Here is a 64,963-nt window from a genome sequence, read left to right as displayed (position 1 = left end):
AAACATGCAGATGTAATGCGGAAACATTGTGACAGTGCACCTTGACCGATATGAAAACATTACATTGCATATGTTATGAATAGCATTAAAAATGTGAATAACATCAATAAATATGAATGACAAAAAGTGTACATGTGAGCCTAAATGCATAGCAACAAGTGCAAGACATTATTTTATAGGTATATTTTTTTCTATTTCTATTTGAAAATATCCGATCTAAAAGCTCACAACGCGTCCCATCGCGAAGCGTTGTGAGCTTGTAGATCTGCTATTTTCAAAAACTTTTGACAAAATGTGAAAAACTTGGCATGTTTTTGCAAACATTTTAACACCACAAATATTATATGGTGGTCCCTATGGTGGCACTAACCTTGTGGTTGGACATGGACATAGTCAGTGGAAAAAGCATTACATTTTTTACTTAAAGTATCAATGCTGCAATTTAGAAATACTCTGTTACAAGTAAAAGTCTGCAATCAAAAATTTACTTGAGTAAAAGTACACAAATATTGGTATCTAAATGTACTTAAAGCACCAAAACTAGAAAGTATAGGCTACTCATTATGCAGAATGTCCCATTTCACAAGTTTTCAAATGTATGACAAGATCTGTAAGCTTGTAGATCGGCTATTTTCGAATGGCCGAAATGTATAGGGTGAAGTGGTTAATGTAAGTTTTGTAATAATAATCCAAATCTAAAAAGTAACTAGTAACTAAAGTTTTCAAATAATTGTAGTGGCGTAAAAGTACAATATTTGCCTCTGAGATGTAGAGGCGTAGAAGTAAAAGTACTGAAAATTGGAAATACTTCTGTAAGTAAAAAGACCTCAAAATTGTACTTAAATGGATATTTCACTTTCAAAAACATTTTGGGTCATGTTATCATCTACTCAGGCTTTAGTGAACACCCCGGACAGTTTTTATGTTGCTCGATTCAGTATTTAGATATTTGATATTCATTTTATCAGACACGCCCCCTTCCTATACAAACCCATTGTAACTTCAAACTCCATTTTAACCATGTTAGATTCATCGAAAACACCCGTCCTTGGTTCTGGTGACTCATACTGCCTTCCTAATACGTGAGGGGGCCATGTTTTTTCGATTACTTTTTTCATTCATTTTATTTCATCTTTTTATTGTATTTAATTGTTTTCATTTTCCCACTGTTTTTTTTTAATAAATGAAAAAAGTGATTGAAAAAACACGGCCCCCTCACGTATTAGGAGGGCAGTATATGAATCACCAGAACCAAGGACGGGTGTTTCTGATGAATCTATCATGGTTAAAATGGAGTTTGAAGTTACAATGGGTTTGTATAGAAAGGGGGCGTGTCTGATAAAATTAATATCAAATATCTAAATACTGAATCAAGCAACTTAAAAACTGTCCGGGGTGTTCACAAAAGCCTGAGTAGACGATAAAATGACCAAAATGTTTTTTTAAAGTGAAATATCCCTTTAAGTACAGTGTCGGCTCCAGGCTATAATCAGCTAGCCTGGTAAACCCTCCCTCCGGAAATCTAATTTGTAATTTATTTCAGAAGTCAAATGCAAATGTATTTTCCGGAGGGAGGGGGTTTACCAGGCTAATAATCAGCAGGGGGCATTCATTTTTCCAAAGGGTACACTTTATTTTTCAACACCCCTATATATAGCAAGCAAATGCTCACCTATACAATAAACCCACTGTTCTCAAAGTGGGGTCCGCGGACCCAGCCAGGGAGTCCAAGAAATAATATTTTTAAAACATATATTTTTTAAATATTTCTTTACATATTTTTATTTGTCTTTTTTTCTTAAATATTGTTTTTATATTTTTTTATTTATTGGGGGAGCTAGTGAAAGTTGCATAAATTCTTACTGTATGGTGTGTGTGATATGAAAAACGATAATTATCGTACATCTGGTAACACTGCCTGTTTGTAGTGGGAGGAAGTGAGGTCGGTACTACCACAGGTACCACTGAACCCCATTGTGGTGGCGTCTCCTTGTGGAGCGGAGGGGAAATGAACCTTGTAGTTTCTAACAATCATCATCATCCTCATCATTGTTGCTATTGGCCATTTGAAAATGGCTGATTTACAGTGAGCTTTGTGAGCTTGTAGATCTGCTATTTTTAAAAGATTTTTATACAATTTATACATTTGAAAACTTGTGAAATGAGACATTCTGCATAATGAGTACTTTATACTTTACAAATTAAGTATACAATTTGATACAAATACTTTGTACTTTTACTTAAGTAAATGTTGAATTCCAGACTTTTACTTGTAACAAAGTATGTCTACATTAAAGTATTGATACTTTTACTTAAGTAAAAAAATTAAGTACTTTTTACTCCACTTGGCCTATTTAGCGACCTATAAAAAAACGAGTGTGCAGTGCACCACCCTGAGACCACAAATGAGAACATTTAAAACTAGCCACTAAACCACTTCAATGGTTAAACAGAACATATACAGAATATTCCTTCTCTGTTAATGTTGGTTTTAAGGGCAGTTTTTTAAAACTCAGTTGACTGTTTTCATTGCATAAAGTCTGTCTGTCTGTCTGTCTGTCTACGTATCAAACCTATTGTTGTCATGTCATTATAAGGGAAAATAAAGAAGAAATTAAAAGAATTTCAAGATTTCCACAATCTTAAAAATAAACAAATAACTTTAAACAGGTGATTGTAATCAAATAGTATTGATGACATTATATTTGTATTGAATCAAATAGTATTGGATGACATTATATTTGTAATCAAATAGTCTTAATGTAGGAGCCAAATGAGGATTGTATTTGTGCAGTGGATTGGATTATTGATGTGATTGACAAAGGCACCGCATTGGCACATTGTTGATGGGTGTGTCTCTGTGGGTGGGCCTCAGCGACTATAAATATTGGCATTCACCTGCTCACCTTTATGGCTGGAGGTAGGGTGAGCTGGGAGAGTTACACTTTGTTGACCGCATTTGTATTATTGCTCACTGTATAACTTATTCGATATCTTTGCAAATATTTATTACATATTTATTTATTTGAAAGTGTAAATTGTAATACTTGGTGACACTGAACTTGACCGAAGTAAACATTTTAAACTTGAGCATTCGTTTGGACATGGTTTTTTTTATATGCACGTCATACAGACAGTTATATCTCCCAGGCTTAGCCTGCCGGCTGATCATTCTATTGAGGGTTGTTATCAGCCGCAACAGTTTTGATGATATTATATTTGTAATCAAATAGTATTGGATTACATTATATTTGTAATCAAATATTATTGATGACATTATATTTGTAATCAAATAGTATTGATGACATTATATTTGTAATCAAATAGCATTGATGACATTATAATGTGTAATCAAATAGTATTGATGACATTATATTTGTAATCAAATAGTATTGGATTACATTATATTTGTAATCAAATAGTATTGGATTATATTATATTTGTAATCAAATATTATTTGATTACATTATTTTTAATCATGAAATGGCAACCATGGCCAATGAGCTGTGGCCATGTTGTCATGACAACACTATGAATATTAATACAAAGGAACAATATTAGACTTTTAAGAATCCATTTATTAAACAATTAAACGTCTACAGATGATCATACAGTAATGTGAATGAATGCAAATAAAAACAAAAATAACAGAATGACTGAGGAAATAATGATCTAATAATGAATCAATAGATGAACAATGAATGATTTGAATGTCATTAATTAATGAATGCAGACATTTAATAGATCTTTGAATCCAGAGTGATTTACAAAGTTCAACATGAGAGTAAATGACATGAAGTCTAGTCAACCAACAACAAGCTCACAGCAGTAGGAGAGGAAAGACTAAGAGTTAAACATATCAACCCTAGAGTCGCTGTTCTGCTGTTGTCATAATAGATCACAATGAGCTGAAAATAGCAGATCTACAAGTTCACAATGACCCCAGGCAGTAAAGTCAACAGGGTTTAAGTGGTTCAGTATAAAGGTTTATACAAGAAACAACAATGATACTGTGATAATTACATGATCAAATATACACTGTTCACTCTGTCTATTGTGTGAAATATCAAACATAAAACAATCACATGTCAAACTAGAAAAAGTGCTCCTCGGAGCACAAGTCTCCGCCAGGTCAGGTAGGTTATTATGGCCTCCTGGTGGCGCTATAATAGGCCAATGTGAAAAGGGTGCCATTTATTCCTAGGCTGTGCACGGCAATCGGACACTGCATGCATGATTTGAGGCATTTTGTTCTAAAAATGTGTTTTGCTAATCGTGACCTGCTGGTGGCGCTATAACATGCCAATGTTAAAAGGGTGGCATTTGTTCCTCAACGTAGCGCAAATGTGCATTAAAAGTTTCACCACAATCGGACGCTGCGTTCATGATTTGCGGCATTTTGTTCAAAACGGGCCACTCCTGCAAACATTACATGTCAATGTTAGCCAATCAGGATGGAATATGAAAAATCAAACAGATCCGTCTTGATCACATGACTATAGAGATCATGTGTACCTATTTGCGTGAAATTTGGATCAAATCTGAAGGCTTAACTCATTTACTGCCAATAACGCATATATGCGTTCTATTGAATCCATCACTTGCCTGCCAATAACACATAAATGCGTTCTTATTCTTTATTTTTTTTTACTTTTAAAAAAAAAATTTGACCCAAAGACCAAGGAGATATGATTTTTCGAAGATCTAGACTCCTATCCACTTCCTTGTTAACTTAAAACTTAAAAATTCTGTATCTCGGCTCCTGAGTACTTTTTGTTTTTCAATTAAAAATCTCTGGCAGCCAACAGCTAAAAATCTGAAATAACTCTGGCAGCTGGTGAGTTGTTAATATCAAAAAATGTGTTTTACATAAGTCTGCCTCCTGGTGGCGCTATAAAAGGCAAATGTGAAAAATGCAGGGCAAAGGTTTTTCCTTCCTCTAGAGAGTGTGCATACAAAGTTTTACACTGATCGGTGCAGTTATAGGTAAAAACACGAATCGGCCTGTTACAGCGCCACCATGAGGCTGATTTGAACATTTTCAAATGGCATTTCTTCCTCGGCCTAATGGGAATGTGTGCGCAAAATTTCACGGAAATTGCATGCTGTGTTCATGATTTGAGGCATTTTGTTCGAAACGGAGTACTCCTGCAAACTTTGAAAGCCAAGTTTTGCCAATCAGGATGGAATATGAAAAATCTGAAATTAGCCGTTTGGGGCAGAGGTTCTGCTCTGGCATCCAGGGAGTGTGTGTGCACAGATTCTCTGCGATCAAGCCAACGGTGCCAGAGATTAGCTGTACACAAAATGACGGACGGACACACGGACGGACGGACGGACGGACAGGGGCGAAAACATACTCTCTCGCCATGCCTTTCGGCCTGGCGGAGACAATAATAGAGTAGATGTGTTTACATAAGAGACACAAGTATGATACTGTGATATTTACACATGACCCCCATCTGAACATATTTTTGACCAGGGACTGGTCTATACAAGACTTTGAAGATTTATTTCAAAAATATTCCATGTTTTTTCTCATTTTTTGCAAGATTTCTTTTGACAATAGGAGATATACAAGATCTGTAAGCAACCACAACGCATCGCATTGCTGCGCGTTGTGAACTTGTAGATCAGCTATGTTCAAATAGCTGACGTGTGTATATATAGAGGTTAAAGTGCTTAAACTGATTTTGATGCTATGTTAACTATGTTAGCTGTGTGTCTGCTAGGTGCTTGTATATCTGCTAGATGCTTTTGTGTGTCTGCTAGATGCTTGTAGATCAGCTAGATACTTTTGTGTGTCTGCTAGATGCTTGTAGATCTGCTAGATGCTTGTGTGTGTCTGCTAGATGCTTGTAGATCTTCTAGATGGTTTTGTGTGTCTGCTAGATGCTTGTAGATATGCTAGATGCTTTTGTGTGTCTGCTAGATGCTTGTAGATCTGCTAGATGCTTTTGTCTGCTAGATGTTTGTAGATCTGCTAGATGCTTGTAGATCTGCTAGACACTTTTGTGTGACGCTGTAGTATGATCAAGTAATTTACAAAAAAACACACAAGAATATATGTAGATAAGAGGTTTCTGCCCGACAACAATGAGTTTTCTGAAAAACCTAATGTTGAGACATACAGACAGACAGACACATCTAAATGAAACAGGTGCTTTCCCGGTTTTGATGGGTTATATACCTGTCTGCTTGTTTTATTTATGATGATGTCACTATGATGTCACCATGAGTCAGTCATGTCCAAATATGGAGTTCTATGATGTCAGACTTAGCATGGTGTCAACGGAACCATTATAGGCAACAGTGGTAACCATGACAACCTGGACTCACTCAAACATGTTGAGTAACCATGGAGACATGATGTCCTCCTTACATATAGACTCTATCTGCTCACACAGACACACTGAGGAGTCAGACCAAACCCTGAACCCAGCATAGAGAGGTTCAGTGAATGTGTTCTGGAAGGTGTACAGGTGAGTCAGTGAGTCTGAGGAGACATCATATAGGCCATGTTGTGTAGGTCCTTTTCGTTCAGTTTCGTTCCCATCAAGTGGCCCTAAATAATCTCTGCTTCTTAAAAAAGATCTATTGGTAGTAAGTAAGAAAAAAAATTACCGACATCTGATCCGGCGCAGTATTTTTATAATCAGTGTTTAAAAGTCGGTACTATTTTCTTAGCAGCGTCGTAATACTTTCAAAGGGGTGGTGCGGTTTTTGGCACGTGATTCCCGTTACAACCAATGGGGTCGCCTCTTCCGCATCACAATTTCCTGCAACAACACCATGGCAACCTTAACGTCGAGCAGCGAGGACTCCGAGGAAAAGCAACCAAAACAAAGAAAATATCATTCAAAAACACGTAAAAAGGACTCTAAACGATGCTATATGCATTCTATGTCTGTCCAGAGGGAAGATGTCGTCCGGGATTTTACACAGATAAGGTGGGATACCTACAGAAACAGCATCAAGCGGTGGCTTCCTCTGCAGGGTGAGAGTAAAGAAGTTGCAGAAACTTATAAGCATTGTGTCGATGTGCCTTTTGACCAGCATCCCGAGGACGCTGGGTTTCACCTATCGTGCTACAATCGATTTATTGACAAAAAGCGTTTTGTAGCGGCTGAAAAATGCGCCACACAGACTTTGGAAGTTCCAGATGCAGACACGGGTCAGTCAGGCAGCATCAGCGCCGACGGAGCCACATCTGAAACCCCCCGAAAGAAACTGAGGTCCAGGACAGGTTTGCCCGTAGCTTCTGCTGGCCCTGTCCTTCCAGCGCTATGCATTATTTGTAAAAAAGTGGACAAGTACATCACTGTGGCAGGCAAACGCACGAAGGATCAACTCTCAAAAGCAGAAACGTTGACTGCAGGTAAGAGACACACACACACACACACGCAGAACTGTTGTTTAATGTTTATAACGTGGATAACAATGATTTCGCGGGACTCTCCGGACCCCTTGGTGGTCCTTGGACCCCCGCGATGTAATCACGGGGGTCCCGTTGCCCCCCCCCCCCCCACACACTTATGATTATATGGGTACATTATATATTTTGGGACTATATGTAGGCCTATCATTATTACATCTGAGGTCTTCTTTTATTTGATGGGCTGTGTTTGAGTCCAAGGCTGGGGGGAGTAATTCACACCTTTTGTTAAAGAAAAAATGTGTTGGTTCTTTTGTTCAGATCAAAGATGTTGACATTTATGTGTGAATTCCTGACTGGGCAGGAACTGTTGACTATGTAACATGTAGTGGTATTTTTTGGGAAGGATATGTGCAGATAGAGAGACAAAAGCAGTGGTGTAAAAAGTACTCACATTTGTTACTAAGTAAAAGTATCAATAATGCAGTATGAGTATTGCTATGAAAATGTACTTAACGTACCAAAAGTAGAAAGTACTCAATAAGCAGAATGTCCCATTTCACAGGTTTCAAAGGTATAAAATGTATACAAATATTTAGAAAATTGCAGATCGACAAGCTCACAACGTTGTGAGCTTGTAGATCGGCTATTTTCAAATGGCCAAAGTTTAAATAGTGCTAAAGTGTTTAATGTATGTTTTTTAATTTTAATCCAACTAGCATTTTTTTTAAAAATACGTGTAGTGAAGCAAAAAGGACAATAATTGACTCTGAGATGTTGTGGAGTGAAGCAAAAGTACTGAAAATTGGAAATACTCCAGTAAAGTAAAAGTACCTTAAAAGTGTACTGAATTACAGTACTTAAGTAAATGTAATTAGTTACTTTACACCTCTGCAAAAAAGGCTGAGGTCTTGTGATGAAGCAAATTTATATTATGATATTACAGTGGTTCTCAACCAGGTCCTTGAAGGGATTCCAGGTGGTCCCCAGCTAAATGATGGAGAGTTGGTAACCAAATGCATCCTTATAGATCTTTAACCCGTGACAGTGTAAAATGTTATAGGTTTTTCAAGAGTAAATTTACTGTTAAAAATCTGCATTACTTAATGTACAAGAAGTATAGACAATTAGAGAATGTTGAAGGATTGTTATTTTGATCGTCTGCCTGTTATCTCTCCTATTGGTACCAACATCAATACAGCATATAATTGTGGACAAAATGTCATCCAACAATAACAAAATATTCTAATTATTGTGGGTCTGACAGTCTAAATCTCATCAAATGGTGGTCCGTGGCTCAAATGCTGAATAAATAATGGACCTTGATATGTAAGGGGATGAAAACCACTGTTATATTATACTGCTTAGCATTGATTAGTCTGTTGCTATAGCTTGTGAGAGCTAAGAGCAGGACCTACTAAAACAATAGCTGCTGATAAGGCTGGAATGCAAGGGGTTCAGGTCGGCAGGTCACAGCTGCCAGCAGTCAGTGGCCCTTTAGTTTTATGGCTCTGCAGGGGAGAGGTTTTAGCAGTACTAACATGTATTTACCTTCCCATGGAAAAAAATATAATACATACATACATTAACACCACACATAGTCTTTTGTAATGATGGCAATACAAATCTGTAAAAGACACATTTACATTTATTTCCTCACTGTGTTATTTACAGCCCCCCCCCCCCCCCTCAACACACACACACACACACACACACACACACACACACACACACACACACACACACACACACACACACACACACACACACACACACACACACACACACACACACACACACACACACACACACAGAGATCATTAACGTGTACTTTTTTGTTTAAAGGCCGGTTGATGAAGGCTGCTGAGCTGAAGGAAGACTTTAGCATCCTTCGGCATATTAAGGACAAAGACTGTGTGGCCCTTGAGGTGCGTTACCACAGGATCTGTTACAAAGACTACTGCAGGTTCTTGACGAGGTCTACAGCAACAAGTACTGCAACCACAGACGAAGTGTGAGTTATTACATTGCATTATCAATTTGCTCACATTGCACATTTTTAAAGTAAGGCATTGACCAACAACATATAGTCTGCATTTTGTCTGTCTTTAGATACAATCTTGACAGCACAACTCTTTGCACATGTTAAGTATTTGTGTGTGTGTGTGTGTGTGTGTGTGTGTGTGTGTGTGTGTGTGTGTGTGTGTGTGTGTGTGTGTGTGTGTGTGTGTGTGTGTGTGTGTGTGTGTGTGTGTGTGTGTGTGTGTGTGTGTGTGTGTGTGTGTGTGTGTGTGTGTGTAGAAAAGAACCACCCTTTACTGACAGCTACAAGATCTTCTGTGAGAGGGTCATCCGACAGAGGCTTATAGTGAACCAGGACGTGCTGAAGATGAACCAGCTGCGAACGATGTTTGTCAACACTGTGAAGGAGCATGAGGATCGTGATGCTTCAGACTACAGGTACAGTGACTCAAATACCATGTGTGTGTTTGACATTCTTGGTAACAAAACCAAAATCTTCATGTTGAAAAGTTTCATTTTTATTTATGTATCCAACAAAAAAGGCTATGAGAGTATGTTTAAACAAAATTGGTTCATTTGTATACTTGTGTTTTTATGTTGCAGGCAGGACAAATTGAAGAGGAGGTTGACCTGTGATTTCCCCCAGCTTGTTTTTCACAAACCTGCCAAGCGCAACGTCACAGAACTGGTTTATGTTGAGACTTTGGCAGCAGATAAACTGATAGATAGGCTACCTCAGCCATCAGGTACAGAAACAACAACCGAGTCACAGTCCACTGAGGTAAGCCAAGCTGAAAGTGACAGTGAACACATGGCTAGTACAACACCTGGACATACAACTGAGGAGAACACAAGGACACTGTATAGTGCAGGATTGCTTTTGAAGAGGCTTCTATGTGACTCTCCTGGTATGACATGCCCGTGGCCTCCCACAGCAGAGGATTTCAATGTGTCTGAAGCCAAATCTGTTGTGCCAGTTGAACTATACAATCTAATTGCCTGGATTATAGGTGCAACAGAGGAACCAACACTAGCCTGTTATGTTGATATTCCTGATGATGTGAACCTAAAAGTGTTATCCATTTGTCAAGACATTGTGTATCTTGGTTCTAAAGGTCGCAAGCAGACACCAAAGTCATTGTGCCTTGGTCTAACTGTTCGCCATTTAACAGGTTCATCCAATGTTCTGTCACTACTGAGTAGATTAGGACATTGTGCTTCATGGAGCACAGTTGTCAGTTTAGACACTAGCCTAGCTGAACTACAACTAGTAGAGTACGGAGACAAAATCCCAAAGGGCTTCTCAAAGAAGGCACCTACAATACTGGTGTGGGACAATATTGATTTTGGGGAGGAGACACTGTCAGGTCGTGGAACTACTCACCATACTAATGGCATTATGCTGCAAAGTTCTGTCACAGAAACTGTGTCAAAAACAGACAGACAGCCACTAAAGAAGGCAGTTTACTCATTCAAAGCACCTCCTAGCTTCCCTATAGAACACTACCAACAGTCTAAAAGACACGGGCCACAGAACTTGTTTCACCATGAAAGTGTTCCATTGCAGACGGAAACATACAAGTTGAACACTGTGTCTGCTGCCAAAACTGAACTAGCATATGTTTTAGTGAAGTACACAGATGCTGAAGCATGCACAATCCCAAGCTGGACAGGTTTCCATACAATGCTTCAAAGTGATGCGACTCTGCAAAAGTCAGCTCTGTATTATCTTCCGGTCATTGAGGCTTCACCGACAGAGATGTCAACAGTTAACACTATTCTGAAGCGAAGTGTTGAAGTTGCTGATCAGCTAGAGCTGGACCATGTAGTGTTAGTTTTTGACCAAGCTATATATGCCAAAGCTCAGCAAATCCGCTGGAAAGATGCTGACCTGACAAAGCGTGTAGTGATTAGACTAGGTGAGTTTCATACATGCATGTCCTTCCTAGGCATTTTAGGAAAAAGGTTTGGTGATGCAGGACTGCAAGACATTCTCATTGAGTCAGAAGTTGTTGCCCAAGGATCCATCAATGGTGTCATCAGTGGTCATCAATACAACCGCAGCATGAGGGCACACAAACTTATGTATGAGAGTCTGCAACGTGCCAGATTTAGCACATTTCTAGACTCTGTGACACCAGAGGAGAGAGATGATTGCATGGATGTCATCAGAGAGATCAAAGATGCATTCCCAGACAGAACAATGGATGTTTTGAGTGCAAACGAGAAATTTGACAAAATGTGTTCAAAGTATGCAGTCTTTGTGGAAAAGAGTAGTGCAGAAAACCCAACGTTTGCCTTCTGGAGTTCATACATTGACATGGTGCAAATACTCCTTCTTTTTTTGAGAGCAACACGTGAATCAGACTGGCAGCTTCACCTATCAACAGTGCGCTTGATGATGGCATGGTTTTTTGCTTATGATCGTGTGAACTATGCTAGGTATTTACCTCCATACTGGCTGGAAATGGTCAATTTGCCTCTCACACATCCTTCTTGTCACAAAGACCTCAGTGTAAAAGGCCAGTGGACAGTCCAACGTCAAAGTGCCCATGGATTTGCATCAATTGCTTGTGACCAGGCTATTGAGCAAACATGCAACAGAGATTCCAAGACAAAGGGTGGCTGGATAGGGATAACACAGAATCGGGATGCAGTGTCTCGCTGGATATTGTCACAACATGAAAGAGCTGCCATAGCTAGACAATGTGAGTCAATGGCTGGTAAATCTCCTGAAACACGGAGACGAAAAGATCTAGACCGCACACGGATTCAGGCCGATGAAAAGGCTGTGACCAGAATAAGTTCCACCTTAGATTCCATGCTGAACCCATTTGACATACACCAAGATGGCATTGTTTGTCTTAGCTCAGGGACGGTAGCAGCTGAAGAAATCCAGAAGGATTTGCTTGCAGCACATGAAAAGGGGGAAAAAGCTGTCAAAGATTTTATGGACCAAAGACTGTTATCAAAATCCGTTGACATATTCGCCCCCATCAAGGCACAAAAACTGAAGACATTCAGCGACCAGGCAAAGACAAAGAAGAAATCTGCAGCAGGCAAAGATGTGATTCTGCGAGCCGACAAGAAACTGTTCTCCAGACTACTCATTATTGGTCAAAGTAGAAAGATAGACCTGAGGGAAATTCTGTCATACTCCTTGGGAACCGTTTCCTATCCTTTAGCCAGTACTGATGGGTCACTAGCTAAAACAGACAAATCAGCCCTGATGACTCTATTGGAGAACAAAGGTGGAGACTGCTTAGTTCAAGGAGTTCCGTCACATGGAGCTATTCTCTTTGATGGCATGGCAGTCATTCAAGCCATTCATTCAAAACCAGCTACCTTTGGAGAGTTTGCTGACAACTTGCTACAGTATGTGGTCAAGCTAGCTCTGAAGCACAAGTGTACACGGTTAGACTTTGTCATTGACCAGTATCCCAAAATTAGTATAAAAAACCTAGAGCGGTCACGTAGAGCTGGGGGCGGTACGCAACAGGTGCAAATCTATGGACGGGATCAGAAGGCACCTACACAATGGAAAAAGTTTCTATCAGATGGAACTAACAAAGCAGCACTGGCAGAATTCCTCTATGTTGCTTGGCGAGATGCTGACCTCACCATTTTGGGCACAGACTTAAGCTTGTACATAGCACATGGAGAACTGTGTCACTGTGTTACTGTTAAAGACGGTTCACAAACTATCAGTGCTGTTCAAGAACTGACATGTGATCATGAGGAATGTGACACTCGGGTGTTTTTACACGCACAGCATGCTGCACAAGGACATCAAACTGTAGTCATCAAAAGCCCTGATACTGACGTGGCAGTGATTGCTGTAAGTCTGCAGAGAGATTTACAGTGTAGCTTGTATTTTTTCACAGGTGTAGGCAACAGAACGAGGATCATTGATGTGGCTAAGGTGTCAGCAGCTCTTGGCACCAGTGTTTGTTCAGCACTCATTGGTATCCATACCTTCTCAGGTTGTGACTCGACCAGCGCCTTTCATGGCAAGGGCAAAAGGAAGACATTTTCTCTTGCTTGTCTGAAAGAAGAATACCTGACTGGGTTCACACATCTGGGCAGCAGTTTCAATCTTGACCAGTCTACCTTTAACACACTTAGCAAATATGTGTGCCACCTGTATGGCCAGTCATCGGCCAAAAACGTAAACGATGCAAGATACAAATCATTCTGCATGGCATCGTCAGCTTTGCCAGAACTGTCCATTCCCCCAACAAGTGACGCCCTGTACCAACACTGCAGAAGGGCAAACTACCAAGCAGCAGTAATGAGACATTGTCTGACTGGTATAATGTGTGCCCCTTCACCCATTGGCAATGGATGGCACATTGAGGATGGGGAGTTAACAGTGACATGGATGACTACAAATCCTGCCCCTGATAGCGTGTTGCAGGTAGTCCACTGTAGTTGCAAGACTAGCAAATGTGTAACTGAAAGATGTTCCTGTAAGTCTGCAAGACTACCTTGTACGGATTTGTGTCGGTGCCAGAACTGTGAAAATGTTTCAAAGGAAACAGAAGAAAGAGCTGTATCCGATGATGACTCTGATGACAGTGATAGGGATGATTAAGATACGCACAATGTGCTCCTTATTTTTTTTTATTATTTTCAACAACATGTTCAAGAATTGCTACACTGTCATTTTAACCCATTTAAATGTAATGCATACATGTTCCAAAAAATACTTTAAAATGGCTGTATTTTATTTTTTTCACAGCATAGCCTTAAATGTACTTACACTGCCAAAAGAATGACTTGCACTGCCACACTGTGCTACTTTAATAAATGTTTTATACCATTATGTTGTAATAATTCTGACCTTTAGTGCATTTATTTTAGTCTTGTCCATTTATGGTATTCTTCGAATTTAGGGGGTCATGGTAGCATTTTGATTGATTTTCAGCCATTTTGGGCCAAGGTGTGCTGCTTCTTTTTCTAGCTTTCATTACACAGTAGGTTGGGACATTTTTTATGTATAAAACATAAGCTTTTAGCTAAATGTGTATGTTCCCTTGTGCTGGGTTCCAATCACTTCAGTAGAAGCGTTTTCTTTAACTTTGCTACATTTCGTGATCTAAATTCAAATATGAGTATACTAAGGCACCAATACTTGTTTCAGGTGTTAGGTACATATATTTATGACATTTGAGAAAGATTTTTTGTTGCCAAAAACAATATAACACATTTTACAAGCAAAAACAGCAGCACAAGATTTTCGTTTTTTGGTTATTCACTTTTATATACATTTCTGGCTTGTGAAAAAATACTGCAGGATTTTGTGCGGAGGTATTTTAACCCAAAGTCCACAAGGGTATTGTCTATGCAAAAATGCATTGAAAAAGTAGACCCAAGTCGTGGGAACGAAATTCATTTTCTAGGCACTTTTTGGTGGGTCACAACACGGCCTAATAAAAGGACAGAGTCCCTAAAGGACAGTCCAGATACACTGCTACTCTGTTGGAGCCAGAGGGATGGACAGGGAGGAGAGTCTCCTTACTATTGTGTATGACGCTGTATCTGTTATCATCACAGAACAGACTCCAGGACTTATCATTGTATCCAAGCAGACAGTCATCACCACTTCCTTTCCTACTGATTCCTCCGTAAGTCACTGCTATATAAACCATTCCATTCCACTCTACCTTCCAGTAACAGGGTCCAGTCAGACCCTCTGTACACAGAACCTGATCATAGACATCAAACCTGTCAGGATGATCAGGAGGATCCTGACCCCCTCCCATCCGTGTCACCTTCCTGTTATTCTCAGACAGAGAGAGGGAGCTGTGTGCTGTGTTTGTGTCCAGTGTGAGACGATAGAAATCTGATGATAAAAGAACACAAAAAACATTAAAAACATCATTCACTGAGTGACACACACACACACACACACACACACACACACACACACACACACACACACACACACACACACACACACACACACACACACACACACACACACACACACACACACACACACACACACACACTTCCAACCTTGCCCTCACCCCTGTTCATTCAAGCACTCCCAGCTCTGACCATATAGGGTCATATACTGTACTCAAGTTGTTGCATTTCTATGGTGATGCCAGCCAATTAAAGCTGGAGTTAATGGCATGTGGAGAGGATGCTACAGCAGAGATAATCTGTTAAACAGTCACGTCCAAACTATCCCCCAAAGACCCTGCTGGCTCCACCCCACCCAACAGTTCTACTGTTTATCTACAAAGTCTGAACTCAGACCCATGACTATCGTTCAATCAGCACTCCTCCCTTCATCCCTCCATCGTCTCCCATCATCCTACTTCCCTTTCTTTCTTTCTTTCTTTCTTTCTTTCTTTCTTTCTTTCTTTTACAATATGTTTTGGTATGACAATTACTGGTGGTGGCTTGCTGAAATCAGTAACCACTTTAAACCTGGTCAATTTTGGGCATGTCATTATAGGCATCTTTTTGCCCTGATTGTCTATTTCCGCTATTTGTCGTGTGTTGAAGTATATAGTGCTTAAAAATCCAGAAGCCACTCTCCCTTTCTACAGTATTTCTAACTCCACAAGTCCACAATGCAAGTTCCTATGTGGTTCTATGATGTATGACCTCTCCATTGATTTGCAGTGTGTATACAGTATGTTCATGTCAACTACTGTCCCTGCAAAAACTCACTATACGCAATATATATCGTCTCTGTCGGGTGGAAACCCCATATGTCCAAAACTGTTTCTTTTCAGGATTCATTTTCAAAAATACCAAAAGCAGCAGATCGACAAGCTCGAAAAGCGTCGCTTCGTGCCACATTTCGAGCTTATGGATCTGTTACTTTTGATACTTTTGTGCGATGTGTATTGTCAAGTAGGGCATTAATTTACTAAATAACACAAAAAGTTAAAATATGGAGATAAGAGGTTTCTTTTTTTTCTGGGCTTTTTATGCCTTTATTTGACAGGACAGTAGGCTGATAGGAATTGGGGAGAGAGATGGGGAGTGACATGCAGCAAAGGCAGTCGGGATCGGGAGTCGAACCCGCGACCTGCTGTCAGGCTACATTGAGCCTAGGTGCCTGGAATTAATTTAAGCCTGGAATCAAGCCATCCAGGCTCCTGGTGAATCATGACCATAAAACATTTGATTCTGTGAAAAAGAATATTTGAAAACAGCAAAACAAAGAGTATTTATTAAATATAGCACATCATATAATTAAATATTGGTTTCATAGAATCAAATGTTTTATGGTTCATGATTCACCAGGAGCCTGGATGGGTTCCAGGCTTAAAATAATTAATATAAATATTTTCGGAAATCTTTATGGGAAGAATTAATCGGCTTTCGATGTGTGGAACCACAAAATGGCCGCACACACACACACACACACACACACACACACACACACACACACACACACACACACACACACACACACACACACACACACACACACACACACACAAATTAGAGACATGTGAGGCTGTGAACTTCATTAAGCCCCCTGGTGGTGTTTTTATGGTGTTTTATGTTTTCTCTGACTATTTTGAGTTTCTACCTGGAGGCTGAAACCTTGAGGGTCAAACGTGCCAATAGAAAAACAGCGCTTTAGTGACATGTAAAAACTTATCCTCCCCCTCATTATCGTAACACAACAGGTGTGGGCATGAGGAGGAGAAGGGACTAGGACATGTGGGTGGTGCTAAGGTGGTGGAGGAGGTGCTAAGATGAGAACCAGGTATACTTATATATATATACTACAGGTGAACTGGAGGCGTGTCCACATAAAAACATAATTTTAACACTTTCTGTACACTTTTTTGAAAAAAATCTTCCTCCTAGTATAACCATAATACCTGATGATTATTTTTTAGGGGGGGGGGGGGGATCACTGAAAATCACGGCACCCCGTCTCTAAATAAAGCCGATCTACAAGATTATCCACAAGCTCACAACGCTTCACAATGTGAGGCGTTGAGAGCTTGTGGATCTGCTATTTTGCTTTAAAATAAAGCTTATGTATAATTTGATCTACAAGCTCATAACACCACACGATGTGAGGCATTGTGAGCTTGTAGATCTGCTATAAAAAAAAAAAGTGTATCTACAAGATGATGTACAAGTTGAGGCGTTGTGAGCTTGCAGATCTGCTATTTTTTCTTTTAAATAAAACCCAGTGGTGGAAAGTAACTAAGTACATTTACTCAAGTACTGTACTTAAGTACAATTTTTAGGTGCTTTTACTTTACTGGAGTATTTTCAATACTTTTACTTCTACTCCACTACATCTCAGAGACAAATATTGTACTTTTACTTCAAAACATACAGTAACCACATCAGCCATATATACATGTAGGGCTGAAGTGGAGGACTGCAGAGGGCCGCAGATCTACAAGATCTACAAGCTCACAATACGACACATTGTGAGCTTGTGGATCTGCTATTTGTTTTTTAACCTTGTGAAAACTTGTGAAATGGGACATTCTGCATAATGAGTAGGCTACTTTTACTTTTGGTACTTTAAGTACAGTATTTGATACCAATACTTTCGTACTTTTACTCAAGTAAAAGCTGCTTCATTTTGGCGTGCAATTTAACGCATGCTATGAACGCACTTTAACACATTCACTGCCATTGACGTAGATCTACGTCAATTATTCTTTTTTTCTTTATTTTTTATTACGATACCACAACTCTTCCACAACTTACGAATGATCCCTTGACTGCGAGAGAAGGAATGGACGGATATGACGTCATCCCAAAAAGATTCACTTCCGTCCACTCCTAAAACACATCTAGATCGGATTTCTAAAAATAAGCTTCCCTGGCTCTACGTGGATCGTCAAAATAAGGTAAAAAACGCTGGCAGTTTTGGTTGAATTAATTAATACCTGCAGTGATTGTGTTAATAGCTAATATTTGTAGTTACCTTTATTAAAACTACCACTACACATACGTTTTAGTGTGATGTGTGTTCTTGACTTCTTGTGGGTTTGTTTTTTATCCTTTTTATCCTTTTATAGAAAGACAGAGAAAGAGGCTGTTGTATGTTCGCTACAGCATGTGCTAATAGTTGGATCGGACCAGTAGTCCGCTGGTTAGTGTCCGTGACAACACTAACAGTGGTTACTAGTGATGAGCGGGCCGACCCGTAACCCGCGGGTGGTCGTGTCAGGATTTCAGAGGCAATTATGCGGGCTGCGGGTGAGCGGGTCAGCCGCTCGCACACGCAAAAAAAACAAAAACAACCCTATTTTGAACAAAATGCTTGTTTATTTAGCCCATGACAATGTGGTGCTACTGTAGACATTTAAAGCGACTTTAGGTACTTAAAAGAGCGCTATAATATATATATACATATTCCCACCGCGGGTCGCAGGCGGGTTGAGCCATAGATTTATATATGGGTTCGCGAGGCGGGTTGAGGCGGGTTGGGTTCCGTGGCGGGTTGGGGCGGGGCGGGTCATGAAAAAACGCGACCCGCACATCACTAGTGGTTACATCTCCGCGCATCGGATCGAATCCCATGCATTACACTGTTCAAGCTTGTGCAGCTTCCTTTGTTGAATCCCGCTGTTCCATTAGTGAATGCCAAACATTTGCCATGTTCAGTTTCAACAATTCCTTGTGAATAGTAGATTCTACATATCTCTAAACGAGATGGGAAAATGGGCCGCTACATTCAGTAGCACAGTGGCTAATCGCTATACCTACTAGAGCCCTGCAGGACGTGACAACAACACCACACAACAGCGCCCCAGTGGTGGAAAGTAAGATCAGTGTTTCTCAACCTGTGGGTTGGGACCACAACGCCTCGCACCGCTATTTTTACGATTAGAGCAAAGAATGGCATTGTGCTATGTGTCGGCAGCACAGGCTTGGCTGCTCAAAATCTTGAGGGTGGTAGGACAGCACATTCAAGATTTAAGATCCCAATACCCATCTTTGAAGACTTTGTCTGTGATATCAAAGCCGAGTCCTCTCTGGCTAAACTAATCAAACAGAGCAACTTAATCATCTGGGACGAAATCTTCTGCGTTAACCGCTTTAATGTTGAGTGTGTGGAAAGAACACTCAGAGACCTGATGCAGTCAGAAGAGCCTTGGGGTGGCAAAACTATTCTACTGGGTGGAGACCCTAGACAGACTCTCCCTGTTATCAAGAGAGCAAGTAGGGCCCAAATAGTTAGAGCTTGCATCCAGATGTCACCACTATATCTTGCCATGCAGAAGCACAGATTTAACATCAACATGAGGATAGATACAGCTGAGAAGGACTTATCTAACTATCTCCTTGAATTAGCGGAAGACAGACTCGCACATGGACACACTGAAGTTCAAATCCACATTCCGCCACACCACTTGGTTAAAGACTTGAATACACTAATTTCATACACCTTCCCTGACCTGCAGAATGAATGTATTGACAGACACAATCTTCTCAAAGGCACTGTATACACTCCGCTGAACAACGATATCCGGTGTTCCTTGTCAGGTTAGCTTTCTCTGTTACCATCAATAAAGGTCAAGGCCAAGAGGGGGTCATACCTATGTTCCCCGGACCTATGTTCCCCCACTAAGGTTATGGTTAGGGTTAGGTTTAGGTTAGGTCCGATATTCCCCGCTCTCCTAGGAAAGCAGGGAACATAGAACCTGGGGAACATAGGTACAGTCCCGGCCAAGAGAATGACAGAGTTGGCATCTACTTACCTCAGCCTTCACTCATGGCCAACTCTACACTGCCTTCTCAAGGAGAAAGAGAGCCAGCGCTGTCAAAGTTTACATTGAGGGTAATGATGAGGGAACAACTGACAATATTGTTTACACCGAACTATTTTAATTATTTTGTATTACTATTTATTCATTTGTTTTTAAAATATGTCCATCATATTTTAAAATATGTCCACCTGCCACAGACTGTTTTCCAATCAGACTCTCAGCTTGACTGATTGATTGGCAGGGCTTTGCTTAACGTTTATGTCGGATTAAACATAAGCTTAAATTAAACATAAGCAAGGTTTCAGATTTACCTTATAATTTTAAATATTTGGTCAACTGCTCAAAAGCAGGGGAAGTAAAGATGGAAAGTACCATTAAACAAAAAGCCAAGAGAAGACACTTCAATGCAGAGTTATTATGATAACACTATTCCAGGTCACACTCAAAGAAGCTGAAACCTGAGGGTCCTGACAAGCAGCAAATTTCCAGTCCAGTTCCAGACAACTTTGAGGGATGGTACAATGGTAATGATATGTTGACTTGGAGCCACGAAAACGCCAACAGGGTAGACAAAGAAGTGGAACAATACAAAGGGGCACAGGAAAAAACGATGATGATGTCAATATTGTAGGAACACCATTACAGAACGAGGAGGAAATTGACTATAGAAGGGATGACAGTCGAAATGGTTTGGGACGATGAAGAATTTGAACGATGGTGCAAATTAATGTTTCCCAACGGAAACAAAACTGTTTCCCACAAGATAGACACGAGAAAAAACGATGATGATGTCAATATTGTGAACATCATTAAAGGACGAGAAGGAAATTGACTATTTAGAAGGGATGACAGTCCATAGACAGCCCACAGAGACAGAACACTATTCAAGGACACACTCAAAGAAGCTGAAACCTGAAGGTCCTGACAAACGGCAAAATTCCAGTCCACTGAAATCGATCGACAATGAGGATGATGATGGTATCAGACTGTTGGCCACACCATTGAAGGATGAGGAGGAAATTTACTATTTAGAAGGGATGACAGTCGAAATGTTTGGAGACGATGACGAGTGGTGGTACGAGGTAATGATGTGTTAAATTTGAGCCACGAAAACGCCAACCAGTTAGACAGAGAAGAACCTACAGAGAAGAAACTATGATGATGTCAATATTGTAGGAACACCATTACAGAACGAGAAGGAAATTGACTATTTAGAAGGGATAACAGTCGAAATGTTTAGGAACGATGAGGAGTTTAAACGATGGTGCAATAGCGATGGTGTCTTAACTTTGAGCCAAGAAGACACCAGCCAAGTAAATAGGGAAGAACTTGAACAATACAATGTGGGCAAGGATAAAGAGGATGATGATGTGAATCTGTTACACACACCACTACAGCACGAGGAGGAAATTGACTATTTAGAAGGGATGACAGAGGAATTGTTTGGAGACGATGACGAGTGGTGGTACGATGGTAATGATGTGTTGACTTTGAGCCACGCAAATGACAGCCAGGTAGAAAGAGAAGATGTCAATATTGTAGGAACACCATTACAGAACGAGGAGGAAATTGACTATTTAGAAGGGATGACAGTCGAAATGTTTTGGGACAATGATGAGTTTTGGACTCTGTCTGGACCAACCTCGGATCGGGCCTAGATGTGAGGGCCGCAAAGCGGCCCTGACATCTATTTTATATAAATTATAAACATTTCTACAATCTCATCTATATGAACTCTTCTTTCTTTTCACTTGCTAGCATCATTTGCTTCCACACATTCCACACATTTTCTCACATTTAATTTAATATACTACAATCCGCAAACTGGCTGTACCAGGGAACAGGGAACGGACACAGTTGCATGTTAGGTTTCGCTTTTGGTTTGCATGATGCAGTTAGGTTTCGCTTTCGGTTTGCACGGACACAGTTGCATGTTAGGTTTCGCTTTTGGTTTGCATGATAAAGTTAGGTTTCGCTTTCGGTTTGCATGCTGCAGTTAGGTTTCGCTTTCGTTTTGCGCGTTGCCAAATCATGTGCGAGAAACAAGCACCGGTGTTGCAAGGAACGTCTACACGCTCTTCTGTCTCTGTCTCCGATGTGCGGGCCAGGCTACTAGACGGGAGGGCCGCGTAGCGGCCCGACCTTCTAGTTTAATATATTCCCAAACTATGTTATAACTGCCAACCACATCAATCACCTACATAGCATGCCATAATATGGCCTGCCCTCACAAACCCGCATCCCACAAACATCCAGCCAATGCCAACTCACCGTTCACCATGTCATTCATTACGCTGTGTGATGATGAGACACGTTGTGAGCTTGTTTTTGAAATATAGCCGATCTACAAGGCGTAGCAGGGTGACATGTTGTGAGCTTCCAGGACTCTCTCCAGGGTTCAAAGTGCAACATGTACAACAGGCTAATAGAACCAGGTCTGTCTCTCTAAGAGTAAAACTACTCATACAGTACTGCTCCATTTATGATGGAATTGGAAGTGAGAGAGAGAGAGAGAGAGAGAGAGAGAGAGAGAGAGAGAGAGAGAGAGAGAGAGAGAGAGAGAGAGAGAGAGAGAGAGATATATTGACTGACATCGTTTCTGTCAAACCACATAACCTTAGTCCTGCTGGCGTTAAGGACCAGGCCAAGAGCAGAGAAACCACCTGAATTCACTGGAAGCTACTGAAGAGTTTTCAGGACAACATCCAGGGAGGGAGGAGTATAACATGTCTGTCTGACAGACAGACAGACAGACAGACAGACAGACATATACTCACATCTTGTAAGGAGTTGAGGATTATTCCAGTGTTCATGTCCTCCATGTTTCACTCTGTAAGAAGTACAACATCAAAGTTTTTCAGTAGTTAAGTAATATATTAATGTAACTAGCAATCAGTGCTGGGGTAAACAATGGGTCCTAAACAATGGCATTTCTTAGATTACATTACATTTCAGACCTATATGTTCCTGTTCCTTCTGTTGCCACAAAGGACATTTTAAATCCATCCGACACATTTGGGCCGTTTCCTGGTAAATGAATGAGCGCGTCTCTGTCAACGGAAAGTTGCACGGATGTTACACAAAAATTGGGGATTGTGTGCCTTGCCAACAGCCAGCAATCTGTGTTGATTGTGTAATCATTCTATTCAATAGGTCACCACTTTTGGTGTGACAGTGTCACGCGACTGACTGACTGACTGACTGGTTTGGTTTTGTCTTACATTAATTTGTCGCACCTGTTGACAGAGATTGAGAGAAGACAGAGAGGTTATCCTTTAGTACGGTCGTGGAAGTATTCATGATTTTTGGATTTGTTGATGTAAAGAGAAGGGTCAATGCAAATTAGATATGTCAGTATGCTTGGTGAAGCCCAGCACAGCTCCACACTGTGGCCACTCTGATAGGCTGCTCTCTTGATTTTATGTTTACCATTTTACTCGTAATGAGGGGATATTACATAGGAAATATCATTCCTTGCAAATGGGTTTTAATCTTCAGTAACGCAAAAGTAACCTAACAAGTCACTTTCCTCAGAAGGTAATCTTTTAACGTAACAGAATACTTTTTTTAAATGGCAGTAATCCTGTAACGTAACGAGTTACTTTAAACAAGTAACATTACCCAACACTGCTTGTAATGTAGTTTCATGAACATTAGTGATAACTAAACATATTAATATGCTACATTTGATCCCTTTTCATGTTGTATAACAAAAGGGACAAAAATGTTTACTGACTGATGAAGGAACATGAAAAGAATCAGAGCTCAGAGGTGAAGTATTGTTTTGATTAAAATAATAATAATAATAATAATAATAATAATAATAATAACTAGAAAATGTGCTCCTCGGAGCACAGGTCTCCGCCAGTACTGTTCCTGATTAATCCTGTCTTACCTATTTATATTACATATTGTCACGTGTCACTTGACCAATGTTAGCTTGGCTGATGGAAGGTGACACCTATTTATAGGTTTCTATGTCATCATGCGTCTCGCTAGCCAATCAGAGCATTGGTGACAACAATATTGTCACGTGTCACACGAAGCTTGACCAATGTTAGCTTGGCTGAGACGGGGGGACACACGGAAGGACAAGAACGAAAACATACTCTCCACCTCTGGCGGAGACAATAAATGTCATTAATAGCGAGCTATACGGGTCTGAGCTGACCGAAACGGAGAGGGTCTGAGGGAGGAATATAAGTGGAGGAAGGAGGAGCTACTGTATACGAAGTGTATGCAACAATGGAACAACAGGAGCTGACCCAAAAGATCAGGGACATTGAAGAGGCGCATGCTAACCAGAAGCATGGCAAGAGCTGGAAGTTCAGACTTCCACGATACGGGGAGAAACGAAGAGGAACGAGTTGAACATGGTACTAGCGCTTCAAAACACTCCTAGGAAATCCCCCTTCAACCAAGGAAGAGGATGATCCAATAGCTCCTGTCTTCAATGACCTTCCCGTACCAGATGGACCATTCACCATGGATGAGTACCAGAGGGCCAAGGCTACTATCAAGTGTGACAAGAGTTGCGGGGAGGATGGAGTGACACCAGAGGTTCTGAAGTATTTGCCCATAGACAAGGTGGTGTTGGATTTTATCAACCAAGCACACACGTCTGGCTAACTGCCGAAGCTTTGGCGCACAATGATCATCGTTCCAGTATCAAAGTCAGGCGATCTCACCAAGAAGAACAACTACCGGGGCATCAGCCTGAGCTCACAAGTCGCCAAGACCCATCTTAGACCCTCTACTGAGAAACTCACAGAACGGCTTCCGCCCGGAGCAAACAACAGGTGTCAGGTGGGCAGATACTGGCGCCGAGGAGGGAACTGGAAGGAGTAAGGAATCAGAAAGACTTTTGACACCATCCACCGGGGGAAACTCATGAACCTTCTCTGGGCCTATGGAATTCCTGAGAAGATGGTTCAGATGATGGAGACAAGCTCCAGCCAGACTTGAGCCAAGGTTCAAACCCACAACAGTGACTCCAAAGGCTTTGAGATCCTAGCGGGCATCCTACAGGGTGACGCTCTGTCCCCTTTCATGTTCATTATAGCGATGGACCATGCCCTGAGACTCGCAATCAATGGCAGAGAGGAGGCACTGAGGTTCACTCTGGTCCCGAGGAAGTCAAGGCGAGTACACCCCATCATGATTACTGACCTCGACTACGCAGATGACATTGCCGTAGTCTCAGATACAGCAGAGAAAGGAAGGGAACTACTACTGGGAGTAGAAATGGAGTGCAGGAAGACCCGCCTCAAGCTAAATGACAAGAAAACAAAAGTACTGACAGTTAACACATTGAATGCCATGGATGCAATATTACGTCATCCAACGCTTTTGTTGTTTTTTAAAGATTACGCTAGAGGGCGCTCTTCGCCAACCTATGAATGATGCCTTGACTTCGAGAGAAATATACACCCGGAAATGACGTCATCTAAAACATTTTCACACTGTCCGCTACAATCAGATTTATAAAAAATAATTGATCTCGGATTTGTTTTCCCAGATTGCGTTTGTGGTGAAAACAATCTACAGTATATTCAAGTGCCTATAACTACAGAATGGACAATCGCGGTTACAATGTTTTTTTTTTTCAGGTGGAAAGAAGAGAGACTCGTCTTTCCACCGAGACATCGTTTGTTTATATCCGGGCATGGGTCCCAGACAAAGTCAGAGATAGGATGAAGGATGAGACTGGCAGGGCACTGCGTCAGGCACCCGGAACTAGTGGCAAGCAAACTGACACTGTGGGAGCCAACCTAGGGCAAAGCCAGGAAAGGCAAGAAGCGCACCACCCACGTAGATGCACTGCGGCGCGACAGCTTAGCTAACAATACTGTAGAGCTAAAGACCCTGAAGCTAGATAAGAGAGTGTGGAGGGCAGCGATTCAGGAGTCCTAAGTTGGTGTTGGCTAGACTGCACTCTCGCATCACATCGGAATAATAACAATAATAGTATGATTAATTTGCATGTAGGTGATGTATTGCACATTCATTTTACTCATATTCCCCCCCAGCCTGCCTACCAACTATTGAAACATTCTAATAGAAACAATGAAGTAAAAAAACATGGACATAGTTCATTCCACTCACTGGAGAGTCTTCAGTCCAGAGAACAGCTGCAGTGCTGAATCATTTAGGACGTTGAAACGCAGGTCTAGTTCTTTGAGATGGAGGGATGGATTCGAACGTAGAGCTGAGACCAGAATTTCACAGCATCTCTCTGGCAACCAGCAGTTAGTCAGTCTAAATGAAGAATCAAACATCAGATATTATTACATGGCAAGAAAAAGTAACCAGTCTGACTGTTAGGGTTAGGAGTAGAGATACAAGAGCTGAACCCTAAGAAGGAGTAACATTAACTAAATCATCTTTACTTGATCTTAAAGAAAAAGGTAGACTTCCTGTTGATTTAGCCATTTTCACTGGAAGGAAAGAAGGAATTAGACTGGATCTGCGGATGCGGATCTTCAAATAGTAACATCAACAATCAACAATCTATAAAATACTCTTCGTACAGGGTTTTGTGATGTTATATACAGGCTACTGTCAGAATCAGCTTAGTTTGCATTCATTTATATGCTAAAAGAGTGACTTTGAGAGCTGTTTCTAATCAATTGAGCAATGATGGAGCAATTTATGTCGGCTATTGGACTAGTTACATCATGACAAGATAAGTACACAACCCTAAAGTGCAAGTGTCCTTGCACTTTAAACCCTTTGCTCCTCTGGGGTGCAAAGGCCTTTGACAAAACTCTAAAAGAAAACAAAAAGACCTGACTCCTAGAAATATTGAATTTATGTATGCAACAGAAAACGACCCGATCTGCCTGGAGAAAGGCCAAGGTTGTTGTAATCCCAAAAATATGGAAAAGACCCATCATCCCCAATGAGCTACTGTCCCATCTCCCTTCTCTGCATCACCTACCAGCTCTATGAGAGGCTACTCCAATGCATCAGGTCACTTATACTCCAAGCTGACCTAAAACTATGGATTTGAGCACAAACTAATAACAAAACATATTTCATAGATCTCTCCAATACCTACGGTACTGTTCAGTGTATAATAGTCAAGAAACTATTGGACGTGTCTGGTGACCTTGATCTGTGCCAAGTCATCAAAAGCCTCCTTTTTTTTTATCCCACGATTTTGTAACCCCATTTTTTACACCCAGTGCCAATTGTCTATGTAATCCTGGGCACTACCTTCCCTCTGCCAACCTAGGGAGGCCAGGGCCGAGCTCATGCCTCCTTCAATGCATGAGAGCCAACTGGCCTTCTTATCACCTGACAGGGGAGAGTTTCCCTGGTTGGACGTAGCGCGTGGAAGGAACACGTTATTCCAACCAGTTCCCTTCCATCAGGCTCCCCGGCTGGCCAGGGGGAGGCAGTATAGTGACCAGGATTACTGCATGTTTTTGTGAGGGTACCTACCCTAGGGAACACGGGGAGAACATGCAAAAAAAGAGAGGCCCTTTCGCCAACCCCACCTAGGGTATGGTCACTGATGACGTGGAGGAGAGAACACGCCCCCAGCGTCCACAGCATCCCCTGCGGGAATCGAACCCAGGACCTTCTAGCTGTGAGGCGACAGCGCTACCGACTGCACCACCGTGCCCCCTCATCAAAAGCCTCCTGAACAACACACACTTCTATGTCGAGTTGAACTACCAGTGTACTTTATCATTATTCTAGTCAGTGTGGGTAACCCTGCTATCAACCTTATTCACACTCTTCAAATAAGGTCTCACCGCTGTATTCATATGATATTTACATTATGTTAAATTAATCTGACCTGAGAATCTCCAGATAACAATGTGGACTCTTTAATCCAGCACACAGCAGCTCCAGTGAATCTTCCAGCCCTGAATCTTCCAGCTCCGGTGAATCTTCCAGCCCCAGGTTGTTGTCACTCAGGTCCAGTTCTTTTAAATGTGAAGGATTAGAGCTGAGAGCTGAAGCCACAACTTCAAAGTGTGTCTTTCTGAGGTCACAGCCAACAAGTCTGTAAATACAGATCCAAACATTTTAAATCCAATTCACTATCAAGGAAGTCAACTAAGAAGTCCTATCTGCGAGTAGCGTTAGTGCCGCTAGTTTGAGCAACTTGGCCTTATATTTAGCAAATATTGGCTTATTAATAATATTATTATCAATATTATTATTAATATTATTATTATTAATAATAATAATAATAATAATAATAATAATAATAATAATAATAATAATAATAATAATCATCATAATAATCATAACAATAATAATGTAATCAGCTTTAGTTGTTATTTGTCACTGTACATTTCACATACGGGACATGTGTCCTCTGCATGTATTCCCTTTTCCCGCTGGATCTTTATGAGACTTGATCTGTCCTTTGTGCCTGTAGCCATGAGGATTTACAATGAGGCACACGGTCACTCTGCTCAGTTAATAACTCTGGAGTAACACCAGTACGGGCCAATTGTTTTCGTATAGACGTTCAACATGTAACACGGTGGATTCGAACCCACAACCTTTGTGGTGGTGGACAGGCACTTTACCACTGCATAGGACAGGATACTGTAATGACACTGTGATTGTGTGTGTTTAGTTCTGCATAGTGCAGGGTAACATTGTCAGTCAGTTAAAAATAAATAGAAAAAATGTCCAGTGGACCATCTAGCAGTATTTTTAAGCCTCAGTCTTGTGTTTATCCTGCTTCACTGGGGACTGGCCTTTATTCGCTCATATAGCTACACACAATACATTATTTGTGACCTGGACAGATCTGCGACCTAGTTATTATGTGAGCTTTTATATTAACCAATGAGTTATAGTGTTATAGGTGTGAAGGTAGATTGACTCTGTTCTAGTAAGTTTTCTATATGACTACTAACCGAGCCTTTCTGCTGTTCCTCACAGCTGGGACCAGTCTCCATCGCCCCCCCTTTGATGTGTTGTATGTGTTCAGGTTCAACTCATCCAGAACCTCTGACATCTGCAGCATGAAGGCCAGAGCTGAACACTGGGACTCAGACAGTCCTGTCTCTGATCTGTCCCCTGACTTTAGGTACTGTTGTATCTCCTGATGTACTGAGTGGTCGTTCATCTCCATCAAACAGTGGAAGATGTTGACAATTCTCTCAGGAGAATAATCTTTAGTGGTCATCTCCTTCAGGTTGTCGATGGCTCTCTGAATGCTCTTTGGATTGTTCTTTTTCTGACCCAGCAGGCCTCCTAACAGCCTCTGGTTGGTCTCTCGTGAGAGGCCATGAAGGAAGCGGACAAAGAGGTCCAGGTGGCCATTTCCACTTTTTAGGGCTTTTTCCATGGCTCTCCGCAGGAAGTCATCCAAAGAACTGACATCAACTCCCAGGAATGGCTCCAGTACCTTCATGTTCTTCTCTGTGTAACAGTGGAACAGATAGACTGCAGCCAGAAACTCCTGGATACTCAGATGAACAAAGCTGTAGACCATTCTCTGGAATTTCACACTCTCTCTTTTGAAGATCTCTGTGCACACTCCTGAGTACAGTGAGGCTTCTTTCACATCAAGACCACACTCTTCCAGGTCTTCTTGGTAGAACATGATGTTACCTTTCTCCAGATGTTCAAACGCCAGCCTGCCCAGGTTCAGAAGAACCTCCCTGTCAGTGTTGGACATTGGAGGAATGCTAGTTGTTGCACTCACTCCAAGTAGTCTTTGTGACGTGTTCTTCAACCAGGTCATCATCTTCGCCTGCATAGAATTTGCCCTTGGTTTTTGACTCATTGCTTTCGCACTCGGCCTCCTGTCACCATCACCCTTTACTGAGCTTGAATGCTGTTGATTCAGCTCATGTGGCTCTTCATACTTCAGCATCTTCCTCTTTGTCTGAATCAACAGGAAGTGGCCGTACATCCCAGTCAGGTTCTTGGGCAGCTGTCCTGTCTTGTCTGTCTTCACCATGTCCTCCAGAACAGTAGAAGTGATACAACAGAAGACTGGGATGTGACACATGATGTGGAGGCTCTTTGATGTCTTCAAGTGTGAGATGATTCTGTTGGCTAGCTTCTCATCTCTGAATCTCTTCCTGAAGAACTCCTCCTTCTGGGGGTCTGTGAACCCTTGCACTTCTGTTGCCATGTCAACACATGCAGGAGGGATCTGATTGGCTGCCGCAGGTCTGGTAGTTATCCAGAGGAGAGCTGAGGGGAGCAGATTCCCCTTGATGAGGTTTGTCAACAGCACATCCACTGATGATGTCACTATGACATCAGAAACAATGTCATTTTTGTGGAACTTCATTGAAAACCTGCTTTCATCCAAACCATCAAAGATGAAGCCAACTTTCCAGACAGCGAGCTGCTCTGCTGTGACCTTCTTTAATTTTGGGTGGAAAACATGGATCAGTGTGAGAAGACTGTACTGCTTATCTCTGACCAAGTTCAGCTCCCGGAATGAAAAGGGAATCAGGAGATTTACATCTTGATTTTCCAATCCCTTTGCCCAGTCCAGAGTGAACTTACGCACAGAGAATGTTTTTCCAATGCCAGCGATGCCTTTGGTCAGAACTCTTCTGCTGGGTGTCTCTCTATCAAGGAGGGTTTTAAAGATGTCAGAGCAGTTGATTGGTTTGTCATGGAGGGTCTTCTTCTTGAAAGCTGTCTCTAGCTGCCACACCTCATGTTGGGTATTAACCCCTTCACTCTCTCCCACTGTGATGTAGAGCTCTGTGTAGATGCTGCTGAGGGAGGACACTTCAGTGACGTATGTCACACGATCAAGACTGTTCAAACTGATCTTATAATCCTTTATATCCTCCTGCAGACTGACATCTGCTATGAGAAGAGAGTTCATGCATTTTAAACATTCAGGTTTATGCTTCCTTACCGTTGTGTATGCACATTATTAGTTAAACAACCTCTAGAAAATCTGCAATTCATGAAGTAAAACAGCCTAAATAAATAAATAAAATGAGGTCATTTGTTTTTATTCAGACTTGATAGATGGTTATTTTCAATTTAGACATGGACACTGATTAAACAATGTGTCAGTTTTAACATGAAATGTTAATGTTAAGTCTGTCTTACTTTGTCCACTTCTGGTTTGAGTGGGTGTCTTCAGTCCAGTCTTCTCTCTGTAGAGATGAAAGTAATTTATTATGACTATACAATAGACTTAAATTACATAATATAATTAATATTCATGATTTATTATGAGTATACAATAGACTTAAATGACTTAAATCATATAATTAATATTAATGAATGCAGTCAGTGCAGGCCCTGATCTATTTGGTGCCCCAGATTTTAGCCACACTGAAATGACTGCATGGCTTTAACAAGTAACAAATACTGTAGTAGTAGATTGGAGAGGCTTATTGTCAGCATCAGCCAGAGAGCAGGAGTCTATCCCCGTTTCACAACGTACACTAAACCCCTGGGAGATGGATTACTGAGATCGAGCGCAACACCTATCATCAGTAGAATTATTTTTGGAGTGCTGGAGTGTTTCTGTTAGTCAACAACAGTATTCTACAACCACTGGAGTGTTTCTGTTAGTCAACAACAGTACTCTACAACCACTGGAGTGTTCTGTTAGTAAACAACAGTACTCTTGCAATGGCTAGTAGGCTTAACTCATTCACTGCCAAGTGCTACTTATGATGAGACATCGTCCAATTGCAAATACTGCCAAGGATGACTTATGACGACTCTTTGTTTTTTAGTTGGTTTTATAAAAGATTGGGCTGTTCCCTATCACCCGAGTGATCACTTTCACTTTCTACTAACACGGATCCGGAAATAACGTCATCCGAAGATTTCCGCCTCCGTCGACTTCCTGTTTAGCGTTTTCATGAAAACAGCTGTATCTTGAGTTGACTTTTTTTTACTTGCATTTTGCGAGACATGCTATATGTCGTGGTTGGAATGTTTTTTCTCTGGGCGACGCACACTGATACCGGGTGTGTTTACAAACGATCGGAAGAGTGATCATAAAGGATATACATTTTCTGTGACCAGTTGAAAAGGTAAGAAAAGCGTGCATTTTTGGCAAGATGGTATATTCAACATGCTGTTGCAAGGCAAGGGGCGGTCGTGGTTGGAATGTTTTTTACAAACTGTCGGACAAGCGATCATAATGAATATACATTTTCTGTGACCAGTTGAAACGGTAAAAAAACGAAAATTGCTGGTAAAAAATGCAATTGCAGCCAGTGAAAAACTATTACAGCATTTGTTTTTATAGGATGTGTAATACCCATGTACAGTATACAACCCATTTAATCCAATCTTATACTCAATACAAAATGCTGTCTTTGCAGGGCAACGTGTTGTTGGTCTGGGCTGCTTCAAACGGCTGTGGAAGGGGACTCTCCCTCAGATAACAAGCACCAAACCCAGGACCGATTTGTTCTGTAATGATAAAACAACTACCAGCTGCGCCAAAATGTCAATCTAAATGATGAGCAAATATCAGACAAACTGGAGGAGCAGATAGACCACCTTGCACATGCTCAAAGCGAGTGAGAGTTGTACCAGGAGATGACACCTGACAGTAACAAGACTTGTGAGGAATTGCAGCTGTCTCTAGGCTCCTCCACACCTGGAGGGGTGTTCTATCTCGCCTTCTGTCTCAGGTGCACTACCCTTCTTTCCCTCTTCAGGTTAGCACATTGCTTTTTCTCACTGCTCTCAAGTGTTGCCTATTCGGTGTCCACTGTGATGGTTAAACGAAGCAAGTGAATTACTTAATCGATGAAGGGATGTTATAAGGTAAGGGCAGAAATGCAGTCATCAGCTATGTGCATCATTATGTTCAACAACTATGGAGTTGGAGAAACAGCTGTGGACTAAGCACAACCAAGTTTGGCCCTGACTGGTGCTTTGGACGTTTCGAGCAAGTCTTCAGGAAGAGCAGAGTGGACACCTTGGCAAACATTGCTACGGTGGTGACTAAAAGCTCTGAGGTGAAGGGAGTGAACATCTCCCAGCTTGTAGGACATGGAGATGGCACAGTGCTGGTTGAAGGCTACGATTGGCAGCAGCATCTGAGTGCCTACTTTTGCAAACTCCCACACATTAAGAGCTACCAACGCTTCAGGTGATTATCATGGTCATTGTATTAGCTATTCTGTTTCATGAACACAGTAATATTTTGTGAAAATCATGTGTGGTAACAGTGGACAATATTTTAAATGTTTGCTTCTACTCTATTACAGTTTTGATGCCATGAAACTTGGTGTGGTGTTGGCCAAAAAACACTGTGACGCTGAAGTAATTGAGTTTCAGCTGTTCAAAGACCCTGCGGTCAATCCCCCAATAGATGGTTTGCTGGTGCAAGCCCCATCTGGACTGGACATGGCCCGGCAGGACAAACTATCTTTTTTAAGGAAATTAGATAGTTCTGTACCGAGGATGCAAAAGACACCACATGCCCTATGTAAATCATTTGGGGCGTCATGAGTGGGTAGAGATCACGCCTGGGAAGCAGATGGTCCCAGGTTTAATTCCCGGCCCTGGCAACGTGTCAATGTTTCCCTGAGAAACACACTTAACAATTAACTGCCCCTCCTTCATGGGCAGCATTCAGCTGGTAGCCTGGTTGAAGCTGAAAACTGAATTTCGGGCCCCCAGATGTGGTCCCTGGTGTGACTATTCTGATGGCAGACCGCTGAACGGACCTGTGCTACCCTCTACTGCACACATAGTAACTTGATAAACATTGGACAGGGAGTACACAACGTTATTAGACTCGGTGGCTTTTTATTTTCTTTTTTTCATAATTTGTAACTTAGCATGAGAACACTTTGTCATGTTCTAGTGTTGTGTACATTATTATAGTGTGTATATTGTATAGAAGGATTTACATACTTTGAGTCTGGAGGTCCAGGTTCATTACTGAAGTCAGGAGGATGATATTTAGACGTGTCACTCTTCATAGACACACAGCTGGGTGTTGGAGACTCTGGTCTGTGGTGAAAACTTCTGGAATCATAAACATGCAGTATTTATACAATTATTATCAATGAAAAGGTTCAGTTCACATTCTTTACATTGTGTTTTTGGGGTGTTGCCTCATCTGTGTTTTAGGTTCAAATCTGTCGCTGAGCCAATCAAATGAAGCTATGACAAACTAACGGTCAGTTATTTGATATTGACAATTACTAAAAGGATTGCAAATGATCTTCTTAGAAATAAAATTGATATGCTGAATGCAATGAATATACTTAAATAAATAAACAGCAGACACAAGCGGTAAAGCTCATAAGTTGCAGTTAAGTTTAACCCCTTTATCTAACTGAATCACACATAAATACAAAGCATTAATCAAACACACAGATCATGAATCACAGCCTATGGTCAAGTCTGCGTCTCACGCACCCTCGCACGCACGCTCATATTGTTCCATGTATCACAGTTCACGCTCCAAAACACTCCCAAAACAGAAAGAAACTTGAAAAAGTGCTCCTCGGAGCACAGGTTCAGCAATGTTCAGAATTCGCCAATCAGGATGGAGTATAAAAATTTGGGACTCGGTTCTCGGTTCCGGGGGGACCCGTGCTACCCTCTACTGCACACATAGTAACGTATAATCTATAGATAAACATTGGACAGGACACACTGTTATTAGACTCTGTGTCTTTTTCTTTTATTTTTTTCATAATTTGTAACTTAGCATGAGATCACTTTGTCTTGTTCTAGTTTTGTATATATTGTTATAGTGTGTATATTGTATAGTGTTGTAGTGTGTATATTGTATAGTGTTATAGTGTGTATATTGTATAGTGTTATAGTGTGTATATTGCATAGTGTGTGTATTGTATAGTGTGTATATTGTATAGTGTTATAGTGTGTATATTGTATAGTGTTATAGTGTGTATATTGTATAGTGTGTATATTGTATAGTGTTATAGTGTGTATATTGTATAGTGTTATAGTCTGTATATTGTATAGTGTTATAGTGTGTATATTGTATAGTGTTATAGGTTGTATATTGTACAGTGTTATAGTGTGTCTATTGTATAGGAGGATTCACATACTTTGTGTCTGGAGGTCCAGGTTCATTACTGAAGTTATGAGGTATACTCATAGACTGGTCACTCTTCATAGACACACAGCTGGGTGTTGGATACTCTGGTCTGTGGTGAACACGTCTGGAATCATAAACATGCAGTATTTATCACGCCTGGGAAGCAGATGGTCCCAGGTTTAATTCCCGGCCCTGGCAATGTGTCAATGTTTCCCTGAGAAACACACTTAACCACTAACTGCCCCTCCTTCATGGGCAGCATTCAGCTGGGTGAAGCTGAAAACTGAATTTCGGGCCCCCAGATGTGGTCCCTGGTGTGACTATTCTGATGGCAGACCGCTGAACGGACCTGTGCTACCCTCTACTGCACACATAGTAACTTATAATCTATAGATAAACATTGTACAGGGAGTACCCAACGTTATTAGACTCTGTGGCTTTTTATTTTCTTTTTTTCATAATTTGTAAGTTAGCATGAGAACACTTTGTCATGTTCTAGTGTTGTGTATATTGTTATAGTTTGTATATTGTATAGAAGGATTTACATACTTTGAGTCTGGAAGTCCAGGTTCATTACTGAAGTCAGGAGGATGATATTTAGATGTGTCACTCTTCATAGACATACAGCTGGGTGTTGGAGACTCTGGTCTGTGGTGAACACTTCTGGAATCATAAACATGCGGTATTTATACAATTATTATCAATGAAAAGGTCAGTTCACATTCTTTACATTGTGTTTTTGGGGGGTTGCCTCATCTGTGTTTTTGGTTCAAATCTGTCGCTGAGCCAATCAAATGAAGCTATGACAAACTTGTAACGGTCAGATATTTGATATTGACAATTACTAAAATTCAAGGATTGCAAATGATCTTCTTAAAAATAAAATTGATATGCTGAATGCAATGAATATACTTAAATAAATAAACAGCAGACACAAACATAGGTAAAGCTCTTAAGTTGCAGTTAAGTTTAACCCCTTTATATAACTGAATCACACATAAATACAAAGCATTAATCAAACACACAGATCATGAATCACAGCCTATGGTCAAGTCTGCGTCTCACGCACCCTCGCACGCACGCTCATATTGTTCCATGTATCACAGTTCACGCTCCAAAACACTCGCAAAAAAGAAAGAAACTAGAAAAAGTCCTCCTCAGAGCACAGGTCTCCGCCAGGTCAGGTAGGTTATTGTGGGCCAGCAATGTTCAGAATTCGCCAATCAGGATGGAGTATAAAAATTCGGGACTCGGTTCTCGGTTCCGGGGGGACCCGTGCTACCCTCTACTGCACACATAGTAACGTATAATCTATAGATAAACATTGGACAGGACACACTGTTATTAGACTCTGTGTCTTTTTCTTTTCTTTTTTTCATAATTTGTAACTTAGCATGAGATCACTTTGTCTTGTTCTAGTTTTGTATATATTGTTATAGTGTGTATATTGTATAGTTTTATAGTGTGTATATTGTATAGTGGTATAGTGTGTATATTGTATAGTGTTATAGTGTGTATATTGTATAGAAGGATTCACATACTTTGAGTGTGGAGGTCCCAGTTCATTACTGAAGTCAGGAACCATTCCTTTAGACCAGTCACTCTTCATAGACACACAGCTGGCTGTTGGGGACTCTGGTCTGTGGTGAAGACTTCTGGAATCATACAAATGTTTATACAGTTATACAGTTATTAAAAATAAAAATGGCAAAATGTGCACATGTAACTTTGCATGAGATCACGTTGTTGTGTACAGTATATTGTATAGTTTTATAGTGTTTATATTGTCCAGTGTTATAATGTTTATATTGTGTAATGTTATAGTTTATATATTGTATAGTGTTATAGTGTGTATATTGTATAGTGTTATAGTGTGTATATTGTATAGTGTTATAGTGTATATTGTATAGTGCTATAGTGTGTATATTGTATAGTGTTATAGTGTGTGTATTGTATAGTGTGTATTGTATAGTGTTATAGTGTGTATATTGTATAGTGTTATAGTGTGTATATTGTATAGTGTTATAGTGTGTATATTGTATAGTGTTATAGTCTGTATATTGTATAGTGTTATAGTGTGTATATTGTATAGTGTTATAGGTTGTATATTGTACAGTGTTATAGTGTGTCTATTGTATAGGAGGATTCACATACTTTGTGTCTGAAGGTCCAGGTTCATTACTGAAGTTATGAGGTATACTCATAGACTGGTCACTCTTCATAGACACACAGCTGGGTGTTGGATACTCTGGTCTGTGGTGAACACGTCTGGAATCATAAACATGCAGTATTTATACAATTATTATCAATTAAAAGGTCAGTTCAAATTCTTCATGTTGTGTTTTTGGGGTGTTACCTCTCTGGAAACACATAACACCTTCATATGTGTTTTAGGTTCAAATCTGTTGCCGAGCCGTTCAGCTTTTTTGTGTGAAAACAAGCCATATTCAACTGCCGATAACAACAAAATGGACGATCACGGTAAAACATTTTTTTCCCGATGGATTGGCGAGACCCTCCCCCTAGACAGTTTACATCCGTGTCCACATCGTGGCTTCCGTGGCTCTCCATGGATCTTCAAAATAAGGTAAATACACTGGCAGTGGTGGATGATTTAATTAATGAATACCTGGCAGAGAATGTTTTAAAGACTTGATATGCTGAATGCAATGAATATACTTCTCCCAAACCAAACGCCAACTTTTCCAACCCGGATATGTGGAGAACCGGGTGGCCGGTGTCCCATAAGGGAGCGACGGACACGGGCCACCCCAAGGTGGGCCTTCGCCGTTGGCCCCCTCTAGTCGCCGCACTGTGATACCACTCCCGCTCTCCATCACGGCCGATGGTGAAGTCTATGTATCACAGTTCACGCGTCTCCAAAAGCTTCCAAAAAAGACTGTGCTCCTCGGACCACAGGTCTCCGCTAGGTCAGGTAGGTTATTGTGTGCCAGCAATTTTCAGAATTCGGCAATCAGGATAGAATATGAATAATCAACAGATCCATCTTGATCACATGACTATAGAGATCATGTGTACCAATTTGTGTGAAATTTGGATACAATCTGAAGGAGTAAAATCACAAAATGTGTTTATATAAGTCGGCCTCCTGGTGGCGCTATAAGGCATAAACATGCTATAAGGCAGATATGAATGAAAAATCTGAAAGCCCCGTTTTGTTTAATGACCATAGAGATACTGTGAACCGATTTGCTTGATTTCTGGACAAAATCTGCCACCAGGCCTCCTGGTGGCGCTATAATCAGGATGGAATATGAAAAATATGAAAGAACCGTTTTGTTTAATGACTATAAAGATACTGTGTACCGATTTGCGTGATTATTTACTGTCAAAAAATATGTTTTGCAAAAATCGGCCTGCTGGTGGCCTGCAGAGATTAGCTGTATACAGACAGAATGACGGACGGACAGACGTACGGACGGACGGACGGGGTGCAAAACATAAGTCTATGCCATGTGTGTCGGCCTAGCGGAGACAAAAAGTCAATCCAAAGGAAATCCAAAAGAAAACTTAATCCACTCCAGAACGAAAGTAATCCAAATGAATGTTCAGTCACTCCAACAGAAAAACCAAAAATCCTCGCTAGAAATACAAATAAAATACTAGAAAAAGTGCTCCTCGGAGCACAGGTCTCCGCCAGGTCAGGTAGGTTAGTGTGGGGCAGCAATGTTCGGAATGCGCCAATCAGGCTGGAATGTGAAAAATCGGAGGGATCGGACTGATCCTTCTTGATCACTTTATGATTTGCGTAATTTTTTTCAAAACGGGCCACTCCTGCAAACTTTAGATGTCAATCTTAGCTAATCAGGATGGAATATGAAAAAAACAGTACCGTGAAATTTGGATAAAATCTGAAAGTAATATGAAAAAATCTGCCTCCTAGTGGCGCTATAATAGGGCAATGTTTAATGGGTGGCATTTGTTCCTCAGCGTAGTGCAAATGTGCGTGCAAAGTTTTACCGCAATCGGACACAACGTTCATGATTTGACAATGTTAGGCAATCAGGATCACATGACTATAGAGATCATATGTACTGATTTGCGTGAAATGTGGAAATGAAGGAGTAATATCCAAAAATTTGTTTTACATAAGTCGGCCTCCAGGTGGCGCTATAAAATGCAGATGTGAAAAATGCAAGGCAAAAGTTTTTCCTTGGCCTCTAGGGAATGCGCATACAAAGTTTTACACATATCTGTGCAGTTATAGGTAAAAACACAAATCGGCCTGATATAGCGGCACCATGAGGCTGATTTAAAAAAAATCAAGTGTCATTTCTTCCTCGGCATAGTGGGAATGTGCGTGCACAATTTCACGGACATTGCATGCTGTGTTCATGATTTGAAAATCAATCACAAATTTGATTTGTTCAAAACAGAGCAGTCCTGCAAACTTTGGAAGCCATTTTTAGCCAATCAGGATGGAATATGAACAATCTGGGAGACCCATTTTGTTTAATGACTATAGAGATACTGTGTACCGATTCATGCTATAAAAGGCCCATGTGAAATATTTGGGGCAGAGGTTCTGCTCTGGCATCCAGGGAGTGTGTGTGCACAGTTTCGCTGCGATCAAGCCAGTGGTGACGGAGATTAGCTGTACACAGACATAATGACACGGACGGACGGACGGACGGACGGACGGACAGACAGACAGGGGGTAAAACATACTCTCGCCAGGCCGAAAAGAGACAATAAGCGGTCTCACCAGTTCAGTAGAATGTCCCGAACTTCTTCCCTTTAAACGGTGAGTAGGCTAATCAGTTATGTGGCCATAGCAATATTCCACGATAGCTTTCAAGAGATTAATAATTAATCAAACTGGACCAGGTGTTCCGTGGACTCCATCTTGGTTTGTTGTCTCTCGTTAGTTTTTTTGTGGGCCGGCAACTTCCGCATATTTTGTCAGTCATTCCACAGACCCATCAATCAATCAATCATCTTGCCACACCAATCAGAGAGGTGTACCCTCCCTGGACCCAAAAATGTACTACCAATAGCTTTCTTCACCAATGTGTTCTTATAGGTTTCTAGAATCACCTCTCAATTAATGCAAAACCAAATCCTCGTGGAAAATCCTGGAGAGCCAATCAAAGTTAAGGAGCCCAGAGGGCTTGGGTCAGGGGTGCTGAATCCATTCCAACCATTATTTTTGAGTAAAAATGTCTCCCTGGCCATCTAATATTGGTATATTGGTTATTGTTAAGCTGTAATGTAAAGCACAGTGTATAATCAACGGTAGGGGATTGGGGTGTTGTTGAATTGATTCTATTCTGAAAAATAAAATAAGAAAATATTGCTAAACACTTGATAAGAGTGTACACCTACTGTGCACATGCTCAGTGGGATACACTGTCTGCATGTGGGGAAGGAGCGGGAGTGTTGCATCCTGGCAAATATTTCTGGACGATTTTAAGGTATGGTAGTTTATCTACTTTTTGGCATTTATTTTCCTCTGCTGGCAAAACTTTTGATTACTGTGAATTTAGAATATCAATTTTGTCTAGCCTATTGCTTACATTGAACAACCATTAGTTAAACAATCATGACACTTGTCTCTTAGTAAGCAGCAACATGGAAGAGGATTCGGTAGCTTGTGGCTTAAGGTGCTTCAGCTGTGGTGGTCCTTAGACTGAGATTCAAAAGCTCTCAAAAGTCACCCAAAAAGGCTATGCACAGATTTTGTCTTATTCTTAGAGTGTGGATGATGCAGCATTAATCAGAAGACACAACAACGATGCTGTCAATGCCATGGTTGGATGGTTGGACGAAGTAAACCCCTTCAATAATATGGGACAGGAAGACCCTGGTGTCTTTCTCTACAGGGTTTAGTAGCTCTCCCAAAGACCTAGTAAACGCGGATCAGGCAGAGGAGATTGGCAGAGCCACACAGGCCAAGATGGATGGGAAAACTGTTCTTGATACAATGCAAGTACAAGGTCAAGTCATTAGCAACCCTCAGATCTGTCCCGAAAGTGAGTGGGGAGAAGCTGGTTATTGACTCACTAAGGCTCTTCAACCGCCTCATCATCATCTGTAAGTGTGAAGTCAAGACCAAAGAAGCTCTACTATTTGAGTTGACGTCAACACCGATGTCTCTTTTTGACAAAAAACTGAAGATGCGAAAGCCAGACAAGGCTGCCCTAGCAAAGTTCCTGAAGGCATTTGTGGAACCTGTCGAGCAACCCCCATGCCCGAGCCTTGTGATTGATGGTGGTTGGCTTCTGCACAATGTCAAGTGGGAGGCTAACCTTACCTGGAAGGACATCGCTGAGAACAACCTCCGGTTTGTGAAGGCCATGGGGAGCCAGCACCTCCGGATCACTGTGGTCTTTGACGGATATGTCAACTCGACCAAGGACCATGATCACGTCAGACGTACAAAGCATGGATGCTGTGACATCCAGATTCGTCCAGACACCCAAAACATTATTCCTAGAGAAAGGTTCCTTGAAAACAAGAGTAACAAGGCCCAGCTCATCCTGCTACTTGCTGAGACATTCAGTAGTATGGAATTTGGAACTTGGACTTTGGAATCTGTGTACAGCAATGCTCCGATGATGCAGACACTTCTATCGTCCAGGCAGCTCTATGAAGCAAGAGAGTCCGCTGTTGAGGTGAGAGCTGAGGATATGGACATCCTGGTTATGCTCATTCATCATAAAGCAGACCACTCCGTCTTCATCACAGCAGCAAAAAATGCATCTTACGATGTTGCAAAGATCCAAGAGGCCCTCCCAGAGAAATACAGGAAGTATCTGCTCTTCTTACACAGCTTCTCGGGCTGTGATACTGTGTCTGCATTTTTGGGTTTTGGCAAACCAACTATTCTACGTAAACTCTGCAAGACGGACCAAGCCGAGACAGCCATGGACGTTTTTCTTGATATCCAAGCCCAGAAAGATGCCATCATCACAGCCGGCTGTGAAATCTTCAAACTCATGTACCACGGGAAACCACCAAAAGACTTGGGGGACTTGAGATTTGAGATGTTCAGCAAGCATGCTGCTGCTGGGAATATCAGACCAGAGAAACTGCCCCCGACTACAGCAGCTGCAGCACAATATTCTCTCCGGGCATATCTCCAAACCAGAGACTGGCTACTGCTACAAAGTCCATCACTGGATGTCCTCAACTATGGGTGTAAACTGGGAGAAGGCTATGCACCAGTCCCTACCACACAGACCCCATTGCCCCAGACTATCTACTGAAATTCATCAGCTGCAACTGTGAGGGAGACTGTAGTACACGCAGGTGCTGCTGTAAAAAGCAGGGGGTCAAGTGTATATCTGCTTGTGTAAAGTGTAATGGAGAATGCAAAAACATCAACCAGGCAGATCAGAAAAGGGGTGAGGAAGATGAGGAGTTGGCTGAGTAAGACTGAACTGCACATTTATTTCTTTACATTTTTCTTGCAATATGTAATAAGATATGTTCCTATGGAAAATGAGTAGTTTTTTTTTACTCAAAACTAATAGGAAACTAATTGGAATAGATTCAGCACCCCTGAAAACCCCTAGTTAGACACCTCACAAGTTAATTTGAGACTTTTCATTTTTTTTTTTTCACCCAAGCCTTCGGGGCTCCTTAAGTCCCCACATGCAGACAGTGTATCCCACTGAGCATGTGCACAGTAGGTGTACACTCTTATCAAGTGTTTAGCAATATATTCTTATTTTATTTTTCAGAATAGAATCAATTCAACAACACCCCAATCCCCTACCACTGATTATACACTGTGCTGTACAATCACACAATGTACAGCATAAGAATAACCAATATACCAATATTATATGGCCAGGGAGACATTTTTACTCAAATAATGGTTGGAATGGATTCAGCACCCCTGAAAACCCCTAGTTAGACACCTCACAAGTTAATGTTAGACTTTTAATTGTTTTAAATATTTTTCACCCAAGCCCTCTGGGCTCCTTAACTTTGATTGGCTCTCCAGGATTTTCCACGAGGATTTGGGTTTGCATTAATTGAGAGGTGATTCTAGACACCTATAAGAACACATTGGTGAAGAAAGCTATTGGTAGTAAATTTTTTCACAGATGGTCCAAACATATTGCTAAAATTCCCTAACTACTACGCCAATCATGTGAGAGAGATCTACAAGCTATGGGGCAGAGACGCTATGTGCCATACATCGTATCTTAGCAACAACGAAAGCGCTCACTCTCATTGGTCGTGTCATGCTGAGGACAGTTTCCAGACAGCAGCATTGCAGAGAGCTTGCTGTCGCCATCACAGTCAGACACAGCAACGACGACAGGGCTCTGTGATAGCTGTGCGAGCTGAGCTGGACAGCATAATCACCGTCATTTTCTAATAAATCGCCCTGTCATTCATATTGTCAAGACTTTTAGGTCACTGCAGCCTGCTACTAATGTAACAAATGTTTGTGTCCACTACTGTGATAGCGTTTGTTGTATTTGAATGATTAGTGCCCAGGGGTGCTTAACATGAGCCCTTAGCATGTGGCTAACGCTAACAGACTTTCAACGTTAGCATGTAGCTAACGCTAATGTGGTTGTCATGCCTGAAGCGGCTGTGCAATCACTTTGCCAACAATGCACGTTTGTGTGGTGAATGTTAATATTGCTGCTCAGTTAGTCCATTGTAGATGGTGTATGTTGTGGGCTTGTGTGTCTTGTGGAGAACTGTGTAGCTCCACAGCAACTCCAGTAACTAACATAATGGCAGGACCGCCCCGTGCAACCCACGTTTAGGCTGCATTATGGTAATGTAGTCATTTCAGATCATTTCGGTCCGATTAGGGCAGTGGTTCTCAACCTTTTCAGGCCGCGCCCCCCCCCCAAAATAATCATATTTGAACTGGGGACCCCCCCATTTTGTTTGACTCCGTTCCACAAGTCAATATTGTGAAAATAGCAGATCTACAAGCTCACAACGCCTCACGTTGCGAGGCGTTGTAAGCTTGTAGACCGGCTATTTTCAAAATGTTTGCCTCTTTCTTATATTATTTGACAATTTGGCCAATGTTTTATAGTATAGTTTGTTGACTACTCTTGTTGCAGTAATGGTATTTTCCTTAACTTTTTTTAAAAATTATTATTATTTTGTTTTCGGTATTAAAAAGGTCAAATGTCCTTAAATTGTAACTTCACTATCACCTGGGGACCCCCCCAAAATCATGTGGGGGGTCCCCACCCACAGGTTGAGAACCACTGTATTAGGGGAGAGTCAGTGAGAGCTGGATAAACGAGGTAAAATGTGTCAAATGGAGTCTGTACGGCTGTCTATAAATGAACACATGACATCGGTGGGAGAGGAAATATTGTGTCTTTTGGACAAACAGCACCGTGGTGCTGATGTTTGTTGTGTGAAGCAGCTTAAAGGGACATTTCACCCCTGGAAGAACTTACAGTCACTCAATGTTAATAATATTTGTAGTAGATAACAGTAGCAAAATGTTTTAATTTGCACCCTATGGCCAGACAAATTATGAAGTCTGTGTGTTTGACTAGGGTTTGAATGGACTGCTGCATTACTACAATGACCATAATGCTTTGGTGCACTGCCGCTCCTTGTGGGGAGGAGAGGCTGCTTGGGGGTGTGATCTATAACAACAACAACAAGCATGCTTTCCAGTGTTCTGCAGTGTTGCCATGTCTGCTTATTATAAGCGGCTGGTTTCTAAAATGTAGTTGATATTTGGGCTTGTTTCCAAATGTTTTGATTGTTGTTTAAACCAGTGGTTCTCAAACATGTTCATGTACTTTTCCACGGACCCTCATCTGTGCACTGCAAGCCAACATATTTGCCAGGGAGACCCTACCAAAAATGTGTTGTTAAAATGTTTAAAACATATTCCACATTTTGCACTTTTTTCCCCTCAAGATTTTTTGGAAAATAGCAGATCTACAAGCTCACAATGTGTCACATCGTTACGCGTTGTGAGCTTGTAGATCGGCAATTTTCAAATAGCCCATGTCTAGGTTTAAAGTGCTCTTGGCCTAGGTATTTTCTTTTGGGCTTGTTTTCATAGACCTGGTTGCTTATTTCTCTTACAAGATCTGGCAACACTGAATGCTGAAGACTTCATGAATGTTACGTTCCGACTTTTCCGACTTTTTTGTCTACCTTTGGATCACAAAACTCGACATCGAAGCCACGTTCTTTCTTGGACCACGTGAAATCTGCCTCTTGTTGAACCAGTACAGTTGGACCAGTACCCATTGCAAGTTTGCTATATCTACCAGGAGGTAAACAGTCCCATCATCACCGTTTCTCTGTTGCGCCAGCAAGGTGAAACTATCTGTCTTTGCTGCTGTTGTATTGTGTTCTGTATTGATTTGATTGTATCTTTTAGCAAACTATATATATCATGTATAAATTAGCATAGTAACACTAAACGTGTGTGTGTGTGTGCGTGCGCGGGTGCATCATATTTGTTTCAACATTCCATCCCACCATGTAGACAGTCCGGTGCTGGTGACGTGACGTCCATCTTCTACTTGGGAGTCAGGACATCCATGGAGATGCGGCATAGTCAACAATATAATAATAAAACAAAACGTTTCATACTCATGTCATGTGTGACTCCTTATTTCTGAGAGCATAATGTTTCACAGGACTTATAGAAAACATGAAGTGCATTACTTTAGAATAGATGACATGCTAATGTTCAAATACTCTTGTCATATAGCCTAAGTCATGTAATTATGTACCATTCTGCCAAATGAAAGACCATCTTCTATCATGAAACAGTTCAAAAGAACCCTTATAGAATTGGGGGTTCACATTTTGTCATTATAAATGCTTATACAATGTAGAATATACCATGATCAATGAGTAGAGCAAGCAGTGTGTAAATGTAACCGTTTTATTTAGAAAAATAATATATACTGTATGGCTGTAGTCCCAGGTCTTCATCAGCAGTTCCTTCATTTTTGCAGGCTGACGACACAACATTCTGTCCTGTCATTGGAAAGAACACATTAGATTAGACTTGTAGTTTACATGGATATCATCCGACGTGATACCTAATTTATTCTTAGTTGCATGCGCACCAAAAATAGCAGACCTACAAGCTCACAAAGTGTCGAGTCAGCGACGCGTTGTGAGCTTGTAGATCTGCTATTTTCTGGACCCGACGAGGCGACGACATCATGAAATTCAGTAGCCCTGAAACATGACAGTCATGACGGAGCTTCAACCTGGTGTTTGCACTTTCTACATGTACAGACCATACATCTACATAAACGTTCAGATTTCAAATATAAAGTGACCTCATGCCACGGATGTTACAATTTGAATCGGGTGGGTCTAAGTACCAGTATCTTCCGTATTGATGAGAAAATGGCCACCGTTCGGATTTAAATGTTTTTTTATTGAACAATACGGAAGATACGGGTACTTAGACCCACCCGATTGCAATTGTAACATCCGTGGCAACGGGGTAAGAACTTTATATTTGAAATCTGACAGATGACAGATTTCTGTAGATGAACGGGCTGTAAATGGAAAAAGTGCCAAAACCAGGTTGAAGTTCCGCCATGACAGTCATGTTTCAGGGCTACAGTCAAAGTAAACAATAACTAACTTTCCGTATGCACGCCACGGCTCCACAAATCCAATGATAAAAAGATTGATGCCAGCACTCACGTTGTGTCCCTGTATAGAATAGGACAGGCTACTGTGTATGTTCCACCAAGAATCATCCCCGACGCGTTGCTGCTCCTCGTCCGCCACAGCAGCTACTGCTGCCCGCCTGGCTGCGCAGCAGCCTCCTCCTCCTCGTCGTCCCTGCGCTGCGGCTGTTCTTTGGCGTACTCGGGTTCAAATAAGTAACCCTGCTGTATTTTGGAATCCGAGATAATGTAAAAATAGTCTTCTTCCTCCATGGAATGGTCGGACTTTGATATGTTTGCAGACGCCATGATTGTGCATGTGAGGTAGCTAATGGGAGTGGCCGAGTGGGGAAAGAAGGTTGAACAAAATGTTAGGAATACACCCTCGGGGACGATCCTTTGAGCTATGGGGGTTGGTTTGGATTTGAACTACACCTGTAGTCACCTGCAGTCATGTAGTGCGGACATAAGGTGAGACATGCAACTCTGGCGTCATTTGACGCCAAAGTTGCATGTCTCATGGATAAAAATCTAAAAACACAGATAAAACACAAAAAACACACCAGGATCATGTTTATGGGTCCTATACTTCCTAAAAATAGGGGTTTTATGCTAAATCGGCGAAGTGTCCCTTTAATGTCAGAGTGTTTGTGTTGGAGCGCTTCAGTGCGGCTGCAGAGTTCATGTGCAACCTCTTCCAGAGAGAGAGAGAGAGACACTAGAAACTCTGCTGGAGAAACAAAAGACACTGCTGGACATTGACTTTCATATGGACATTGATCTACACACTGCAGGTATGTCTGTTACACACACAACATCAAACTACACACTACAGGTATGACGCAACGTTTGCATTCCAGCCAGCATGCCAACGTAGTTCCCATATGGTTTCAAGGTGGGCTAAACCATATGGACCCCATGTCGGCAATGTCAGCGGGATCCACTTGAGTCCCAACTGGGATGCCCTTGTGGGACATACGTGTGTTCTACCTGGGCCTTAGGTGGGCCCCACCTAGGCAATTCTATGTGGGGCCGAGGTGGGTCTTAACTGGGATGCCCATGTGGGCTATAAGTAGGATCTACCTGGCCCTTAGGTGGGCCCCAACTAGCCACGTTTATGTGGGACCGAGGCGGGTCCTAACTGGGTTTGCCCATGCAGGCTTTAAGTGGGTTCGCCCTGGGCCCTAGCTGTACCCCAACCAACCAGAGTGCAGTGGCCATCGCTCCAAATGTTGTGATGTCACATAAACAAAATCCAAAAATCACACCCAGTGTGAGTAAGCGGTGCCTCTGTTTGATGAGTGTGTGCTGTGATTCAGGCGGTACAAATCTATTTGATGTGTGGGCGCTGGTATTCATAAGGTACTACTTGATGTGTGGGCGCTGGTATTCAGAAGGTACTACTTGATGTGTGGGTGCTGGTATTGAGGAGGTACTACTGTATTTGTGCTGATTAGAGCAATGGTAACCAAGTTATGGCCATTTGAAATGTTAGAAACTGCTGTAGTGCCGCATACAGTATGTGTGCAATTTAGGTCCATATAGTTATTTAAAAGTCTTTATACTACAGTTTGTTACTTTTAAGTACTGTTACTTAAATCAGTTGATTTTTTCTGACATTTGATATTTTTACTAATTTTAATTACTTTTCGGTATTTCTTTTTACTAATTTTAAGTATTTGTACTCTTTTCATCAACTTTTAAGTATTTTTACTAATTTTAACTATGTTTAAGTATTTTTTACTCATTTTAAGTATTTTTACTCAATGTATTTACTTTTAAATATTTGTGCTCACTTTATTTACTTTTAATTATTTTTACTCACATTGTAGATCGGTCGTTTTAGTGTGTGTGTGTGTGTGTGTGTGTGTGTGTGTGTGTGTGTGTGTGTGTGTGTGTGTGCGTGCGTGCGTGCGTGCGTGCGTGCGTGCGTGCGTGCGTGCGTGCGTGCGCGCGTGCGTGCGCGCCAGCCTGTGTGTGTGTGTGTGTGTGTGCATGTCTTTAAGTGGCCCATGTGTTGGACTGTGTCCTGTTTGTGTTTAATTTTAAAAAACTTTCACTGTTAGACCAATTATAACCGGGTTTTAGACGGAGGTCTAATAGCCGACTATGGCTCAGTGGGGACTATTGGCACATGATTCATAGAAGTAGCGGTTTCTGTTAATGACTATGAATGGGTCTGAATGATTTTTTAATACAAATAGTTCCAATGGCATCTAAATGTACACATGTGGTTGTAAGTATATGCTTATCGGTGCTGCGAGGATGAGGGGGTACCTGGAAAAATATCTCCCCTCCAAGGGGTACCTGGGCCAAAACAGTTTGAGAACCCCTGGTGTAGTGTATATTGTATAGTGTGTATATTGTATATAGTGTATAGTGTGTATATTGTATAGTGTTATAGTGTGTATATTGTATAGTGTTATAGTGTGTATATTGTATAGGAGGATTCACATACTCTGTATCTGGAGGTCCAGGTTCATTACTGAAGTCAGGAGGCATTCCTTTAGACCAGTCACTCTTCATAGACACACAGCTGGGTGTTGGAGACTCTGGTCTGTGGTAAAGACTTCTGGAATCATACAAATTATTCTTTGATTATCATGTGAATGAAACTGTCCATTCAAGATTCTTTATTGTCATGTCCCAACAAGTATAGAGAGTGAAATATTTGGGTTTCCCCTCACAATATTGCAGTTACATGAAAACAGAACAAAAATGAAAGAAATAATATCACCACTAAAATGTACTATAAATACAGTACAATACAAGTTGCATAGATGGATAGATCTTACATGTTTTGTTACAGAGATAGATATTCCATAGTTGAATGTATCTGCTATTTCCATGCCTTGTTGTGTTATAGTGTATATTGTATAGTATATTGTATAGTGTTATAGTATGTATATCGTATAGTGTTATAGTGTATATTGTATAGTGTTATAGTGTGTATATTGTATAGTGTTATAGTGTGTATATTGTATAGTGTTATAGTGTGTATATTGTATAGTGTTATTATAGTCTGTATATTGTATAGTGTTATAGTGTATATTGTATAGTGTTATAGTGTATATTGTATAGTGTATATTGTATAGGAGGATTGACATACTGTGCGTGTGGAGGTCCAGGTTCATTACTGAAGTCAGAAACTCTTTCTTTAGACCAGTCACTCTTCATGGACACATAGTCTGCTGGAGACTCTGGTCTGTGGATGTGATGTTTGTCAGGTCCCTCCTCCTCTCTCTCCACACGCTCACTCATCTTTAGGTCTTTATTAAGCCTGTCAGGGTTACATCAATGAAATAGATCAGAAAACACTCACTCATCTTTAGGTCTTTATTAAACCTGTCAGGGTTACACTCAATGAAATAGATCAGAAAACAGGAAATACTGGATAAATGTGCACAACTGTGAGCACGTGAGTCCTTTACACACTTAATAATAACACACGCACGCACGCACGCACGCACGCACGCACGCACGCACGCACAAGTACCAGCATGAACTTGAGAGAGACAGGGAGAGAAAGGCTTAATTCGAATCCGCTCCCTTAAGGTCATAACACACGGCAAGCGGTTCACGCGGGCGTTAACGTTTGGATCAGCGGTGATCGTAAAATATCAATGAATCACAATGATATGATTAATGCTTCTAACTACCTATTACCACAAGCTGTTTTCAACAATTAAACAAGCTGTGTGCTTTAAGGCAGGTACACACTGCAGGACCTTAAAGTGCTCGGGGGGTCATCTGATCGTTAAGCATTACACACTGCAGGAGTTTATTTCTTGACATCGGCTGTCATATGTCGGTTTTCACACTATAGATTGATCCCCGACCAGGGATTACACACTGTAGGATAGTTCACTAGGATGCTATCTCCAGAATCAGACCCAATACATACATTTGTGTTTATTCCAATTTATTTTAATCGACGTAATCCGTGATATGCCTCTCCCCCTCTCTCTCTCTCTCTCTCTCTCCCTCTCTCTCGCATGGCAAGTGCGCTGATTCCGCTGAAGCAGTCAGTGACAGAGTTGCCATGTCCGCTTATTATAAGCGACTTTGGGATTGTTTTTCTGTAAAGTTGCTTGAAAGTGTAGTTGCTTTTTTGGCCTTGTTTCCTAATGTTGTTTGAACCAGTTGTTCTCAAACATTTTCATGGCAAGGACTCCCAAATTAATATTTGTCCGCAGAGGCGCAGCCCTTCTGAAAATATGTTGTGCCATAGACCCTCATACAAGATCTGTGTGGATTTGGAAAATATTCCACAACCCCCCCCAAATGTCTTCTTTAAAAATAGCCTATCTACAACGTGAGCTTGTAGATCGTCTATTTTCAAGAATCCAATGTATTTGTATATAGGCTTAAAGTGCTCATAGTCGCTTTTTTTGGGCTTGTTTTCACAAACCTGGTTGCTTATTTCTCCCGCAAAATCTGGCAACACTCACTCACAGACAACGACACACACACACACACACACACACACACACACCGCTCGCTCTCTGTGTCTTTCTCTCTCTCTCTCTCTCTCTCTCTCTCTCTGTGCAATAGTCTCAAATAAACAGCCCCCCTTTGAGCACGCACGCTCGCTCACTCTCATTCTGTTTTATAATAATGTTTAACTTAATACAGGACTGGACGGTAACTATGCGTTGTGTGTTGTGGTCAGGTCCACCGACCTTCCATAGCCACGGTGGCTGTAATGTGCTCTCATTGGCTGTAGCGTGCATCTCCTCACAGAGTGGTCTCAACTCCTTTCACACTGTATGATATTGTCTGATGTCCTGTCTGCGACAGAGCTGAATATCTAACAGGGTAGTTATCTGAAAACGGTCGGAAAGCCGTCGCAGAGCGGATAATCACGGCCATATCGTCTCGCGGAGCCTTTCACACACAGCGAGCATTAGCTCGCCGATCAAAGGCCGATCTGTGTCAGATCGGGAGATTTTGTCGGCGAGCGCCAAAAAAGGTCGGCGACAGCATTATCGGACCAAATATCCTGCAGTGCGTACATGCCTTAACTGAGTCTTCCAGTTTAGTAGACCTTGAATTGTGAATTTTGTACTTCCATGTACTGTGATTCTCATGTCTTACTAAATAAAAGTACATCAATCAATCAAACCATTATTATGTTTTCAAAAATATCCAAAATGGCAAATTTACATGGTGTAGCCAGCATGACATTTCATCTGAATCACTTGCTGCTTCCAGACACCTGACATCTCCTTGCTTTAACCAACTTGTCAATGTCAGGAACCAGTTATTTTCATAATATAATTGAATGTCTATTATGTGTCACCTATTCGTTTTCTTGCAATGCTGCCCTCTCACTCACTCACTGTTTATGAGTCCATTGTCCAGTCTGTCTCTCTCTGCTTAACTGTGTGTGCGTGTGTGCGTGTGTGCGTGTGTGCGTGTGTGTGTGTGTGTGTGTGTGTGTGTGTGTGTGTGTGTGTGTGCGCGTGTGCGTGTGCGTGTGCGCGTGCGCGTGACAGACAGACAGACAGACAGACAGATAGAGATACATGTCCGTGCTACTAGGCTGACTCCTGTGTGAGGATCAAAGAGTATAGCCATTACAAATCAACTAGTAGTTGAATAGACTGTTAACGAGCCAATCAGCCAGAAGATTCCACAGCTGGGGAGAGACAATGCTTCTCTACAGCGGGCCATCAGCTAGGCAGGTGGGGGAGGGGTGAATGTTTGAAGAAGCTGCTGGTGACGTCTTTCAGGTAGTATAAATTTGCTTTTTTTTTAAATTATGTCCTGGGCCGCATTGGACCCCTTCGCGGGCCGCAAATGGCCCGCGGATCATGAGTTTGACATCATTGGTTTTAAAGGTACAGTGTCAAATATCATGGTAAGCCAATCAGAGGCAGAGTTGGGCAGGTCTTTGTCTTGGCTTTCCTGGAACTACAGCCCATAGCAGCGTGACGGAACTCTCTCTGGCCTCTGGGAGCAACCAGAGAGAGAGAGAGGCACACACACACACACACACACACACACACACACACACACACACACACACACACACACACACACACACACACACACACACACACACACACACACACACACACACACACACACAGTTGAATTGAGGCATGAGCTTGAGAGAGACGGGAGAGAGAGAGAGGTAATATTCAAAGTTCTCCTTCAGTGTTCGTACTTTAGATTAACCAAGCCTCTTCTGTATGAGAACAAGTGGTTCTAATATGTTGTATAAAACACTTTAATAACATAACAGCAGACTCCACAAATATGCAGAATACACAAGTATGATTACCTTACAATTAGCCTCTGTAATGTCAGAGACTTGATTAATAATCAATAGATGGAAATAACTTTATACTTGACTTTTAACCACTTTAATCCCAGCATCCCTATTCTGGGGGGAACATTCACCAAAAATAGCCGATCTACAAGCTCTTTGATTTGATGGATAAAGAACGCACCAAGTACAGTGCAAGTCTAGATGGTCTAAGTAGTTAAACTGACGTGATGTTGATACATTCCAAATATTATCAAAGTATTCTCTGGCACCGCTGGACTTGACCCAGCTTTAGAGAGATAGATAGAGAGAGAGAGAGGGGGGGGCGCAACATGTTGTAATCACAGAGTATAGGGTGGGGCTGAGTCTGACAGACAAAATTCCTCTCATTATTCAGTATGTCTGAATCACATCAACCCTAGCCTCACTATTCTGGAGCAAACATTAGGCAAATAAAGAAAAGCTGATCTACAAGTTCACAACACGGCCAAATATATCATTATTCTTTACTGGTATGAAACTCTATTCTGATGTAAAGTGGGCTTTATATTCCTTTGTGACCCGATGCCAACTTTCAAGACCTCCTTTCTGAACAACTTTATTCCCTCTCCTCTCTGCCTCTTTTTAGCCGATCACTAAAAAGATTGACAGTTCAGCGACATGAGAGCCAATCAAGAGGAGGTGAAAAGACATGAGAACCAATCAAGAGGAGGTGTAAAGACATGAGAACCAATCAAGAGGAGGTGAAAAGACATGAGAACCAATGAAGAGGAGGTGAAAAGACATGAGAACCAATCAAGAGGAGGTGAAAAGACATGAGAACCAATCAAGAGGAGGTGAAAAGACATGAGAACCAATCAAGAGGAGGTGAAAAGGGCATTGCAGAATCAGAATCATCACAGTAGCCTGGCATGGCCATACTAATATCACTGTGTAGATATTAGTCTGGAATCTCTGTGTGGAACCTGCATTTCCAAGGGGCGGATACAAAAAAATGGCTCTGGTGAAAAACTCACCAGAGCCCTTGCATACTGCAAATATGGGGCCAAAAATGTTTCCTGATTGGTGCCCCACAACTTCGGGGCAGCGAAATCCAATCACCACCGAGCGGGGCCAGACTAATCTGCCGAGGGCTATTTTTATTTTCATTTTAACATCACAACATCTAACAGTACAGGTTACAGACCTGTAAAGGTCCATTTGGTTCCATGTGTACACTCTCAGAGTTACAGACCTGTAAGGGTCCATTTGGTTCCATTTGTACACTCTCAGAGTTACAGACCTGTAAGGGTCCATTTGGTTCCATTTGTACACTCTCAGAGTTACAGACCCAAAGGGTGCATTTGGTTCCTGTTACACTCTCATGGAACCAAATGGACCCTTATGGGTCTGTTCCTGGCCAGGGCAGAGAGTCAAACACCTACCCAGACCACCCTGCACACAGAGAGTAACAATCTGGCCATAACATACGTCTCAATACAAGGCTCATGATGTTGAGATCTTATTGTAATATAATTTGAGATAAACTGTCATAGCCAAATGCATATAATCTGTTTGATTGTCAAGTAAAAAAAACATTACAAAAATATATTAAAAATAAACGAAAAAAGTTATGGAAAAATCATGGCCCCATCACGCATTAGAATGTCCTTCTAATGCATGAGGGGTCGTGATGTCACTCTCTGTTCCTAAACCATGAATATATTGACAAAGGTAAAGAGTATCTCTACACATTCAGTTATGGCCGCCTGGCCGGCCCTGAATGTCTTTACTGTCAGAGATATGAAGCAGAGACACATTCAGAATGTCTTTACTGTCAGAGATATAAAGCAAAGACACATCCTGAATGTCTTTACTGTCAGAGATATAAAGCAAAGACACATCCAGAATGTCTTCACTGTCAGACATATAAAGCAAAGACACATCCTGAATGTCTTTACTGTCAGAGATATAAAGCAAAGACACATCCTGAATGTCTTTACTGTCAGAGATATAAAGCAAAGACACATCCAGAATGTCTTCACTGTCAGACATATAAAGCAAAGACACATCCTGAATGTCTTTACTGTCAGAGATATGAAGCAGACACACATCCAGAATGTTTTTACTGTCAGAGATATAAAGCAGAGACACATCCAGAATGTCTTCACTGTCAGAGATATAAAGCAGAGACACATCCTGAATGTCTTTACTGTCAGAGATATAAAGCAGAGATACATCCAGAATGTCTTTACTGTCAGAGATATAAAGCAGAGACACATCCTGTCCACAGTGAGTGAAAAATGACCCTAACACACCAAGTGTCACTATTTTTAATAATATTAACATTTTTTAAAGTTAAAAAAATAAAACTATCATATATTTTTGGAAGTGTGTTCTAATGTTAGTCTATTATAGCTAGATAACATCATTATCCATTGTATTCATTATAGGAAATGTAATGAGTGAATTTTGTCATTTTCATAATTGAAGACGAGATATTTTAAGATGAAACCCTAACCCTAACCCAACATAATATTTTAAAGTGTTTACATGGATATGAATGCATAACAAGTCAGCTATGACTTGGGAGAAAATAATAAATGAAAATATATATATTTTTATTGAGTATTTTGGCCTGAGTTAAATCACAGGTCAAATTTGACCCACTAACACCACAAGTGGATGCAGGTTTCTAACACAATGCGAGGGTTAACCAGTGAATTAAAAAAACAGGGCAAGTGAGACATTCACCGTTATATGTGGTTGTCAAACATTTTCAGGTCAAGGAACCCTAAATTAATATATATTTTGCCGGCGGATCTGAAAATATTGTGTGCCAGGGCCCCACATACAAGATTTGTGTTGTTAAAATGTTTCAATAATATTCAGAAATTGTATTTTTTTCAAGATTTTCCTTTTGAAAATAGCAGATCTACAAGCTCATAACACACACCATACCATATGTGTCCATTGCCCACTTGGACCACAGAATAAAAATACATACATCACAATGCAGATTGTGTTGCTTCATACAACAGAAACATCACTGCACCACACCTATGTGTCTAGTAAACAACAGAGGGAGAGAGAGAGAGAGAGAGAGGGAGGGAGGGAGAGACCTAGGGAGAGGGAGGAAGGAGCACACAGCGCACAACCAACTTCCTCTGCTGTGGTCACGTGATTTACTGTAAAACTGCAGAGGAGAGTAGAGAGCGAGAGAGGAGGGAGGGAGGTGGGACCTAGGGAGAGGGAGGGGTTTGCACACAAAACAAACATCCAACTGTGGTCATGGTTTACTGTAAAGCTGCAGAGGACACTCTTGTTGAGTGACTCACACTGTGACAAATGTCACACTTCTAACGTATATCATAGAGGCTATTTAACTCTGACTGATATTGTGTTGTGTAACTTATAGCATGGTTTATCTAACTCTAACTGACATTCTGTTGTGTAACTTATAGCTTAGTTTAAATTACTAACGTACAGTGGACGTGGTGGGAAAAGTACTCAAATGTTTTGCTTAAGTATCCATACCAAAAGTAAAAGTACAGAAATGTTTGAAAATTGCAGATCTACAAGCTCACAACGCATCACGATGCAACGTGTTGTGAGCTTGTAGATCGGCTATATGCACATAGCCTAGTTATAAAACAGGACTAAAGTGGTTAATGTATGTTTTATAATGTGATAATTTATATCTGCACAGTAACTAGTAACTACATTTTTCAAATAATTGTAGTGGAGTAAAAGTACAATATTTGCTTCTGAGATAGTGGAGTAGAAGTAAAAGTATTGGAAATTGGAAATACTCAAGTAAAGTACAAATACTTAAGTACAGTACTTGAGTACATGTACTTAGTTACTTTCCACCACTGCTAACGTATGTCTTCCATATGTGTTAGTGGTGACATCATGACAGAGAGAGAGAGAGAGAGAGAGAGAGAGAGAGGGAGAGTCAGAGAACATAGCAGCAGAGCTAGCTGTAGTATACAACCCTCGTAGACGTATTTATGATTCTGACGTCTTCAATCTACGAGAGTTGTAGGGTTCACGCCCCATGGAGACCTGGACTTTCTGCCGTCTGTGCCACAGACGGCATTAAAACACTTCTTTATTGAAAGATATGGATTATTACATTAAACTACTACCCCGTAGAGCCAGTTAACATTTGGGGCTTGGGGTTAAGCACCTTTATTTTCACATGTGTACATGTTTGGAGTGTCTACGGGGCATATTGCAGAAAGTCCAGGTCTCCATGGGGCGTGAACCCTACAACTCTCGTAGATTGAAGACGTCAGAATCATAAATACGTCTACGAGGGTTGTTATACTACAGCTACAGCAGAGCTATTAAGTAAGAAGTGAACCGTTGTATGTTAAACTGTCATGAATGAGTTGTTCTAGTCATATACACTGCAATCAACTATACAACAACACAATAAAACACATTTCACCCACTTCTTTACGTCTGTAAACTTGTGGTTGATTCTTAACTTGTATAACACAAGACTAGAGAGATTTGCTGTAACATATTGTTCAAAACACTTACCCTACATTAGTCTGTAAACTTTGATCCGACGTCACAAAATGTGTGTTCAGTTCGCCGTGTTGTTGTTGTGTCAAAATGGTCGATCAAAATACTAACATTTCCTCAAATTCCTCATACCTGGTGTGTCTACAGTTTCCTCTTTCCCTGTAAACTTCAACATGGGGGGAGTCACTGAGGATTCAGGGTAATGAGAAACCATGGAAGGACTCTCCCCTTCTGTTTCTAGGTTGCTCCTGCCTCTCCCTCTCATACACACACGAGCATGTGACACACACACACACACACACACACACACACACACACACACACACACACACACACACACACACACACACACACACACACACACACACACACACACACACACACACACACACACACACACACACACACAGGGGCGGACTGGGACCAAAGTTTCAGCCTGGCATTTTGCCCGGTATGCCAATTTCAACAGGCACTTCTGGAGAAAATAATGCATACAGGAGAAGTGGATATCCACACGCTATTACTACTGATGCCCCCATGATGATTTTATGAATGTGCAAGCTCTCACCGCTTTTTTAGACACTGGAACTGGATTGGATTGAATATCTTACAGACTGCAAATTATACAAAAAGCAAGTGCCCTCCTCACTCCTCAGCTAATCTAAAGCCACATATCAACACCACTACCCTTTTCCCCCTGTAGTGCCCACCCATAGTGTTTGTATTTGTTGATGACATGTGTTATTGTGTTAATTTTGTACGCTATGTTGATGAATTGAATACATAAGACCACAATGGAAACTAGTACCCAGGACTTTTTTTTGTGTTATCCTTTTTAATGTCTTACTGTACATTTATGACTAATACAGTATTCAATCAATCAATTATATTAAATGGCTGGTTTTCTTTTATTACTGGCGCATTCATACATGTAGCCTACAGTATATTACTTCAAAGCAACAGAACGTCCTGTCTTTACACACATTGATTGTAATCAAAACTCAAGTTAACTTCAATATTATGGTCATGGAAACAACTGTAGTAGCCTGTGTAATTCTGATGTTGGGCCGTTTATTTACTGAATCATTACAGTACAAAATACTTCACAATTCCACTCGCCGTTATCATTTTCTTTCCTTTATTCATGCCTATAGTTCAAACAAACAGGGGCCAAAGCACACCCCCACCCTGAAACCGCTCCAGTACAGTACTTCCAATTCTGTTGAGTCTCATGAAAATACACACTGGCATTGCACAGTCTCTCAAAACATGCACACACACACACTCACACGCACACACACGCACGCACGCACACACACTCACACACACACACACACACAACATGCACTCACGTACAAGATGAACTGACCTCTCAAGAAAAAGACAGCTATCACAAAAAGAAAAAAAGAAAATAAATTGAACTACACATGAAGGGTTCGGTTGAAAGGAATAAAAAAACAAACGCATCCTCCCCACGCCAGTTCTGTTTTTATTCAAAAGCTCAATTAAAAAAAAAAAAAAACAGCTACATTTGTTACTTGTTTTTTTCCTTTTATTTCCAATTTACATCAATTAAAAAGCGTAACAAAATAAACAAAACTAAAACTAAAACTAAAAAAAAGATTGTGATCATAATACAATTAATAATAAAAACAAAAATAAAAAATATACACACCCTCACACACACAGAGACAACCCACCCTGATTGTTTAGGGGTTTTTTTGAGTGGCTTTCCTTATTGGAGTCCCATGGTTCAAGGTTTGGAGGGCAAAAAGACTTCCGAGGAGGACACGCTTTAAAGCCCCTTTTCTCCCCCTAATGTGGCCCTGTTGCACCGTCCCTCCAGGGTGGGGGGTGTGTGTGGTGTGTGAGGTTAGTGGGAATAATCGGGGGGGGGACAATGGATTCTAGAAGTCATAGCACCTTTTAGATTAGAGAGATGATCTCTATGACTATAGAGATACTGTGTACCGATTTGGGGGATTTTTGGCCAAAATCTGTAGGAGTACTGTTCAAAAATGTGTTTGCACAAATCGGCCTCCTGGTGGCGCTATAAAAGGCCCATGTGAAAAAATTGGAGCAGAGGTTCTGCTCTGTTATCCAGGGAGTGTGTGTGAACAGTTTCGCTGCGATCAAGCCAACGGTGCCAGAGATTAGCTATCCACAAAATGACAGAATGACGGACGGACACACACACACGGACGGACGGACAGGGGGTAAAACCAAAACATACTCTCTCGCCATGCCTTTTGGCCTGGCGGAAACAATGAGAGAAAGGAAATGACAGATTGATAAAAGGAATGAAACCCTGCACGTGTGTTTGAGAGAGAGCGAGAGAGGGGGGAGGGAGAGCGAGAGAGAGAGAGAGAGAGAGAGAATAATCCTCTCCCTGGAGGAAGTCATATAGTGTTCGAGCTATTCTGGCAAACCTTTGACCTGTTAGTGGATCTGCAGTCTGCCTAATGCTTGTGTAACTCCAGTTCAGCTAGTATGCTGGTTATAAGAGAACACCCCCCCCCCCCCCTTCTTTCATGTCCGTCAAGTAAATGGGTATTCTGCATGTCATGGAAAGGTTATGTAATTGGCTACTACATACAAAAGGGTAATAAACCAGTTCAACCTGGCGTCCCTATTTGGGCATTTTAAGGGTGTTTCGTCCACGGACCACCCCTAATATAAATATATATGCCTATCCCTAGCCTTAACCCTAACCTTATCCTCACAAATAAGCATGCTTATCCCTAACAAAACCACGCCCATCCGAAGCGAAACACCCTGAAAAGAGAGACTCTAATGTCATTATAGGCAAAACCAAGTCAAAGATTTTCTGAAATTGTCAAACATTTTGAAAATATCAGATCCACAAGCTCACCATTTTTGGACAATTTTCCATATATATTTTTTTACAACAGGGCTTAAGTGGTTATGGACGGTCCATGGGCAGAGACACAGTTGAAGGAGCAGTTCACCCAAAGAAGTGTGTATTTTCTGTCAATTACACACCCCATAAAGCCTTGAATTCAAGGAGATTTTTCGTTTTTGTCGCATTCCTAAGCCAATAATTTGATGACAGGAACAGACTGGGTGACGACCACGAAGAGTGGGGTGACATCTGGAGAGACAGAGGACGGCCGGAGAGAGATGGCAACCCGGGTGGAGAGGGTTGGCAGCCCAAACAACTTCTTCTGAGAGGAAGAACCCAATAGCAAGCTACAGACTGCGGTAAAACCTGCAAGAATCAGAAGGGTTTAAACATCCATCAAGGCAGAATGACACGTTTTACAGCGGCAACGACGACACAAGAATTGACTTCTGGTCAGGCGCAGGAGGAGCCAGGCCCAGAGGCAACCCACAGTGCCCAGAGCCTCCTAGTGTCGCCAACACCCGCTGCCAACAGCTCACCTGCCACCCTAAGCCCCCAAGAGACAGTGGGGGCAGTAGCATGCCACTTGGACACAGGCCGGGGTCTGATCTCAGCCTCGGTCGGTCGCCTGGAGGAAGGCATCTGTTGCAAGACCCGAAATACCCAGTGACTCCAGGAAACAACACTGATGATGTGTCCAAGTTTGTGCATCAGTAGATGTTTTGTTAACATGACATGTTACATCTTTCCGCCGGTCATCAAATTATTGGCTTAGGAATGTCACAAAAACAAAACAATTTCCATGAGTTCAAGGCTTCATGGGGTGTGTTTGATTGATAGAAAATAAGTCATTTTTTGGATGAACTAATGAGGCGCAGTTTACGGAGCTAGTTCAGGCCAGGCAACTCAAGGGATTGGGCTAACCGATCAGGTGACTAAGTCACATGCACTCTTCTCCTGGTCGGTGGGTTATAAGTAATGCTCTGCCTACCTGCTCAGTCTGGTTGCGCTCTTCTGCTGCTCTGACGTGCGACGCTGCTGCTGCTCTGCTGCCGAGATCCTGCCGGATCTGCTGCCCTTGCTTGCCTACATATGCTGCTGACACACTGTCTTGCTGAGCCGACGTGTGTCGTTACTGCTGCTGCTGCTGCTGCTGCTGCTGCTGCTATTGCTGAGATCTGCTGCTGCTGCTCGCTGCTTACCTGCTGCTGCCCATGAATAGTCTCATATTGTTCCTTGGTTGATGGTTATTTGCGTTGCTGCCATTATCCATGCTGCGCTAATCATAGCTACTCAGCTGTGTGCTACTGGTAAAAAGAGGACGGATGCGCGCTGATATGGCTGGTAAGTGCTACTGCCATGGTAGATAGAGAGAGAGAGGGCATGGCGTCACTTTGTGAGTCGCTTTGCTTGTTCTGGCTCTAATGTTCAGATTAATATCTTTATGTAGGCTACTGGTTAAAACACGGATATGCTCAGTTGGCTGCATCTTGCTTAATTTATAGTATTGTATTCATGGATAGTTCAGTGGCTTTAGACGGTACTCTTATTCTGAAGAGCTCGTCCACCGGATGTTGTTTGAGGCTTATAGTTGATGACCGAACACTTCTCTACCCATGCGAAGGAGAGAGGGGAAGCTAACTTGTGAGTAGTATTCAAGAAGTAGTTGCACTGCAGTTTAAATGTTAATGCTGCTAGAATTCATTGAAATTAGTTATCTCTCGTGTAGCTATGTCTGGCATCTATTTGCAGAGTAGGAAAACTCACTGTTCATGTTGATGCTAAAGTTGCAGCACTAAATTGCTGCCATCATCTCAATGTTCATGTTAGTGCTGAAGTTGCTGTACTAAATTGTACTAGATTGCTGCCATCAACACGATGGTCTCCATTATGCTAAAGCTCCTCACTGCATGCTTCTACTGTTCAGATAATGCTAGTCGTTCTTCAACTGCTACTAACTGACTGCTGATCATGATTAGGCTAAAACTGCTGACATTGTTTCTGCAGTCAATACATGCTACTCATACTAGTGCCATCATGATGATCATGCTAATTATGTTGTCTGCATTCCTAGGCTACTGCATTAATGCTACTCATTCTGCAATTGCTGGCAAAAAGTCTGCTAATCATGATTATGCTAATGATGTGGACTTGCTACCACTGCTATAATCGACTAATGCTGCTAGTACTAAAATTGCTGCAAACGTGCCGATCATGAACATGCTAAGTTACTACTAGCGCTATGGCCACTAACTCATTAATACTGCATTCATCTACATCACTTTTAGCAATTGAAAGCAATATCACGCAAAGTCATTTATCAGCATGTATTGATATTCTGCTTTGTGCTTTTTTTTCATGTCCGGCTTAATGCATGGTGATGGGATGCCTAATGCCGATGGGGATGAGTGCTGTTCACCTTGGATACTGGGGAAGTCAGGTTTGCAGGCCTCGTGTCTTCAACAGTGACAGTGTCAGTGTCAAATCATGTAGCAGTTCAATTGCTCTAATATGTGGTGGAGGTAAAGTAGGCCGTTTCATATTACGATGAAATAATCAAATGAACTTGCAGTGCAGATTAGACGTTATTGGGTGCATTCTACCGTTGCTATGCTCTTGTTTGCTAAATTACACTTGTTAAGGATCAGGATGAGCTAAGGGATTCTCATTTTGCTGCATACACTTGGATAAGAGTTTGCTTCTTTGTAGAAGCTTTAGATTGTTTGTAGCACAGGCTAGCTCAGCATGTTTTCTTCTATGTGGAAGATTAGATTGTTGTAGCACAGGCTTGCACAGCATGTTTTGCCTATGTGGAGGCGAATTGTTTAGCACAAGCTATCACAGCATGTGTTGCTTCTTATGTGGATAGCTCTGGATTGTTTGTAGCATAGGCTAGCACAGCATGTTTTGCTTCCCACGTGGGAGCTCGGATTGTTCGTAGCACAAGCTAATTCAGTTTTTGCTTCTTATGTGGAAGCTTGGATGGTCGGTAGCACAAGCTAAACACAGCATGTTTTACTTCCCATGCGTAAAGCTATCAAATTGATTGTAGCACAAGCTAACTCAGCATGGCTTGCTTATGGGGATAGCTCTGGATTGTGGTAGCACAAGCTATCATGGCATGCTTGCTTCCATGTGGAAGGTATATGGTCAGTATATAGAAAAGTTGGTTGCCAAGTGATGTTGTCATGTTATGAGCAACAAGCTTACAGAAGTAAAGTTATTGCAACAGGATAGATGGTGGGGCTTTAGTAGAGTCAAGATATCAGTCATTTGTCAATGTTGGCTGGTGCACACCAATCCGAGAAATATCTCGCAGGACGGATAAAGAGGGACTCCGATCCTGGCTGCTCCTGTTATCAATAGTTACACTATGTTGATGGGCTCTTTGCTTTTATCATGCTTATCAAAAGCTGGGTGACTGGAAGTCTTTGTCCCCGCATAAAAGGCGCTGCTTTATCCGCCAGATTGGGATGCTCACGGCATATTTGGCACCACATCACGGTGTGTTCATCACTGGTGACGAGTGTTGCAGCGCAACCAGCAGCTTGCGGTGTGCAACTGACTGTGTCAGGATTTGAGGCCACACTCGCGCATTGGCGTGCAGCATGCGACCCCACACATCCACAGTGAAGCACGCACTTTTCACTGTGGATGTGTGAGTGGCTTCAGGAAGTAAATTCCTGTCCCAGCGGTCTATAACGGCGTCATCTCGTCCAGGGTAGCTTACCATGGTAATTGCAAGAATAATTCTGCTTCTGGTTCTAGATTCCAGGTTGAACTACCTACGCTCTTGGCGGCTCTGTGAGCTCTAAAGGCAGCGTGAGAGAGCTGCTCGAGATGTGGGCTTCTCGGTGTTCTCAGCACTATGCGCATCATCTACTGTGCGGGCCAGCACAAGGCTCTCAAGGCAGCGTGAGAGAGCTGCTTGAGATGTGGGCTTCTCAATGTTTTCTCGGCACCTATGCTGCATCATCTACTGAGCTGCCTAGCCTCGCTGCTAAACTCTGCTAAATCAATTCTGCCAACCCTCTGGCGTCTGGCTCTGTTGGGCCGATTCAGACTTGCAACAGATGGCATTTCGTGCTAAATCCATTAGGCTATGGATGGAGAGGGATATCGGCGTTAGTTAATATTATTCACATGTCTAATAATCTGCGTCAAGCTCTGCAAGCTATAATTTAAGCTTGTATACCATATTCTTCTGCATCAACTGCTATGATGCTAATTGCTAACATGCTGCCACATGGCGCTTAACCCATTTAGACCAAGGCCGATTTAAAAAATGGGTTAAATTGGTCATAGGATGGCCGGGCTAATCCAGAATTGCAATAACATTGTGTTGTCTCTCCATCTGTAGGCCTAAACTTGAACTGGTTCACTGCAAAGCTGCGAGAGATCTGCTCAAGCTGCGGGCTTTCTCCATCCTCCGTATTGGTGTAGCTACACCTGCAGCGCTGCTTGTCTTCTGCTTCTCTAAATCTATGGGGCGATGGTCCTCAGGAGCTTACGTAGATATTGGTTAATAAGGATGACATTCTGCAGGCAAAAAGCTCATGAGTATGAGT

At 41.6% G+C, this 64,963-nt stretch overlaps 1 protein-coding gene and 1 long non-coding RNA gene across 6 annotated transcripts; one reads left to right on the top strand and one right to left on the bottom strand.

The window, feature by feature from the left end:
• Positions 1-9,240: 9,240 nt before the first annotated feature.
• LOC308098485 lies at positions 9,241-10,138 on the top strand. Its single transcript, XR_013934295.1, has 3 exons — positions 9,241-9,389; positions 9,677-9,835; positions 10,001-10,138. It is a non-coding gene; the product is annotated as an uncharacterized lncRNA (long non-coding RNA).
• A 4,669-nt stretch (positions 10,139-14,807) lies between these two features.
• On the bottom strand, positions 14,808-57,684 carry LOC308098476 (protein NLRC3-like). 5 transcript variants are annotated; one of them, XM_080446846.1, is made up of 14 exons: positions 57,548-57,684; positions 49,853-50,023; positions 49,202-49,315; positions 37,280-37,393; positions 36,667-36,780; positions 35,675-35,788; positions 35,136-35,249; positions 33,967-34,080; positions 31,183-31,229; positions 29,007-30,930; positions 27,926-28,135; positions 26,224-26,376; positions 22,896-22,948; positions 14,808-15,242 (listed from the first exon to the last, which is right to left on the bottom strand). In XM_080446846.1, exons 2-14 carry the CDS (start codon positions 50,002-50,004, stop codon positions 14,827-14,829), a joined length of 3,639 nt encoding a protein of 1,212 aa, XP_080302972.1. In that variant the 5' UTR covers positions 50,005-50,023; positions 57,548-57,684; the 3' UTR covers positions 14,808-14,826. The 5 variants fall into 5 exon arrangements, with proteins under 5 accessions (XP_080302972.1, XP_080302973.1, XP_080302974.1 ...); XM_080446847.1 differs by having other exon boundaries at positions 29,007-30,927; XM_080446848.1 differs by having other exon boundaries at positions 35,675-35,785.
• Between the last annotated feature and the right edge of the window lie 7,279 nt (positions 57,685-64,963).

The sequence above is a fragment of the Gymnoscopelus braueri genome, assembly GCF_963280865.1.
Source record: "Gymnoscopelus braueri genome assembly, chromosome: 13".
NCBI classification, from domain to species: Eukaryota; Metazoa; Chordata; class Actinopteri; order Myctophiformes; family Myctophidae; genus Gymnoscopelus; species Gymnoscopelus braueri.
This window is presented reverse-complemented; position numbering and strand designations above follow the sequence as displayed.

Coding starts and splice junctions, on each gene's coding strand:
- LOC308098476 (XM_080446846.1), bottom strand. CDS start 50,004: ATGAGTGAGCGTGTGGAGAGAGAGGAGGAGGGACCTGACAAACATCAC. Junction 49,316..49,852: donor CCTGGACCTCCACACGCACA/GTATGTCAATCC, acceptor GTATGATTCCAG/AAGTCTTTACCACAGACCAG. Junction 37,394..49,201: donor CCTGGACCTCCAGATACAGA/GTATGTGAATCC, acceptor TTATGATTCCAG/ACGTGTTCACCACAGACCAG.